We start from the raw sequence: 71796 nt of genomic DNA on the forward strand, positions 1-71796 counted from the left end.
TTCGCCATTTTTGATTTAGAAATGGAAAATAGAAGGAGATGACAAAGATGTGGTGTTTTGAAGAAAGATTTTTCAGTAAAAATCACATAAGAAAGATATTTTCAGAAAAATCACAGATTTACAGATGAACTCAGAAGATGCGAGAAAGAACTTGGAAAATTTGGAGATTGAAGATTGAAGATGTAAAAGTAATAAATAGTAAAAAGAGGGGTTATTTAGAGATTGAGCGATGGCGGTTCAATATCAGTGGTGGCCGACCAACGTCTGACATACATTAAATACCTTGGTAAACTGAACCGACGGGACAACTATCACGTACGTCATGGTCGGACTCGATGCAAAATTCTGTGTACATCCAATCGAGCTGTTGTAAAATCATATCGTTTCTTGCCACATCCTTTTCGAGAAACGAGGGGACTATTTGTATACGGTCGAAATTGATTTTGGCCTTCATACGACTGATAGAGATGGACCGAAAAAAGTCTTCATAATATCTAGATGGGATCCGGAGAAGACACAAACGAGCTTCAAGTTTCAGGGACAACTCAAATACCGAGCTCAAAGTCATTATCGATCTCGGGTCCAAATCGAACTATGATGAGAAGCAGTGGAATCGAGCTTAACCAAAAGCCAACCAATACCGGCCTAATATTGGGCCCGAGTCAACATCGAGCTCAAACCCGCATCGAGCTCTAATACTAAAAACCGACCAATACCGAGTCTGATCAAGATCGAGCTTGTAGACAAGAGCCGTTACAACCGTACTAAGAGAAAGAATCTGAGCGAAAATTAAATAAAAGCTGATGTATCATGGGTTCCCCACTATTTATTTTTAATTATATCTAAAGTATGATCCCTCTACTATAAGAGGGATGACCATATTTCTGTAAAGGAGGAAGTTTTTGCATACATTGTAACTCAGATATCATACACTCCCATATTGAAGAATTATCCTTTTTTAGCTTCATAAGATTGATTCATCTTGCTTAACCCATAAATCATCCTCTTTTCAACTTTGCTTATTTTTCATCTTTACAGTCAATATTCGATATTCTTATTTACTCTTACGATTTGTGTTGAGTTATACCACATACCCTTAGAACTACGTACAAATTCAACTCTATCCGTTTTTCGGGTAAACACTCCTACACCTGGTGCTCTTGTGGTGAACATTAGAGATCTTCTACAGGCTCGTATTATATATTCATTTTTTTCTAATCTTAGATCTATTCAATTATAATGAACATAACACCTAGTTTGGTACTTATACAAAGGGCAGCCCGGTGCACAAGGCATCCCGCATTCACGTAGGGTTCAGGGAAGGGCCGCACCCCAAGGGGTATGATGTAGACAGCCTACCCTAATGCAAGCATTATTGGCTGCTTCCACGGCTCAAACCCGTGACCTATAGATCATACTGAGACAACTTTAATGTTACTCCAACACTCTCCTTCAGTTTGGTACTTATACCAATTGTCATTATTCTGGTGTTTTATTCCAGCTCATATCAAATGACAAGTACCTAAGTGTTGAGCATAGAGTATTGGAAAATAAAGTTGGTCCAAGAGTATCAGTTGCAAGCTTCTTCTATACTGGTTTAGTTCCAACTCTCAAGCTTTATGGACTAATTAAGGAATTGTTGTCAGAAGAAAATCCTCCAAAATATCGCACAACCCGTGTGAAAGACTATGCTGATTACTTCCGCAGAAAAGGTCTAGGTGGAACTTCTGCATTGTTGCACTATAGGATCTAATGATAGCGATGTAGTAATAAATTAAATTTATGATATGAATTGAGAGTTTAACTTTTGATGTATGTTTCTGAAGCTTCATCGATGGCATAACATACACTGTTATGATCTTTGCAAGATTGTCTTTGTGACTGATCAGTTCTCTGGCTAAAGTTTTAGTCTGTTGTAGTTTCCAGGCATGTCAGCAATAAATGATTTTCAATTAACGCATGTAGCATTGGATCAAATAATGCCTCTTGTTCTATCTGTATAGTTTCTATTTCTTTTAATAGTATGGCGTGACATGACTACTTGATAGAAACTTAGGGTCACCAAACTGTATAGAGAAATTGGTTCTCTATCAGTTTCCACAGAATACACACAATAAGAGATAAGTAAATGACACAACAGAGTTTTACGTGGAAAACTCTCAGCTCATGGGATTAAAAATCACGACCTACACTCGTAGGATTTCAATTTCACTAACCGAGCAACTTTTAGATTACAACATATTGTAACCTTGGAATTAAACTTTTGATCCCTCACTCACTTGTAATAACTCTATTACAAGCATCTTTGTAATAACTCTACTACAAAGCTCACAACTTAACTAACTCTAGCCAAGACACAAACACAAGGTTTATGGTTTTACAAATGATTTCCTACACAATGCTTCTAGCTAAGTTAAGTAGGAATTACAAGTAAATCACTTTAACAAAGGTGCAACACAACTAAGGACATATAATAACACAATGTTGGAAACATGTCCTTCGTTATGTTGTTCTTTGTTCTTGAAGTCTGGAAGTCACTTGCAAGATGTCAATACACTTGAAAGGAAATTTGATTAATTCTCGAATGTGCAAGTGTATGTTTTCTTCATTGCTTCATGTTAATAATATCCAAGAGATGTCACTTGGATGATGCAAGCAAATATCCGGTACAAGGCATGCTCCATAAAGTGACTGCTGCATTGTTCACACTGTTGCGTGTGTGCAGAGGAACAGTTGCAGCGACTTTACTGTTAGCAGGGGAACTAATGTCCATTTGTTCCCTCCGTCGTCTCTTTGACTCTAGCTATTGGAACTTGTGCCCGATTTGAAAGTTGTTGTGCTTTGGCACATTGGGGATGTGTAACAGGTTCCCGATCTGGTTCTTATCATTAAGTTTGTTAGATCATCAAAACATAACAAGACACATAACTTATCACTGCTGCTAATGAGTACTGAAAACAAGTTTGAAATTCAGAGAAGGTTTGGATAAACAAAAGGAAAGACAAAAGATTCTCTCTTCCAGATTTTCTCTGTCCTTCTCTAAGCATAAGGTTTATGACTGATGGATGTATATCATACTTGACAAAATCTTATTTTCTCCATTCCTCTTGTTTAAACACACATTACTACTGAGGAACTCCAGCTCGTGTCAAAAGATCTGGCTCTTAATCCGAGTCATTTATGTCGAACTATACGTGACTACCTCATCTACAAGTTTAAGTTTAAGTTAATAAGTCATCTCTATTGTATTGAGTGTGACCGTCTCTTTTAAATGTTTAAACTAATAGGGAAATATCACATTTATTTATTTGATTATATCAAAAACACACCTCCTCGTGCAGGCCTGGTTCTTTTTCTTGGGCCATGCACATGAAAGTACATACTGTTTGATAATGAGTTTTAGTGAGACTTGAAACCTTTAAATGATCTAGTACCATGTTGAACTGTGTTTGATCGCCTCATTTAAAAGATTAAGCTGTAAAGATTAGGAATATTTTTATTTATCTAAAAATATCATAAAAATCTCAAAGATATGAATTGAGAGGCTGCCACATTTGCCATTACTATTCAGCAGCATTGCTTTCAACCCGAGCTCACCATAAGCACCGGCAAGATTCTGTTTTTGCTTTCAGTTCCGAAAATTAGTTCCATTACTTCACCTTGATCAGAGAGCCAAAAATTTATGATCGTCCTTTCACTACTTGAAAATGGCTATTTTTCGACTACAAAAACGGTCAGAAAGTGGTCAGAAAATGCTAATTTCGGACTATATTCAGGCCGAAAAGTCGTAGTCGCAAAATAGCTGATCTGAAATAGTTTGCAACCGAATCCGTCCGCAATTTGCGACTACAGCGGTCGGAAAGTCAAAATAGGAAAACGGCTAATAAATGTAGTTAATTTTCCGACTGACGCGGTCACAAACAAATTAAATTAAATTTAATTTTATATTAACTTTTCCACTACTTCGGTCGCAAAAGGTATACATAATTATAATATTATTTAATTTTATTTGAATTTTTTCACTACTGTGGTCGCAAGTCTAATTTAAAATTATTTATTTATTTATATTTCCGACTACCGTGGTCGCAAATCTAATTTAAAATTATTTATTTATTTATATTTCCGACTACAATAGTCGCATATGTTCCTGAATCTGGAATATTTTGATCCATTTTGCAACTACTATGGTCGGAAATCAGTCGGAAAATTGGGAATTCTTTGCCAAATTCCAGCTCTTTTTTAAGCAGTACCACCTGCCAATTCAAATATACAACAACCAATTAATCCACCATGCCAACCAATTATTCCACAATGCTAACCAATAAATCCGCCATTTCAACCAATCTATCCACCATTGCAACTAATCAAATCCATAAAATGCAAAACATAAATACTTGTAACTAAAACATCCAAAAAGAGTTAAACATTCTAGCACCATTCAATCTAGTCTAAAACATTACAATCATAGTCAAGTGTAAATATTACCAAGTCTAAACATCCAACTACAACAAATAATAATGTCTCAAACATCATAACCATAACAAACTAAAACTCATTATCCCCGCCATCCTCGCCATTCAAAGGATCAAATGGACGTCCGCTAATAAATTTCTTCACTAGACTCTGCAATTTGTTTAATTTGCGCGATCTTCTTTCCGTTCCTCCTTCAACTCTTCAACTTCTTTTCGTAATGCTTCCACCTTTTCTTGATCTTGCGAATAACTCGCATCACCGGACAACAATGTCGTAGAATGACAAACGGAATATTGTGATCTAAGACCGTAGGTTCTACCTTTCTTTGCGCCACTAACTACCTGCGTCCATATTGAAGCTATATCATTGAGAGACACTTGGGTTGAGCTACCATCCTCGGAATCGGGTTGACTTTGAAGCCATTCCTCAAAACGTTGCTGATAGGCTTCCTGAAATTAAAATGTTTGATATTCTTGATTCACTATGGTCAAGTTGGCAATAAAGTGATAATAATTTACCTCCGTTTCAAAAAAACACAGATAACTACCTCCGTCCATATTGAAGCTATATCATTGAGAGACACTTGGGTTGAGCTACCATCCTCGGAATCGGGTTGACTTTGAAGCCATTCCTCAAAACGTTGCTGATAGGCTTCCTGAAATTAAAATGTTTGATATTCTTGATTCACTATGGTCAAGTTGGCAATAAAGTGATAATAATTTACCTCCGTTTCAAAAAAACACAGATAGTTGATAATTTTGTTCACAACCAGAGAAAGAGATACATATATACATGAAAAATGTTAGCAAGTTAGTCAGAATCCTGCTAGTAATAGATGAATAGCAAGACTAAAGATCCTGCTAGTAATAGATAATCCTTTAAAAAACTGCTTCAAAAGTCCTTTCCTTGTAGTATTTGTGATAGATAGTAATAGATAGTCAGCTCTTGCTTCCCTAACATATATTGATTTATCCAGCAACAGTGTTCAAAAGTCCTTTCCTTGTAGTATTTGTGATCTAGAAGGCCTTGTTTTTACCAATTTCCCCGGCAACAAATTCACTGGCCTTAAGATTTTTAAAATAATTTGTTATTGGTATGATATGCTTATTGTGAAAACCATGGTACTTTCTTGTCAATCTCCACCTACTTTGTCTTCTAGATGGAGAGCATTGCCAACTGAGTAATATATTCTTGCAAAGATTTCATGTCTGCTAAGTTTCCAATTTTTTTCCCTTTCCAAGATGAAAGATTTACCTAGCTTTTATGGAAAATTGTCAAATATCTTAGGTTGTGAAATAGTTTTCTTTTTTATGTCAAATGATATCCTCAAATTTTTATCTGTTCAAATGAAAAGAAAATGGAAAAATAGAAAGTCCGTTGTGTTGAAAATTTGCATCAGCAGCTGTTTTGAGTTGTAGGATTCATAGTTAGATTTTTAGAAAAGGAATGGATGAACCCTACCTTGAAAAGTTGATTTTCAATTATTAGTTGTCCAAGAAACAGAACATGCATATAGGGAAAAGAAATGGTTATATCTATATGCCTCTAAAAGGAAATAAAATTAAGGAAAACAAAAGCCAAAAGCATTTATGCCATATGAGCATATGGGAATTTTGGGTCCCCTTCCTCAACACATTTATACATAAAATGTGGCTAAGAGTTGCTCAGAACATCAAAATATCTACTCTGTTTTATTGACAAAATTGCCAAGTGCACTTGTTACACTAGATTGTTCTGATTTTCTAAGTGCCCACTAGGCTAATGTCTAGATCAAGCAAAACACATAGATTCATTTCTTGTTAACTGATTGTATTGATTTTGCAGTTATTTCTCCCTTTGCCTAATTATCAGGTAATGGATACTTCTTTCAATGTAGCTACTTCTTTCATCTCCAATAAAAAACCAAAAGACGAAACTAGAGAATCTTGTAGTTAGGATCTTACATATGTCCTCGCAGCACGCGGCTCGACCCATTCTCTTGTCCCATCCTTTTTCTTTTTCATATGTTTGTCCTCAAAGACCTCAGCATAAGTCACAAGTCTCACTTTTTCCTTTTCCTGCAAAAAAAAATAAGTTAGATAAAGTTCAATTGCATCTAGTTAAAATCAAAACAAAAATAATCTGAGGAGGCGGCGGAGGAGGAGGAGGCGGAGGATGAGGAGGATGAGGAGAAGGACTCATAAATGGCACAGACGAGGTCATGGGACCTGAAGTGTACTGAGGAAGCTGGGTATCGTGTCTTATCTTCTTTTTTTTACCCGGCGCCATCTGTGTAACATAAGTATATTAAAAACATTAGATGAAATATGTTAAGACATAAAAAATGTAAAGAAATTCTTCAGCTTATTAAATGAAAACGAAAATACATAAAAACCAACATGCCAATCCTCTTCGCTTGATTGATATTCATTATTTTGTTTCATTTTCATCAAGCAATTCTTCCTCATCGCTTGTTTCATTTTCATCAAGTAATTCTTCCTCATCGCTTGTTTCATTTTCATCAAATGATTCTTCCTCGCTTGTTTCACGTTCATCGGCGGGATCTTCCTCCATGTTTGTACGGGATGTTCCTTCCATAAATCCTTTTTTATAAAGATGAACTTTAACAACATCTGGTTGTAATAACTTTTCGCACTTGCATTTCATACAAGGACACCTAATCACCCCTTCACTGAGTAATTTATGAAGTGCTTTTGTTTTAGCCATGAATTCAGCAACCCCTTCTATAAATTCCTCCCTCAACCCACTACGATTAGGATAAATTCGATTATACATCCATCTACGATGTGCAAGCTCCATCTACACAAAATAAATCCAAGATATTTAAAACAATATATATTAATTAGTATTATGATCGTTTAACACAAGCCATCTACACAAATACATTGTAATTACAAATACATTCTAATTAAGCAGATTCTAATCACAAATACATTCTACTTAAGCATATTCAAGTTGAAAGAGCTCTCCACAAGAAAGTATGAATTCCATTTGAGCTTCATTCTTTTAAAGTAGCCTCATTTTATTTCAAGAAAGTATATTTTACTAGTAAAAGCATTTGAATTAGTGTATTTCAAGAAAGTATACTTTCAAGAAAGCATACCCCTAATGTAAGAAATAAAAGCACGCATTTGTCACAAGCTTGGGCTTCAACATAGCTATAATTTTACAACTTACATTGGGCGAGTTTTGGTCATAATCTAGACTTTAAAGTTTGAGTCCTTCGTTTTTTCCAGAAAGGTAACAGTGGAGCTTGAGTCAAATTTTAATGCTAATATTTAAAAATCTAACCAAAGTAGGAGAAAACAAGTGGTCGAAGAGGAATCTTTACACAAATAACTAACCGCATTCATTATTTACTTTTTCTAGCCGATATACATATATTATACCACATATTATGCATGGTCATACACATATCATAAATGAATTATACATATACATCTGCTAGCTATTTTTAGTTTAAGCGGTTGGATTGCAGCTATTTGGGTTAATTCTTCAGGACTAACTTTCTCTACAATAAGCTACATAAAACATTTGATTTCCAGAAACTTGTAGAGTCCCAGCCTCTAGTAAAACCATAACTTTCATATTAACCAAACAAGATCCTTGAACAAGAAAAGCTGGAGTACCTTAAGCGATGAAACAAACTGAAGAAGAAAATAAAATGTATTTAAAAAAAAAAGGAAAACGAAAGAATCGACAGGTTTACATATTTGCTAGTCCAGTTAACATCTTTCGAGAAAACTTTCCCAGAATATGAAAAGCTTGAAAAGGGTCAAGGCTAATTAACAAGCTAACTAGACGAGAATGAATACAACAGTTTCTAGGTAAGAAACAGTAACAACCTTTGTTGAAAGGAAAAATCACCACTACAAAAGAAATTCCCCCTTTTTAATTACTAGAAATTTCAATAAGAAGCATAACACAACATGGATTGAAAAGAGAAACAATGTCTTAACAAGATATGATTACAGCAATGAATGAGAATTATAAAAATATCACTGCAACTCATTCACGCTAATGAGAGTGAAGATGTAAAGAAAGAATTGGGTGGTGTGCAGTTACCTGAAATATTCGTTCGCCCGACCTCTGTCAGCCGCTGAGATGAAGTGGAAGATATCGAGAGAGAGAGAGAGAGAGAGGAGGGAAATTGGGGAAATAGGGCGCGCAGAAATTGGGGAAATAAGGTTTTAGTGAAATATTAAATTTAGATTTCTGACTAACGTGGTCACAAAACCATTTAATTTTTTTTTACCATTTTAATTTTAACTTAGCGACCGACGCTTTGTTGGCCAACTAATATTTTTGACTTTTTATTGTCCGACTAAATCGGTAGCAAAAGTGAACAAGGGAAATTGACGCGCTATTTTCACACTATTTTTGTCGGAATAATAGTCGAATTTTTATTTTTTTAAAAGTAATAAAAATTCAGATTTGTTTCCGACTACAACAGTCGCAAAATTAGTCCCATTAGCGACTACTTCATTTTCAGTCGGAAATTTCAGTCAGAAATTAATGTTTTTCTAGTAGTGTTCTTTTTTAAAAAAAATCCTTTTCACAAGCCACCAAAATATCTTATAAATGTCCTCTTTTTCTCTATTTTGCAAGTGACGCGCTTTAATGTTATGCGGTAAGTACTGCTGGTGAGCATTGTGGTCAATTTTAGTTTGACCCATTGTACTTTTTTGTTGTAGAACCCACTTTGTGGTGACAAAGATTAGACATAACTCCTGCGAGAGGCGGTGGAGCCAGGATTTCAAACATATAGGTTCGGAAGTCGAATCTTTTTAAGTTATCGGGTTCTGAATTAATAATTTATATATGTTCAATGAACTTTCTAAGATACATACATGGTTTTAATCAAAGTTACTGGGTTCGGCCGAACTCATAGTCGGACTCTGGCTCCGCCCCTGACTCCTGCCTTGTATATTAGTGGCAAAACGACCCCGTATCTACTTAAACTTGCACCGGTTTGTCATCCCGATATATAAACTTTTATATTTTCCATTTGGACACCTCTACTTGATGAACTTAATACTAATAAACACATCTGACTGAACGTGTTCTTCACTCGCCTGGACATGACTGACACATCATATACTAAGTCTTTTATTCTTTGACTTGTGTAATCTGTGGGTCCTACTTTAAATGAAAAATCATTTTACCAGATTGTTATTGTCCTCCTCTTTAAAAAAATTAATTTTTGTCTTCTTCGTAGTCAAAGCTCCTGTCGATCCACCACTATTCCACCATATTCAATACTCTATCATCATTAATTTGTTTTTTCCATTCTCTTTATCTTAAAAATTCTCCTCTCAAAAGACCTCTTATATCAGTAAAATTAGCCATTGCCTCAACAAGTCACCATTGAAAGACTTAAATTTTTTATTTACCGTGGACAATCTCTCAAACAAGAAAAAATTAAAGATGATATTCATTTTAATTTTTTGCAGTGAAGCTTTTAATGAAGAAAAATGGCTATCTATTTTGATTCCTAAGAATGATATGATTTTGGGTATTTTTCAGCAGTTTTAATGGGAAAGGAGACAAAGGTTAGTAGGTCTAGGAGATATTGTGATGTTTGGGAAGTCAGACCATTGGTTTATTGGGGATATTTTAATGGAGCATAGGTACACCATTGCTATGTAGTGAAGAGCTTCAAAGCCTCTAATGGAGATTAAAAAAAAAAAAGAGAAACAAAAGGACACATGATTTCAGGGGAAAGAAAAGAAAAGAAAGGGAAAGGGGATGGGGAGATGGGGTGTCGGGTGGGTTTTGGGAATTTTTTATTCTTTTTTACTTTTTATCTTTTCTTTTCATTTTCAAGAAAATTGCTCTCACGTGTCTGATTTGCATGATATGCAAACACTATTGCCAAGTCACACATATTGTTGTCACATAGACTTGGTCAATGGTCAGAAGTGTTTATTGATACTTATTTTGTTAAGTACAAGTGTTTAAATGGAAAACTTTTAAATTCATTTACATGGTTGACAAACGAGTACAAGTTTAAATGGCCCGGAGACCATTTTGCCTATATTAGTTAATACCTGAAAAGAATGATGTAGTACCTAACCTCCTTATATCATATTTCTCAATGAAATAGTAGCTCAAAGCTCAGTTGAGCTTCAATGGTGATGAGATCTGAACCTCTATTCAATGGGAGGTTACAGTGAAGACAATGATGAAGAAGGAGATAGACGAAGTTTCTGGAATTTCAATTCACTGAAAAATGAAAAGTGAGTGGAGTGTCCACTATATACAAACGAGAATAATAAGGAAAATGAAGAAATAAAATCAGCTAACTAAGCTTCTACAGCTGTCACTTAACTAACCACTAACTACTCCACTAACTGCTAACTAACACTAATAACTCTGCTCCAATAACTAACTAAGCTAAGCTAAGATGAATAATTAATCTTAACACCTCTCCTCAAGTTGGAGGTGTAGTGAACACAACCAACTTGCCTAATGTAGCACTGTGCTTGATTCTAGTCAGGGCTTTAATCAAAACATATGTGAGTTGATTGTTTGTTCTAATGTGGTGGAGAGAGATTAAGCCTGCTTGTAATTGATCACACATAAAATGACAATCCACTTCTATATGCTTGGTCCTTTCGTGAAACACTGGATTCTTTGCAATGTGCAGTGCAGACTGACTGTCATAAAAGACTGAGATAGGCAAGGAAAATGGGACAGTCAGTTCCTCAAATAGTCTGCTCAACCATACTAGTTCCCTCACTACTTTCCTCAAAGCTCTATATTCTGCTTCTGTAGAGGATAGAGATATAGTCTCTTGTTTCTTATATTTTCAGCTGATAGGACTGTTACCCAGTAGTACTAAATAACCTAGTAATGAACCTCCTAGAATCCGGGCAAGCTGCCCAATCAGAGTCACAATAAGCTTTAACTGTGTGATCTCTATCCTTTAACATGAAAATTCCTAAGGTAGGGTCATTCCTCAGATATTTGAGCAGGTGAAATACTGCTTTCAGATAGGTTTCTATGGGCTACTGCATGAACTGACTTAAGTGTTGAACACTATATGCAATATCCAATCTGGTGTTAGTTAGAAAGTTCAGTTTACCTACTAGCTTTCGATAATAGGTAGGGTCCTTCAGTATTGTGCCTTCTCTGGCCTTCAGCTTTATAGTGGGATCCAAAGGTGAAGAGCAAGGCTTGTGATCCAAACAATTGTACTCCTTTAACAAGTCTAACACAAACTTCTTTTGAGATATGATGACCCCATCATCTTTATACATAATCTCCAAACCCAGGAAGTAGTGTAGCTGCCCCAGGTCCTTGATCTTGAATTGTTCATGTAGGAATGCTTTGAGTTGTGCAATTTCCTATTGGTCAGTTCCAGTGAGTAGTACATCATCCACATACACTGCAACATATACTGAGGATTCTCCATTTCTTTTGTAGAAAGGTGAGTAGTCATACATGGAATGTATATAGCCCTTTGAGCACAATGCTTCAGTCAATTTTGCATGCCATTGTCGACTAGCTTGTTTTAAACCATAAAGAGATTTATTCAGTTTACAAACCAATCCTGGTTTGTCTAAAACTAGCCCAGGTGGTACTTGCATGTACACCTACTCATTGAGGTCTTCATGGAGAAAAGCGTTGTTCACATCCAACTGAGATATGGACCGGCCTTTCTTAACTGTTGTAGCTATCAAGGCCCTCACTGTTGTCATCTTTACCACTGGTGAGAAAGTTTTTGTATAATCAATTCCTGCATGTTGAATGTAGCCTTTAACAATCAGCCTGGCTTTGAACCTTTCAATACTACTATCTACTTTGTGCTTCACCTTGTATACCCATTTGCAACCTATTGCCTGCTTTCCAGGTGGCAAGATTACTAGGTCCCAAGTATGATTGGAATATAGTGCTTCAAATTCCTGTGTCATTACAGCTTACCATGCAGGATCAATGGATGCCTCCTCATATGATGATGGTTCCCTGTCATGACAAACATTTATCACAAGAGTCTGACTATTGGCAGTTAGTAGATCAGAGGCAATATGGTGGTTCACAGAGAATAAAGCACTTAGGGAAACAAAATTTGTTTTGAGGTGAGGAAAGAAATGTACATAATCTTGCAGATAGATAGGTGATTTATGAGTTTTTTATGATTGCCTTATTAGTTGGACAGGTTCTTCATGAGTCTGTTCAGTGTAGTATTATTGTGGTGAATCAGGCAGTGAAGAAGTGGGCACTACAAAATGTGACGGGGAAGCTACATGTGCAGGTGACATAGGATTAGATGTGTTATTTGCACTCCTTTGACTATTCAATTTCTCAGACACTTGTGTGATATTTGTATTATCAGAAGGTTGCTCACATAGGGACTCAATAAAAGGAATTGGATGAGGGACAGATGATTGAGGAGATTTGTTCATATTGACTGCAAAAGGAAATATGGACTCATTAAATACCACATCCCTGGAGATATGAATTTTCCTGGTGGCTAGACTCAGAACTTTGTACCCTTTTGTGTTGAAAGGATAACCAACAAACACATGTGGTGTTGTTCTGGCTTCAAACTTGTCCCTGTGTGGTATTGGTACAGTAGGATAACATAAGCAACCAAAGTTCTTTAGGTGAGAATACTTTGGCTTTCTTTTGTCAGTAGTTCATATGGGGTTTGATTGTTAATAGAACTAGAAGGTAGTCTATTTATAATGTAGGTGGCACAAAGAACACATTCACCCCAGTATCTTAAAGGTAGTTTGGATTGGAAGAGAAGAGCTCTGGCTATTTCAAGGAGATATTTGTGCTTTCTTTCCACCACACCATTCTGCTGTGGTGTGTAGGGACATGTTCTTTGATGGATGACCCCCTTAGATTGAAACAACATACTTGCTTCTTTGTTAGTGAACTCTAATCTATTATCTGACCTTAAGGAATTGATAGTTACACCAAACTGGGTTTCTACTAGATTCATGAGCTCTTTGAGTATTTGAAGAGCATTACTTTTGCTGGATAAAAGGTGAGTCCAAGTAGATATACTAAAATCATCCACCATAGTTATGAAGTATTTATATCTATCATGTGTAGGGACATGATATGGACCCCACAGATCAACATGTAGAACTTCAAAGATTCTATTGGTTGTACTGGTTTTCTGAGAAAATGGCAGTCTTTCTTGTCTAGCCATTGGGCAAATGGTGCAGTTGAAGGGTTGTTTGGGAGAAAGTGACAGGTATAGAAGTAATGTTTTTCAATTTGACAAAGGGTACATGTCCAAGTCTATTATGCCACAACACATCTATATTGCTTTCAACATATAGAGAATATACTAGGAACCTCAGAAGATGGACTTATAAAGGAAAATTGTTCTTCAATATTTGCACATGGACTATTTACAACTGGATAAGAAGAAACACAATTATTGATATGTAATGGCCTATTTACAATAGAATGAGAGGGATAATATGTGTTACAAGTGCAACAAGTAGAAGTAGTGGACAAGGTATGAGTAGTCTTTACTGCAGGGCTTGTACTGTTCCTCTTCAGACAGCTTGGGCACAGGATGTACAGCCCATCTCTCACTCTACCAATCACCAGAGGCCTCTTCATTGAAGGGGCCTGCAGTATGAAACAATATTTAATAAAAGCAACAAGACAATTGAGATGAGAGGCCAAAGAATGAACAGATATTATATTGTATCTAAAGAAGTGAACAAACATCACTTTGTCTAGAGTGATCTTAGGAGTGAGCATCACACTACCAATTTCTGTCGCCTTTACCATGTAGCCATTTGGAAGTACAACTAATAAAGGATAGGGTAAAGCTATTATGTTGGTTAATAAGGATTTGTTAAAAATCATGTTGTTTGATGCCCTTGAATCTATAATCTATGAGTCAGCTTTGTTTTTGAAACATTCACATGACAGTTTACCAAAATCAATGGAGGAATTACAAGCTATCATACCTGCAAAGTTTGTTGTTCCTGATGCAATATTAGCACTAGTTGTGCAATCTCTCCCTCCTCTTGATTGAAACTGCTGCAGTAGACTCACCAACTGGTTGTATTCCCCTTGGGTGAGACTCACATTTTGAGCATTATCATGAGCAACATATTTCTCAGTCTCAGCAGGTTGTGTATCAGTGGTTGCTACATGTGCATTAGCCATTGCTCTATTTCCTCTATTGAACCTATTATTCTGGTTGCTGTTGGAATTGTGGTTGTAGTTGAAATTTTGCCTAGGATTTTGATTGAAATTAGAGGTCTGGTTTTGATTTATGTTTGGATTCTGATTCTGACTGAAACTTTGAGGGTATACATGAAGCTTGTAGCATTTTTTTTTGGTGTGCGTTGGTCTCTTACAGTAATCGCAAAAAGGTCTGTTCCTGTTGTTGTGATTGTTACTGGGAGAATAATTTGTCATGAATGACCCAGGTCTGTTTGTGCTAGCATTCAAGGCTGATGATTCTAGAGCTAAATGACCAATTGGCTTGATTTCTCTCTACCTTTCCTCTTGAATTAGTAAAGAAAAGGCTTGGGCAATTGTAGGAAGAGGATTCATCATCAGTATACTGCCTCGAACCACATTGTATGTCTCATTCAATCCCATGAGAAATTGTATCAACCTCTTATCCTGCTCAGTTTTGTGCATGCTTTCCTTAGCTCCGCATGTGCAATTGCAAGTGCAATGGGATTTGGCAATCAAAGTGTTGAGTTTCTCCCATAGCTTCTTCATCTTAGTGTAGTAACCAGTGATATCAAGGGCTCCTTGGGATAAATCATTGATTTCCTTTTGGATCTGGTATAGTTTTGTTCCATTTGTTTGATCATATCGATCTTCAAGTTCTCTCCACAATTCAACTGCATCTTCTACGTACTCAACACTATCTACAATTTCCTTAGCTAATGAGTTCATAATCCATGAAGTGACCATGTCATCACATCTTTCCCATAATCGAAATTTTGATGAATTTGGATCTAGTCTCTTGCATTCCCCATTGATGAATCTCAGCTTATTTTTCATTGATAGGGCTCATATTACACCCCTTCTCCAATGTCGATATCCAAAGCCATCAAATGGAACAGGAACCAAAGCTGCTCCGGGATTATCAGATGGATACATATACAAGGGACTACTGATATCAACACTTGACTGATTAGGAGACTCAGCCATAGACGGTGTAGATTGATCACTGTCTTCGACAATAGTCATCTCATACAGTACAAAATTTCTAAACAAATGAGGGCTAGAAAATAGCGATTACAAATCTAACAACGATTTCCAAGTGATTACAGATTCAGAAGCAGAACATAACCTTTTCACAATTGTAGCTTGAAATCGATGGAAAAGTGAACTTGCATGTGTGCGATTTAGTTGAAATCGAGATTGATGAAATTAGAACTAACAGATTCAGAGAGACGAGTCCAAATTTGTGCTTCTCACTCTGATACCATATCAGATTTCTCAATGAGGCAGTAGCTCAAAGCTTAGTTGAGCTTCAATGGTGATGAGATCTGAACCTCTATGCCATGGGAGGTTACAGTGAAGACAATGATGAAGCAGGAGATAGACGAAGTTTATGGAATTTCAATTCACTGAAAAATGAAAAGTGAGTGGAGTGTCCACTATATACAAACGAGAACAATAAGGAAAATGAAGAAATAAAATCAGCTAACTAAGCTTCTACAGCTGTCACTTAACTAACCACTAACTACTCCTCTAACTGCTAACTAACACTAATAACTCTGCTCCAGTAACTAACTAAGCTAAGCTAAGATGAATAATTAATCTTAACACATATTACTAAGGCTGCAAATGCTTCTTTAGAGTTTTGAGCTTTACTAAAAAAATTACTCTACTGTTGCATGTGATTGTACAGAGAAAGTCTTAAACTATGATAAAAGTCTTTATATACATGTGATTGTGCCTAAACTATATTAAGGAGGACGTGTCGATCGAAGGATATCTACATGATGAGCTCGGTCGAATTCCGAAGTAGGGACGTCGAGCTTCGAGCCAATAGACCGATCAACGACAAGACTCGATATCATTATCGAGCTGAAGTTTAGTCCAAAAGGGATAACGAGCAGAGCAAAATTGGATTACAATTGAAGGAGGATGTTGAATTATATAATGTCCAAACAAATATCTATAATTAAACATCTGAAAAATATTTAAAAAATTGACATAAAAGAAAAAACCGTTTGAATCCCCAAATAGCAAGAGCGCTAGCTTTTAAATGAAGTGAATTGTTACTTAACATACTATGTTTTCCGCGCAAAGTTTTTTATTTGATATTTTACGGTTGTAAAATAATTTCCTTGTAAGAAAAAAATATGATGGGAAAGAGTACCAGTATAGTTGGACTTCATATCACTTATTGTTATCAAAATAAACAAACATTTCCTGAAAATGGTAATTATAAAGGATTTCATGGTTTTAATTTGAAGGAATGATTCAATTTCTTGTTAATCTTCTTTTTTGTATTTCCTCCTTGTTCTCTGCAATTGGAGGATAGCTACTAGCTTCTCTGCAACAAGTTGAACACGATTATTATTATTATTATTATTATTATTATTATTATTATTATTATTATTGTTGTTGTTGTTGTTTCCTTACTTTAATATTGTGGTGCTATTCTTAGTCGAAAATAACACGTGTTCCACTTTGGAGTGCTCTCTCTATTTCTGTCTTTTTAATCTCTTGTCTTATATTTCCTCCTTGTCCCCTGCAATTGGAGAATAAGTACTAGTTCCTCTTCAATATATGACATAACATAGTGACAGTTCCAAAATCATGTAATTAATTGAAAGAAAACAAGTTTGGACACATAAGTGTTAGTTCCAAAATCTCTCTATTTCCTTTTCTTAGTTTTTGCTTTCTAATGGAATCTGATTCCAAAGCTATAGAAAAATATTAACTATCTCATAAGCACCCTTATAATATCCTCAATGTTTCATTAGAAATCTTGCTTCAATATATAGTCAAAAGTTGAGTTTTCCTCTAAAGAAAGGAAGATGTTTGGCTCAAATAATGGTAGAACTGATCAAAATGAGAGTTCTGAATATGATAGGAAAAGTGAAGTTCAAGCCTTTGATGATTCAAACGTTGGTGTAAAGGGACTTTTGGATTCTGGTGTCACAAAGTTACCGCGCATATTCTTGCTCAACCAGCCTGTTATTGAATAGAAATCAGATTCTGATGCAGCTACTAAGTTTACCCTTCCAGTCATAGATTTAGGAGGCTCGGGCAAAAGTGCAGCTCAACGAGCTGATATTGTCCGAGAAATAAAGGATGCTTGTGAAAACTGAAAACTGGGGATTTTTCCAAATTGTCAACCATGAAATCCCATCAAGTGTTATGGAGAAAGTATTAGAAGGCGTTCGCCATTTTCACGAGCAGGATTCTGAGGTGAAGAAAGAGTTCTACTCTCGTGATGATACGAGAAAGTTCACCTACAATACCAATTTTGATCTACACAAAGCAAAAACAGCTAACTGGAGAGTCACCTTTTACGGTGTCATGGCTCCTAATCCTCCTCATCCCGAAGAAATGCCAGAGGTTTGCAGGTATATATTATGCTTACTATTAGTATGGTTTCTTTCCTTTAATATGCATCATTAATAGTGAACATTGGAGATTTTATGCAGGCAAGTTCACATTGGTAAAATTCTTTTATGTAGTTGTAAATGTTACAAACTTGATCAATTAATTCACTACTTTCCATTTTGTTTTGTAGCTGATCACAAAATCACAAACGATAAGTTCAGAAGCGTTCTTCATAGAGTGCTAGCGAAAAATGTAGGACCAAGAATTTCAGTGGCAAGTTTTTTCAGAATGCATTTTCAAGAAGGCAGTGAATCAAGATTATATGGTCCAATCAAGGAGTTGTTATCAGAGGAAAATCCTCCAATATACCGAGAAACACGCAGAAAAGAGTATGTCACTTATCTATACAACAAAGGGCTAGATGGAACTTCTTTATTGTCACATTTCAACTTACAAAAAGAGTGACAGGATTTGCTGCAGAAATGTTTCATCATCTTCCTGGTGTTTTACTCAGTGTGCCTGTGGTTATGTGCTCGCGAGTTCAATTAAGTATTCTTGTACCAGTTGTAACATGCATCTTTTTAGCAATTATAAATAAGCACCTCAAGTTCTGCTCATCTAAAAAAATTGAGAACAGTGGTTTCCTCAACACAAAATAAATGTTATCAAACCATGTTATGTATTCTTGAGTATACATTGGTGTTGGGAATAAACCCCCCGTTGAAATAATATTCACAATAATAAAAGCGGAATAATAACGTAGCACCAAGATGCGGTAATTAATAAGAATAAAAGAGTGACAACGACACCAAGATTTTTTTACGTAGAAAACCCTTTTGAATAAGGGAAAAAAAACTACGGCCCCGAGACGAGCAACTGATATCACTATAGTAATGAATTTTATATTTTATAGGTCCGAGTAAAATACTCCAAAGAGCACTACAACACTCAAAAGAAATAACCCTCTTTTGATATTCCCACCTTACTACAATATCGCTCACTCTCTATTTTTCTCACAGACTATTTTATTATACCCTGTCTGTGAAGCCTCACTCTTTCTTTCTAACTCTCAGATATATTTTTCCTCTGTGATTGGTGTGTAGAAATGAGATCCGAAGCTCTCCTTTTATAAGAAAAATGACCTACCTCTTCAACAAATCAGAATGAAGTATTGGTTGAAAATTTGCATTCTTGCTGACGCCCACCTAATTTGGCAACCAAGTCCAAGTCCAATTTGGCAACTTGGACTTTTTTAGTATGGGGATGGATCCCATAATCTCACTATTTTCTTTGATCCATTTATGGGGATGGACCCTACAAATCTCTCCCTCCAGACCCATTCACCCAAAGGAGGTAACGCTGGACTTAGCTTGAGTGCATGCCGACAAGTTCTTTGCACAATTCGAATTTGTCTCTTGGTACCACATTGGTCAACATATTTGAGGGATTCTCACTTGTATAAATCTTCAAGATTTTTAGAGATTCATTCTCTGCCATTTCTTGAATCGACGTAAGATATCACGTCGATATGTTTGGTCCTTGCATGGTACATGGAGTTCTTGCTAAGGTCTATTGCACTTTGACTGTCACAATAGACGACATACTTCTTCTAATGCAATCCAAACTCTTGAAGGAACCGTTTTAACCATATCATATCCTTGCCAGCTTCAGTAGCGGTAATATACTCCGCTTCAGTTGTAGAGAGTATGCCACACTTCTGCAACCTCGACTGCCATGATATAGCTCCCCCTTAAAATGTAAAAAAAATCCAGTAGTGAATTTTCTGTTATCATTGTCACGTGCCATATCAACATCTGTATAGTCCTTCAAGATTGGATCAGATCCTCCAAAACACAAGCAATCTCCTACCGTACCTCTTAGGTACCTAAGTATCCACTTGACTACTTCCCAATGTTCTTTTCTAGGAGTTTCAGGAAATCTGCTAACAACATCAACTGCATGAGCAATATCAGGTCTGGTGCATACCATTGCATACATCAAGCTTCCGAATGTTGAAGAATAAGGAACTCTAACCATGTTCCCTTTCTCCTCCATTATTGTAGGACATATCTTCTTGCTCAACTTTAGATGACTAGCATGAGGTGTATTGACTGGCTTAACATTTTTCATGTTGAAGCATTCCAGTACACGTTCAATGTACTTCTCCTAAGACAACCACAACTTTTTGCTTGTTCGCTCTCGAACTATCTTCATACCCAGAATTTGTTATGTTGGCCCCAAGTCCTTCATATCAAATGACTTGGACAAATCTCCCTTCAACTTTCCGATCAACCCCTTATCTTTTCCTACAATTAACATGCCATCCACATACAATAACAATATAATAAAATTATTTTCAGAAAAGCTTTTGAAGTATACACATGGATCAGAATATGTCTTTGTGTAAGTTTGACTTTTCATGAATGAGTCAAACTTCTTGTACCACTGTATTGGTGTCTGCTTTAACCCATAAAGACTCTTATTCAGTTTGCACACCATGTATTTCCTTTCAGCTACTTCAAATCCTTCTGGCTGCTCCATATAGATCTTCTCTTCCAAATCTCCGTGAAGAAATGCAGTTTTCACGTCAAACTGCTCCACTTCAAGATCTAGGCTAGCTGTTAAGCTTAAGATTGTTTGAATAGAAGACATTTTTACAATAGGTGAGAAAATTTTGTCAAAATCAATACTTTTCTTCTGCTCGAAGCCTTTTACCAACCATCAAGCTTTGTATCTGACGAGCTTGCCATTTCCATCTTTATTGAGTTTAAAGACCCATTTGCATTTGAGTGGTCTTTTACCCATTGGAAGTTCAACCAGCTTGTACTTGCCATTTTTCTGTAGAGATTCCATCTCTTCTTGTATGGCTGTGATCCACTGGTTCTTTTATGGATGAGACATCATCTCCTTAAGACTTTCTGGCTCCTCCTCATCACTGATGAGGACATACTCTATGGAAGGGTACATGCATGACTCTACCCTTGGCCTTTCTGATCTCCTCAGAGGTTGAGGTTGTTCTTCTCCCTGAGTGTGGTGATCCACTTGCTCGACATCATCATCAAGTTGCTCCCCCTGCTCAATAACCTCACCAGGTTGCTCCCCCCTACTCGGCAACCTTGTCGTTCGTGCTTTCTGCACTTTTGGGATAGTTAGAAGAAGAAGGAATGGTAACAAGGTTAGGAATTATACCATTTTTGGCCTTCTCTGACATATCATCAGCAGTTTCAACTTCACTTTCTCGGAAGACTACATCTCTGCTTCTGATGATCTTCTTATTTACAAGATCCCACAATTTGTATCTGAACTCTTCATCTCTGTATCCGATGAATATATAGGGAATAGATCTATCATCTAGCTTTATTATCTGCTCTTTTGGTACATGCGCAAAAGCTCTGTAACCGAACACCTTCAGATGCGAGTAGGACACCTCCTTGTTAGTCCAAACTCTCTCTAGGATGTCAAACGCCAACGGAACTGATGGACTCATATTGATCAAGTAACAGGCTGTCTGAACTTCTTCACCCTAGAATAACTTAGGCAGTTTAGTCATTCTGAGCATGCTTCTCACCTTCTCCACTATGGTGCGGTTCATCATTTCGGCTACACCATTGTGCTGTGAGGTTTCATGAACTGTCTTTTCATGTCTGATCCCATGGCTCGAACAATACTCTTCAAATTCCCTTGAAGTGTGCTCACCTCCCTTGTCACTTCGGAGACGCTTTAGCTTTTGGCATGTCTCCCTTTCCACCATAGCATGAAACTTCTAGAAATTTTGAAACACCTGATCTTTGGTTTTCAAAATATAAACCCATAATTTTTGTGAAGCATCATCAATAAAAGTAAAAAAATATTTATTACCGCCCATCGATTCAATTTCCCTTAGACCACAAACATCAGAATATACCAAATCAAGTATATTCAATTTTCTTTCAGACGATGTCTAAAATGAGACTCTATGCTGCTTACCAAATAAATAGTAGTCTCAAAGTTTTACCGTTGTACCTTTGGCATAAGAAATAAGTGATTTCCTGGCAAGAATCTTCAATCCCTTCTCGTTCATATGACCCATTCTTCTGTGCCACAAATCTGCAGAAATCTCATCTTGTGTCGCGTTCAATTCACCTTGGCATATTTCTGCATTTGTCCTGTACAATGTGCCACGAGCAACTCCCTTTGCAATCACCAATGATCCCTTGGTGAATATCCATTTTTTATTTGCAAAATGGTTCTCGTATCCATCTCGGTCTAAAGCAATTCCCGAGATCAAGTTCATCCGCAAATCAGGTACATGTCGCACGTCCTTTAGAATCAATGTGCGTCCGACATTTGTCTTGATACAAATATCATCGATCCCCGCAATCTTTGAGTAACTTGTGTTACCTATTCTCACAGTGCTGAAATCACATACTACATATCTACAAAAAATATCTCTTACCGGTGTGGCATGGTAAGATGTTGTTGTATCAACCACCTATTCCGACTCTAGGACTCACAAGTGCATGCATTCCTCATCCTCATTTATAAAGAGGACAATATTATCATTGTTTTGCATCATGACAGTTTTGTTGTCATCATTCTTCTGGCCAATGCTTTCACCTTTTCCCTTCCTTGGATTTGGGCAATCTCTTTTGAAGTGACCTGGTTGATCACAATTGTAACAATTTCTGGCTCTTGATTTGGATCGGTTTTTAGACTTCCCACGAGCTCCAGATCTATCATAGTTGCTCGAACTCCTTTGATAACTCCTGCCTCTACCTTCTGTGATGAGAGCTTGTCTTTGATTTTCAGGCCTCTTTCTCATATTCTCGTTGAGTAGAAGAGTCGATGTGACATCTTTCAACTCAATGGTAGTCTTACCGTGCAGGATGGTTCAAATTATCGTACGAAGATGGCAACAAGTTCAACAATAAAATATGGCTTTATCTTCTTCCTCGATTTTCACTCCGGGATTAGCGAGCTGTGTGATTAGTTCGTTAAATACATTTAAATGTGACAAAACAATTGTACCTTCACCCATGTCTAGGGCGTATAGCTGCTTCTTCAGGTATAATTTATTTTTTAGCGTTTTGGACATGTATAGGCTTTCTAACCTTGTCCAAATGGCACATGCAGTGTCTTCATCAATGATGTTATTTACCACATCATCTAATAAGTGCAACCTGATTGCACCAGCAACCCTTTCATCCAAGTTAGCCCAATCCTCAGCTTTCATGGTATCAGGCTTTTTGGCATTAGCATCTAGTACTTTGTGTAAACCTTGTTGGATGAGCAAATCTTTTTCCATGTTGAGAAACTGTTATCTCTGTTGAATTTTGCTACCTCTTACTTTACTCCGGACATTTTTTCTTTTCACCGAGTATAGTACTACCAACAATGAATAGTACTTCTGTGAGCGAGCAGAACTTGTACTCTGATACCAGTTCTTAGGAATAAACCCACTACAGAAATAATACTCATAGTAATAAAAGCGGAATAATAATGTAGCACTGAGATACAGTAATTAACAAGAATAAAAGAGTGACAACTGTCACACCTCCTTTTTACCCCAAAAGATATATGCGTTATGGATTGTTGTGAGTTACAAAATTTTTTCAATAGGGGACTTTTACCCCAAAAATTTTCATGTTTTATGTATCTGCTTTTATATTAAAATATGAAATTATCTTTGAAATGAATCACGTGTGTGAATCCGTTTTATTTATTGTGCCAAAATCATGTCTCGTGCACGTGCACGCAATTAATAGCATTTTTATTATATTTAAGGTTGTTTCGCCCAAAGTTGCGAGAATGCATACCTTGATTTTAGTTTTGGGAATCGTAATTATGTCACGTAAACGTATACATAATCACGATGATTCAATTAATTAAGAGTATGCCAAAAGCATTCTAATGCATTCATGATTTGTTTCTTTCCTAAGTTTGAGATTATTGTGAAGGCCATGAATTATGGAATTACTTGTGGAAGAAGTGTATGATTTTAGATATTTGAATAAATAAACCATCATATACCAATATCCTACAACCCAACAATTGAAGATCAAACTCATTAGGGTCCAAATCTTTTCAACTTTAAAGCAAGTTTGAATACCATATTTTCAAAAACATGATTAAGCATATAACATTTAGTGACTAACTTACATTACTATTTATATAGTTTAAAGGCAAATAAATAAAATCACATGAAATAAGATAAAAATAACAGAGGGAAGAATAAACCTTTAATGCAAATTTTTTAATTAAATGAGTCTCCAAGAACAAATACAATAACTCAGACGAACGTCGAACAAGCATAAGCGACGAATAACATCAAACCTAGTGAACGGAGCTCCAACGGAATCCTCGACCTCGACTATTGACTCCATTTTTTGGCGTGTTAAAAGGGATGTTATGAAGTATTTTTGTTGGGTTTTGGTGATGACTTGCTGGATTTTTTGAAAGAAAGACGAAGAAAGAATGACACGAGTAGAAATTCTCTTAGCGTAGAAGAAGAAAAACAATTTCTCTCAATTCCCTCCTCCCTTCCTTTTTTCTCCTTCTCCCCCATTTTCCCCTTCTATTTAAAGAAAAACAATTCAGAATTTTTCAGATTTGTTTTAAACATATTTGATTATTTGATTATTTTGTTAATTAAAAAGATCCCACTTCCCATTTTCTTTTTTTTTTTTAAAAGAAAAAAAATAAAATAAATTCCCCACTTTCCTTTACTTTTATTTTTTTAAATTTTCACTTTTTACTTTTCTTTTTCACTTATTTTACTTTTTTAAAAAAAATATTTTCACCTACTTTTACTTTTACTTTTTTATTCCATACTTTTAATTTTTTTATTATTCTATTCCCATCCGAAAAATAATTTTTTTATTTAAAAATAAAGATAAATAATAATAATAATAATAATAATAATAATAATAATAATAATAATAATAATAATAATAATAATAATAATAATAATAATAATAATTTGACCTTTTAAATTATTTTTAATTCTTAACCTATATAAAAAAATGTAACAAAGCTAAAATAATATATATTAAATTTCTAAAAATATTTACATAGTAGAAGGTGATAAAAATTCAAATATAGTCAAAAATTAGGTGTTTACAACAACAATACCAAGATTTCTTACGTGGAAAACACTTTTGTATTAGGGAAAATAAACCATGGCCCCGAGACGAGCAACTGATATCACTATAGTAAGGAATTCTATACTTTGTAGATCCGAGTAAAATGCTCCAAAGACCACTACAACACTCAAAATAAATAACCCTCTTTTGATATTTCCATCTCACTACAATATCGCTCACTCTCTATTTTTCTCACAGACTATTTTATGATACCCTATTTGTGAAGCCTCACTCTTTCTTTCTAACTCTCATATATATATATTTCTCCTTTGAGATTGGTGTGTAGAAATGAGAGCCAAAACTCTCATTTTATAGGAGAAATGACCTACCTCTTCAACCAATCAAAATGAAGTATTGGTTGAAACTGACGCCCACCTAATTTGGCAACCAAGTCCAAGTCCAATTTGGCAACTTGGACTTTTTCAGTATGGGGATGAACCCCACAATCTCCTCTTTGCTTTATTCATTTATGGGGATGAACCCACAGTTGAAAATTTGTTTTAGCTTTTCTAGAACAGAACGTGCAATCCTTGAATATTTGAAATTGTCATGGTGAAAATAGCTTTCTTATTATTCAGTGAGTAAGAGATAATGCACTATCCCCCCCCCCCCGAACAGAAACGAAACTTTTTTCGTAGTTCTTTGACGTGGAGCACTGCGTGAGAATAGCTCCTTCAAGCGCGTGAGAACTTTAAAAAAGGGGCTCTAACCTATACGAAATGACCATGTGTCAATTCCAAAGCTGATTTTCAAAAGCTCTTCATCCCCATTTTATTAGCCATTTTCAAGAGTTTCAAATCTAATTTTTGGTGTTAAAATTCAAAAACCTCGACTAAATCAGCACAAATCAAGCTCAAATTTCATCTACAACTTCACAACAATATCATCATCATACCCCAATGATCAATTTGGCCAACAACCACGAATTTTAACAAACCTATTTTTTTGTTCTTCAATATTTTTCAAGGTTCAACAATGGTGGATTCAAAATTCTTTTGTCATTTTCGAATCTCATCTACCACTAAGGATTTAGAATGAGTTTAGCACTTGAATCTCAACTTTAAAACTTCAACGACGTCTGAATATACACAACACCTCTAATAATTTTTCAGGTTCATACAAAAATATTTATTTTCTAAATACAAAATAATATTTCATTTCATTTTGAATTAAAAAGAAAAGAAAAAGGAAGAAAATGAAATAGATTTTAAAAAATAAAAAAATACGAAATTACATGTGACAACGCGTGTATTTCACCGCTTGCCAAATGTTTGGTTCTCTATGCAACGTCGACACTTATGGTGACATTTATTTCACTTTAAAAAAGTTTAAGGGGGGTAATAGGACTCCCGCAAAAATAAGGTATGTCGTAGCAACTTCGGATATAGTTTGGGGGTATAGTGCATTATCTCCATATCTTGTATTTCATAAAAAGAAAATGAGGGCAATATAATCCTAAGGGCCATCCTGTCCAACTTTCAGGCATTAAGATACTTTTCAAGCGTGGATTATTATCACAAGAGATTTCTTCCCGTTCTTGAAAATCTACACTTATCCAAACCCAGTCTAGCTCGAATGATGTGCCCTTATCTTCCAGGAGTGGGAACTCAGTTTCCAACCAATTTCAGAACTTGTGATGTGTCATATTAATAATTAGAATATCTTATGTACTTTTTTGTTGGTTCTTTGGTGATTAATTAATAATTATAAATCAGTTGCACCTTCTGTCCATGAAAAGTAGCTCTATTACAATTTTGAGCTTTAATTAGTGGCTATTAACTATTGTTTAGTGGCTATTAACTTCATATAGCTATCATATACATAATTACTTCTATAGCTACTATTCAGTTGTTACGATAGTGTATTCACATGTATTCGCGTTGCTGTATTCATTAACACAACAGCAAAAAGCGCTTAAAATCAGGGCAGTCCAGTTGTATGCGCATGTATTCGTGTTGCTGTATTCATGAATACAATAGTAAAAAGCACCTAAAATCAGGGCAGTCCAGCTGTACGCGCATGTATTCACATGTATTCGCGCCATGTATTCATGAATACAACAGCAAAAAGCACCTAAAATCAGGGCAGACCAGCTGTACGCGCATGTATTCACATGTATTCGCGTTGCTGTATTCATGAATACAGCAGCAAAAAGCGCCTAAAATCAGGGCAGTCCAGCTGTAAGCGCATGTATTCACATGTATTCGCGCCATGTATTCATAAATACAGTAACGACAATCCCTTAAAAATAGGTATGTCCAGCTGTCTAAGAGAGCGGAAAAATATAAATAGCTTATTTCATGCCTCAATGGTAGTATATACCATAAAATATTTATTTTGCTAGTATAAAATATAAAAGATAGTTATAAAAAATAATATTTTAAAATAATTTTAGTTTATAATAAATATGGTGTATACCTTTGCTACAGGAGGTAAAATTTCCTTTAATTAACAAGAATTCAATGTGCATGTGATTGTACAGCACAAGTCTACAGCTTTTAATCATTTAGTAGTAATTTTTAAGGAAAAGTTTCACAATCCCCTGAGGTTTTTGTTGGTAGATATCTCTACCCAATGGTTTCAAATATTACACAAACCTACCTTTTCTTATATTTTAGTGTGACGAAACTATATTGTAACCTAAAATGGACAATTTTGTCCATTATTATGTGTTTCTTTTTCTTTTATATATGTGTAGCAAAACTAACTTATGTTATTTTACTTTTTGGGAGGAAAATGACCATGCATAGTCACTCTCAAAATAATAAACGAAAAATATATTTATTTTTTTGTATATATATTGGTTCATCCCACTCAACTTGTTTTATGGTATTCTAGGACAAAAGTGTGGGGTTCATATTGAAAAAAAACAAAAAAGAAATGAAGAAAAATGGGATGAGAGGTGCCTAACTTTGTTGAAGAAAAAAATGAGATATGTGCCTAACTTTGTTGACAACTTTGTTGGAAAAAAAAATTGGAGGTGCCTAACTTTGTTGAAAAATTATAGGACTAAATCAACAACAAATCATTTTCTTTGTAGTAGTTGGATGACATCTCTTACTATAAATAGCGACCTCCATTCTTCATTTCAATTACACCAAAATAAGAGAGAAACAATAAAAGTTAGAGAAAGTATTCCACATATTGTAGTCTATGAGATAAATAGTGAGTGTAAATAATATTGTAGTGATGTGTTTTTAGATAAAGAATGTTATTTCTTTCAAAATTTGTAGTAGTCTCTTGACACTACTAAGTTGTAATATTATAGTGATTATATTATCCCGCTCGGATATTATATTTTACCTCATTAAAAAAGTTGATATTGTTGTTACTCTCTTGTTTTATTATTATTTGACATGAATATTATTTCTGGCGGAGATTATTATTTTTCTCAACAAAAAGCTCTACTCGAGATTGCACTGTCTTAACTTCAAACTAATTAAAATAATGTGTTTCTTTTGACTATAGATCCACAAAGAACCATTATATTTATGAGTACTAGTTTGACTTTGACTAACTTATCTGCTCGAGAAACTTAACCTTCTTGAAACTACAGAAAAATATGTCTGGCACTGAAGATTCACAAGCTGAACTGACAATGGATTATGATCGATTGAAGGAGATAAACGATTTCGATGATACAAAAGCTGGTGTTAAGGGAGTAGTTGATTCTGGAATTTTGAACATACCAAGAATGTTCATTAGGCCTACTCAAGAACTTGTTGAAGAGTTAAATCAGTGTAAGTCAACTCTAAAGATTCCAGTGGTAGATCTCAGTGGCATAGAAGTTGAAGATCGACGTAAGAAGATTGTTGATGAAATAAGAGAAGCATCAGAAAAATGGGGATTTTTCCAACTGATAAATCATGGTGTTCCTTCAAGTGTTTTGGAAGGAATGATTGATGGGATTTGTAAATTTCATGAACAAGATGTTGAGTTAAAGAAAGAGTACTATACGCGTGATCATACGAGAAGAGTTAGATATGAGAGCAATTACGATCTTTACCAATCAAAGACAGCAAACTGGAGGGATACATTGAACATTTCTATGCTAGTTTCTAGTAATATTGAACCTGAAGAAATACCAGCAGTTTGCAGGTAAGTATCTCTATATCTTTTTAATTCCTTGGTTGATGAAGTCGTAACCCCTATGATCACCGGTATGGTGATAGACAGCGGTCAATGTTTATTTCTTGTAGTTTTTTTTGGTTTCACACCCGGTCTCTAGTGCCCTCGTTGGGGCCGCAAATCCGGATTTTTATTTTTTTCGGGATAAAGCGCTCCCTACCAAAGACTATTCTATTCCCAAGGCTTATCCCAACACTCTGTTAATTCTGTGAGAATTTTACATTTATATTTGTACTTCGCATCGAAAATATTGGATTCGTAGAAGGGGCCTACCAAATGCGACTCCATTCTCAGGGCTTGATCCCAACACTCTAGTTAATTCTGTGTGAATTTTACATTTATATCTGTACTCAGCATCTGAAAATATTGGGTTCGTAGATGGGGCTTATGCTGTGAAGGTTGGTCTGGAACGAGCTGGTTGTTCGTATTGAGGACATGGCAAAACAAAACCAGGGCAACCTATGATTTACTTTTAGATATTTTCCAATAGACGTGCCCTCATTTAGTATCTGATATTACTGATACTGCATACTGAAATTTTTGAATATAGGGAATAGTACTCCATCTTACAGAATTCGTCTGTCCTTTAGTAAATGGCACGATTATTTGACATGTTAGGCTAGATTACATCTTAAATTTTATAACATTTTTGTTACTTTGGTGATCTCGAATCTTTTCCTAATTCCAGGAGCACATCTATTGAGTATATAAATCATATCACAAGGTTAGGAGAAACTCTATTCAGCATACTATCTGAAGCACTCGGGCTAAAATCAGACCACTTGAAAACCATGGAATGCGCGAAAGGGAAAACATTGGCATGCCATTACTACCCGGCATGTCCACAGCCAGAGCTAACTCTTGGTGCTTCTAAACATACAGATACTGCTTTCCTTACCATTCTTCTTCAAGATCAAATCGGTGGTCTTCAAGTCCTGCACGATAACCAATGGATCAATGTTGAGCCAATTTCACAAGGCTTGGCTGTTAATATTGGCGAGAGTCTTCAGGTTTGTTATTGATACACAACATTAAAGGGCAGCCCGGTGCACTAAGCTCCCGCTATGTGCAGGGTCCGGGGAAAGGCCGAACCACAAGGATCTATTATACACAGCCTTACCTTGCATTTCTGCAAGAGGCTGTTTTCACGGCTCGAACTCGTGACCTCCTGGTCACATGGCAGAAACTTTATCAGTTATGCCAAGGCTCCCCTTCTATTGATACACAACATTGTGGTCTCTTTTATCTTAGATTAAGCAAAATCGTCTCACTTATTTCGATATGATTTTGTAACAGATTTTATCAAATGACAAGTTTGTGAGCGTGAATCATAGAGTTATAGCGAATAATGTAGGACCGAGGATGTCAGTGGCGTGCTTTTTCACTGGTGTTTCTGCAACTCCAAAGATCTATAGTCCAATCAAAGAGCTCATATCAGAAGAAAATCCCCCTCTTTATAAAGAATTTACAGTAAGTGATTATATGGCTAAGTTTATGTCCAGGCCACTTGGTAAGTCTACTCTTGACCTTTTCAGACTGTAAAGAGAGACTAAGCGTTAGTTTGCCAAGCAGCAAAAAACATCAGTATAGTACTTCAGAACATATATGATTTTTGTTTTACAGGGAAATTTCGAATAGTTTGTGATTTGCTCTAACAAAATATTTTATCAATGACTTCTGGATTAGCTAAGAGCATCTTTGTTATTCCTGTTTTTATCTTCAAATGAGTAGGATCAATGTCATGAATACAATCTCATGTATTGTTCGTTTTCGTTATGTATCTTGATGTTACGCAACACATCAACATTTACACTGTATTTACTATTCGTAGCTATATTTTCAGCAAATTTACGGCCATTTATATTTGAATTTTATAGCAAATCCATGAAATAAGAGATTTAATTGTTTTGAACTGAAACAAGAGAGCAACAAGCTCTCGTAGCTCAGTTGGACCGCTTGCTTCGCTAGCGAAGGCCTTGAGTTCAAATTCTGTATTTCACCTTAGTTAAATTCGTTGCGCGAACAAATATGATAGATACAAATTGTATCCTTTGTATATACCCTTGCATACAGTCGATACAACTTGTATTTTTTGTATACACCCTTGTATTTCGCCTTGGTTACAGTTGATACATATTGTATTCCTTGCATGAATGAATACAATTGCGCGAACGAATACAATTGATACAGGTTATATTCGCTGCATGAAGGAATACATTTGACACAGGCTATATTCGTTACGTGTTTGGATACAAGTTATACAAGTTTGTAACAATTGAAAAGTAGCTACTAATGGTAATTAGTCAAGTTATAATTATTAGGCTTTAAACTTTAGTGGTTTATGAGAAATCCTCTTTATCCCAATAGGAAAGGAAAAAGCCCCAAAATCCAACAGATGCTGCTACGCATACGTTTTTCTTACCATTCTTCAGGTTCACAACAAAACACAACTTTTTGTTCTGATTGATCTTCATTTTTTTCAAATATATATAACGTCCAATCATTAATTTTCCAACATATAATATATATGACGAATAGAAGGGTACAAATTACATGTGCAAACACACATAGTGCAATTTATTTCAGATTTATTTAGGTACATGCATAAAAGAGTTATATATTTGATCGATGCATTTATATATCTTAGCTCAAACATTGCGGTGGAGAGCATTAAGGAGAGATTCTGCAGCCAAGGATGGGCAGCAGTTGTTAAAGCAGCAAACTGCATATAATGAGCAGCTGTCGGTGCAATACTTAGAGCACTCTGCATTCCCAGTGTAGCAACAAACTGCCATCACTAGTACTAGCATTATTATGCCGTCTTCAACCCTTACCTCCATTTTCTCCTTCAAAATACAGTAATCTCGAAAATGCAGGAAAGTTACTCCAACCATTACTTCATTTTTTACTCCAAAAAAGAATATTCTATTTTATATTCTTCTCTTTTCAATATTATATTATTATCTTTATATAAATTTTATTTTCTTATTTCTATTAAAGAAAATCTATCTTTTTATTTTACATATTCATCATATATAATTTAATATAAAATTATTTTACGCCATAAATTTTTAAATAATATAATTTGTAGGCAAATATTATACATTATATATATATATATATATATTAAAGGATAATTCAAATAAAAGTGAAATCATTGAGATACAAGATAATTCAATACATATTACATAATGGTAAAATTCATATTAAATATTATAACTTATAATAAATTAACTTATAATTTTACATAAAAATAATAAATGCACGAAAATTAATTTATCAAAATTATACGCCAAAGTTAAGATGTAAAATTAATATTATAAAGATATTACATAAACATAATTAGGTATATATAAAGAGATAAATTAAAAGAGTTAAATAATAAAAATAATAATAAAATATACATGAATAGTAATGAGAGAGATGAATAGTGTCCCCATATTTGGAGGAAAACTATTCATCCCCATTTTGGAGGCAAAAATAGGGAGGGTTGAAGCTCCTTTATAGCAAAAGTTGTCCCCGTTATGAAAAAATGGGGAGAGTTGGAGATGGCCTCAAACCTACAACTGATGTATTTCTGTTTTTCTTCATTATCTCTCTCTATATATTCCTTGTTGGAGGAGGTTATACTTTCTCTCCACATTTATAGATGGAAAAATATGTCAGACGAATGCATATATTGTGGGACCAATCTAAATAAAAAGAAATAAAAAAACAAAGAAGAAGATAAAATGGTAGAGAGAGTAATTACGATATATGTGAGATAAATATTGAGTGAAAGTAATATTGTAGTGAAGTGTTTAAAATAAAGAGTATTTATTTCTTTTGAAGTTGTAGTAGTCTCTTGATACTATCAAGTTGTAATATTATAGTGGTATTATATTGCTCTGTTCAGGTATTGTATTTTACTCCATTAAAAGATTTAGTGCCGTTGTTACTCTCTTGTGTTATTGTTATTTACCGTAAATATTATTCTTGGGCGGGATATTATTTTTCCCAACATATTTAATTTCACGATTAGTACAATAATAGAGTTTTCTTTTCCTGTTTAATTATGAATAGATCAAGAACAATAATTGAGTTAATATATTAATGTTAAAGAATTAATCAGTGAAGAGAGAGAATTGGCCGGCCAATTCGCATGGAGTGCCGGCCCAAGGGTGAAGTTGGTAAAGGAGCTGTTTATGCTCCCAAATTTTTTGGGCCCCAAAGTGTATATCTTATTTTGTTTTTAAAAAATATTTAATATTTTAAATGAGAAAGTATAATTTTTTATAGTAAAAAAGAAAAGAAAGATTGAACCGTTGATCATAAATTGAGAAAAGAATAGTCTTTTTGGGAATTACTCTCTAAACAATAAATTGAGAAAGAATTCGGTTATCCATAACTCAAAAAATGTTAAAACTTTAATACAATCCCAAAAAGAGTCTTTGATAAATTTTTAACAAGAGATAAATTAAAAATTCTAAATTAGAAAGTATATCTCAAGAGAGTTTAAATGGATTAGATATATTAAAATTACAGAACATATTAGATGAAATTGATTGTAAAAAATTATTAATAATTTTGCATATAAAAAACTTGAAAAATAGTCTTCAAATGAAATAATATATGAAGTTTTTTTTTGTTTTTGTTTTCTCTTTCTAACAAAAAGCTTAAGGCCACTTATTGAAGTTTTTCTTTAGGCCATTACGTTTATTGAGCTGCCCTATTCGCTTGCGTTAGATTTGCTCGAGGATAACACTTGAGGTGATAATAATGTTCAAGAAGAGACGGACCTACGTTGTGGTTTGAGGGGTTAGGGATCCTTTTAACCTCCACAAAAACTAATATATATATATATATAAATATGTTTTCGGGCCCCCTCAAATATTTTATATGTGCCCTCATAACAGAAAAAGTGGGCGGAAGAACTGTTTATATTTATCACTTTAAATTCCTCTTTCATGGGTTCGAGACCCTTCTTCAACTTTTTCTCACCTCCTTTCTATTTTACTTCTTTGAATTCAAACATATTTTATACTTAGTAGCAAACTGGCTTTATTTTTACTTTATCTTTTTTTTAACTCAATTATTATAGTTTAGTACTAATACATAATAGTCAACTTAGCTAATTTTATTCTTTTTTAAAGCCCTCCCTTAAATTTAAAAGCCTCAAGTTGTAACTTATCGCTACACAATACAACAACTCAGTAAAATTCCACTAATGGGGTTTGGGGAGGGTAGTGTGTACGCAGACCTTACCCCTACCCCGAAGGAGTAGAGAGGTTATTTCCGAAAGACCCTCTGCTAAAAACAAAAAGGACAAAAAGGGGACAATATTAGTATCACAACAACAATCATATGATAAATAGGACCACCATGAAATCCAGAAGAAAGATGCAAAGCAAAGAGAGATAATATTAGTAAATATTAGTATCACCACAACAATCATATGAAAAATAGGAACACCATGAAATCTAGAAGAAAGATGCAAAGCAAAAGCGATAGCTAGTAAATAGGGCATGCACTGAAAAGCGAAGTAGTAAGCCACAACATTGCCACTAGCTATCTTAGCCAAAAACCCATACATGGCTAGTCCCACAATGGTACGAAGTAAGGCACGACTCAACTACCTCCTAATCTACAACCCTAATACTCGACCTCCACATCTTCCTATCAAGTGTCATGTCCTCGGAAATCTGGAGCTTCGCCATATCCTGCCTGATCACCTCTCCCCAATACTTGTTAGGCCGCCCTCTACCTCTTCTTGTGCCCTCCACAACCAGCTACTCACACTTCCGAACCGGAGCATCTGGGCTTCTCCTCTGAATATGTCCGAACCATCTATGCCTCGCTTCCCGCAACTTGTCATCAATAAGAGCCACATGCACCTTCTCCCGAATATCATCATTCCTAATCTTATCTATCCTAGTGTGCCCGCACATCCTTATTTCTGCTACTTTCATCTTCTGGATATGTGAGTACTTAACGCGCCAACACTCAGCCCCAAACATCATGGTCGGTCTAACCACCGCTTTATAAAACTTACCTTTGAGTATCGGTGGCACTCTCTTGTCACACAGGACTCCAGATGCTAATCTCTACTTCATCCATCCTACCCCAATACGGTGTGTGACATCCTCGTCGATCTCCCCTCCCCCCTGGATAATCGAGCCAAGGTACTTGAAGCTGCCTCTACTCGGGATGACCTGTGAATCAAGCCTCACATCCACGCCCACTTCCCCTGGCTCAGCGCTGAACTTACACTCCAGGTATTGCGTCTTCGCCCTGCTTAGCTTGAAACCCTTAGACTCAAGAGCCTGTCTCCAAACCTCTAGCCTCTCGTTAACACCGGCTCGCGACTCATCAATCAGAACTATGTCATCAGCGAATAGCATGCACCATGGCACATCCCTTTGAATATGGTGTGTTAACGCGTCCATCACCAAGGAGAATAAGAACGGACTAAGCGCAGATCCTTGGTGTAACCCCATTACAATCGGAAAATGCTCAGAGTCACCTCCTACTGTCCTAACCCGAGTCTTAGCCCCATCATACATGTCCTTAATCGCCATAATGTAGGGAACCGACACACCTTTTGCCTCCAGGCATCTCCAGAGAATTTCTCTAGGGACCTTGTCATATGCTTTCTCTAGGTCAATAAACACCATGTGCAGATTCTTTTTCCTCTCTCTGTATAGTTCCACCAACCTTCTAACAAGGTATATAGCTTCTGTAGTTGAACGACCCGACATGAACCCGAACTGGTTGTCGGATACAGACACTGTCATCCTCACCCTCGCTTCAACCACCCTCTCCCACACTTTCATGGTATGACTCAGTAATTTGATACCCCTATAATTGTTATAACTCTGGATATCACCTTTGTTCTTATACAATGGAACCACCGTACTCCACCTCCACTCATCCGGCATCCTCTTCCCCTTAAAAATAATATTAAACAACCTAGTCAACCACTCCAAATCTTCTATCCCCACACACTTCCAAAATTCCACCGGAATCTCGTCTGGCCCGGTCGCTCTGCCCCTGCTCATCTCATGCATAGCTCCCACGACCTCCTCAACCTCGATTCGCCGGCAGTACCCAAAGTCACGGTGACTCTCGGAATGCTCCAATTCGTCTAGCACAATATCCTGATCCTCTTCTTCATTAAGAAGTTTATGAAAGTAAGTCTGTCATCTCCTCTTAATCTGGGCATCTTCCGTCAATACTCTACCATCTTCGTCCTTGATGCATCTCACTTGGTCCAAATCCCGAGCCTTTCTCTCCCTCAACTTGGCCAGTCAGAATAACTTCTTCTCCCCACCTTTTTCCCCAATTCCTCGTACATACGACCATAAGCTGCTGTCTTAGCCTCTGTGACCGCCAGCTTAGCCTCCTCCCTAGCTGCCTTATACCTCTCCATGCACTCTCGCCTCTCCTCCTCACCTATGTTTCCCACTAACTTCAGGTACGTCGCCTTCTTTGCTTCCACTTTACCTTGGACTAATTCATTCCACCACCAGTCTCCTTTGTGCCCACCAGAGATGCCCGTCAAAACCCCTAACACCTCTCTCGCAGCCTCCCTAATACAGTCTGCTGTTGATGACCACATAGTACTCGCGTCACCACTGCTCCTCCAAGCTCCCATAGCCGACAACCGCCCCTCCAACGCTTGGGCTTTATCCTTAGTCAAGGCTCCCCACCTGATTCTCGGTCTTCCTTGAGTAGACCTTTTTCTCCTCTTTAACATAATACCAACGTCCATCACCAAGAGCCTATGCTGCGTCGCGAGTATCTCACCCGGAATCACCTTGCAATCCTTGCACAACCCTCTGTCACACCTCCTGAGGAGGAGATAGTCAATCTGGGTCTTCGCCACCGCATTTTGAAAAGTAACCAAATGCCCATCCCTCTTCCGAAAGCTAGAGTTCGCAATTACCAACCCAAAAGCCTTAGCGAAGTCCAACAACGATGTACCTCATCCATTCCTCTCCCCAAAATCGAAGCCTCTATGCACCTCGCCATAACCACCTGCGGTCGACCCAATATGCCCATTGAAATCCCTTCCTATGAATAGCTTCTCAGCAGGCGGAACCTGGCGCACAATCTCATCTAACCCTTCCCAGAAGCGTCGTTTAACCTCCTCATCTAGGCCCACATGCGGCGCGTAGGCGCTAACGATGTTTAGGATGCACTCTCCAACCACCAACTTAATAATCATCAATCTATCATTCACTCGTCTAACCTCAACTACAGACTCTCTAAGTTCCCTATCCACCAAGATGCTCACTCCATTCTTACCTTTCTGGACTCCTGAGTACCAAAGTTTATACCCTTCCACGTCCCTCGCCCTCGACCCTACCCACCTTGTCTCCTGGACACACGTTATATTGACCATCCTCTTCTTTAGGATTTTCACCAACTCTATAGATTTACCCGTCAGTGTACCTACGTTCCATGACCCAATTCTCAACCTACAGACACCCTTTTTCCCTTTACCTCCCTTGCCTCCCGCCCTACCACCTAAACCCTACCCTACCTCCCGTCCCACCCCCCCGTTCCTCCCAAGGACATGACTTCACTCGACCATCCCAGACCACAGCCACTATACCTACGGCAGAGTAAGGGGAATCACTATCACACAAGGCAACAGACCAAACCAGAAGAATACAAGTTGCAACAACAGGCACACTAATACGGTAAATAAACTAGTACGAGGTAAGATGCCAGCAATTTAACTCACACAACAAAGGAAAACTGGAAAACGGGAGGTACCAACTCCCGCGAGCAGAATAGTAAATTCAATGCAAGAACAATAGAACTTGAAGTCACCCCGAATGCCGAGAAAGGTATTGTCCACAACAACTTTATTTTGGAAGTTTCCGACCGCTTTGCCCCAGGTTCGCCGGAAAATTGTCTTAGCCGTCACCGCCACTGCCGCTAGGCTAATCAAACAATGAAAATCCAAGCGATGCAGCAGAAATTATTTCGAATCCACAGCTTTCGAATGCAGCAGAAATTATTTCGAATCCACAGCAGAAACAATTTCGAATCCAAACGGTTTCAGATCTGATTTTTGGAATTTCGAATCCACAGCTTACGAGGTTTTAGCTAGAGGCCGTTTACGAATTTCACAGCTTTTATTTTGAATCCACAACTTTTATAAGATTCTGGTTTTTCTGGAAAGCAAAGTTGAATACGGAAATTTTGATATTATAAGATTTACAAAAAGTTAGATAAGAAATAATGGAACTAATATTTTTATAAAACATATAAAAGAAAACTAAGAAAGCCTCCTTCACCGGCGAGGTCACTGTAGCCGGCGAAATGACTGATCTTTTTAGAGCTGAATAAAAATAAATGAATACACTGTTTCTCCCATCAATCGCTACACAATAGAAAAATACAAATCTTTCTGTCACAACCCTCTTCAATAATTACTTTGACAAAGTAGCATAGGTTTGTCAACTCAGACTCGGTAATGACAACTAGAGTTACAGATTTTTCTTCAGTTCTTTGATTAATAACACACCCTTAATCTTGATTTCTTTAGTAAGTTTTTGATAATTTTTGAAGTTTGAATACCTTTTGATCACTGACCCTTATTTATTTAAGAAAAAATTAGAAACTTTAAGGTTTGAAACATGCTTAAACCAAACACCTTCCCTTCCGGTAGCACTCATTTTGAGAAAAAGTCTCTCTCCGGTGCTTTCTCTTTGTTTAGAACTTCATTTTGTTTGTACTTGGATGATAAGCCATCATAATCAATAAGTTTTCAAAGAGTTCTATACCAAATTGTATCGCTAGTAATTAGTATATAATGGTGCCTCGATCGTGCTCAAATCCTGGGTCCGTCTTTGTGTTAAAAGAATAAGTGAAGAGAGACAATTGTACCGTCTTAAACTTGAGACTAGAAAATTGCTTTTTCACAAAAAGGACAAATTGTCCTGGACAATTGCAGTTTGCGCTGTACGTGGATCTTAACTATCTTATAATCTGCTAAAGAAAATTAAATTAGCTTTCTTGAATCTAAGAACAATTATGAGCCCGTTTGGATTGGCTGATTTGAAGTAGCGGATAAGCATTAGCTACTGAAAAGCATTTTTAAGTGCTGAAATTAATTTAATAAATAAGGAGTTACGTGTTTGGATACAAGTGCTAAAATTGATAATAAACTGCTGCAGTATTTGATAAAAAAATGCTGATAAGCTCTTTTTCTGTTAAAATGACTTGAATAACCTTAGAACTGTTTATACTTATAAGGGCGTAATTTCTTCAAAATTTTAGATTCCAAATCGATTCAAATACAAAATATTCTATTTATTATTTTATTTTAAATACAACTGTAATTAAATAAGATAATTTTTATGATAAATATAATTTATTTTATGATAAGCATATAATCATAAATTATAATAATTAATAAATTGACAAAAGTTTCTCAGTAAAAAAAAAAAACCTGAATAGGATAATATATTCGAAGAGAAACATTATCTTCATCACCACAACACTTTGAAACCAATACACCAAAAATTTGATATGCCCTCGTTTATTACGTACAGTTCAAAGATTAATACAAAATCACATAGATACAAATATGCAAAGGAACAGAGAATTTGCTTACCTCAAATAGTCAACGAGAATTGCAGGCTTGAAGAGACGTGGGGTTTAGGTTGAAAAAACACGTGAGGCAATGAGTATCGATGTAGGAGTTTTGTTTTGAAAAAGAATATTTTAGGGATAAAATAGTAAAAATTTTGATCAAACGTAAAGTGCTTATAAGCTAAAAATCCATAAGCTGGGGGTGACCAGCTTATGGCTTTTGGCTTATAAGAACTTTTAACTTTACCAAATGCATAGATAAACCGAAAAATGCTTATAAGCTAGTTTGACCAGCTTATAAGCTTAGCCAAATACCCTCTATCTCCGGAACTGAAGTTCAAGGTATCCTATATATGGGAATCAGAAAAAAGGCAGACAAATCTGGCTGAGAATTAACATGGAGCAGTCTGCACTGCATGCAAAAATAAAATTAAAATCCATACTTTGCAGACGAAGGAAAACAAAAGAGAACCAAAAAATTAACAATTGGCCCAAATACCAGCCCAATAGTACAATTGGTAAAGGGCATGTTCATAACATATATGAAATCATTTGGATTTTGTTCTCTTTTTCTTGTTGAGTGTCTTAGGGTGAAATGTGTTTGCTTTTATTTTGTTTTATCGTGGTGAGAAAATAGTAACAGTAGTTAATATCAATTGGTTAACTAGATGAATCTGGTATATTTAAATATTTAACGTGTAACTCATTTGGAGTAGAATTGGAGGAAATGGAGAAATCTCTTATTGGATATGATCCAAACCCCTCCATTGTTACTTCAAATTAAGTAATTAAAAAAGATATATGTCTCTTTTGAATGTTGATTCACGAAAGGACAATTGAATTTATGAGCACTATCTAACTTATTTGCTCAAGAAACTTAGCCTACTTGAAATTAAGAACAAAATATGTCCAGCACTGAAGAGTCTCAAGCTGAACTGACAATAGATTATGATCGATTGAACGATTTAAAGGCTTTCGATGATACAAAAGCTGGCGTTAAGGGACTAGTTGATGCTGGAATTGTGGAAATTCCAAGAATTTTTATTAGGCCATGTGATGAACTTGCTGAGGAGTTGAATTTGTGCAAATCAACTCTAAAAGTTCCAGTGGTGGATCTCAGTGGTATAGAAGTCGAAGATCGACGTAAAAAAGTTGTTGATGAAATAAGGGAAGCGTCAGAGAAGTGGGGATTTTTCCAACTGATAAATCATGGTATTCCTTCGAGTGTTTTGGAAGGAATGATTGATGGGACTCGTAAATTTCATGAACAAGATGTTGAACTAAAGAAAGAGTACTATTCGCGTGATCGAACAACAAGAAGAGTTAGATATGAGACTGATCTTCATCTATACAATTCAAAGACAGCAAACTGGAGGGATACATTGAACATTTCTATGATAGTTACTGGTCATATTGAACCTGAAGAAATACCGACAGCTTGCAGGTAACTAACTAATCTATTCTAATACACTTGAATTGCAAGAATTCTTTATCTGTCCTGTTTGATATATGCAGGGTATTTAAGTCTTTGGTATGATGGTTGAAGTTCTTGAACTAAATCTTCAGGTTGATTGATTAGAGATCACTGCCTTAGTGGTCAGTGGTGTATGTTCATTTCAAGTTGAAATTGTTGGGATCGAAATAACATGGTGCATGCGGAAGCCAACAAAGACATCTTTGATAACGATAAATCAGGCATAAAACAAATATATCAGAAGAGACACTCTCATTTAAAGTGGATTAGTAAGTTGACCTACATCAATCTACTAATATAAAAAGAAAAAAACTTATTGAGAGAATAAATTCTTCCCCTAAACAAAACTCTCTGAAAGACTACATTATGGATATTGTTGTTGTTCTTGTGAGAAGTAGAGATCGTCAAGAAAAGGATAAAGCATATTAAGGAGATTTATTCCTTTTAGGAGTCTTTTTCAGCAGAATTCAGAAAATTTTCTGTCTTGGGAGTAAAATTGTTTGACATGTATTAGACAGGAATATCTTAAATCTTTACCAAAAATTGTAACTTTGTAATCTCTGATCTTTTCCCAATGTCTAGGGAAGCATTCCTTGAGTTCATGAATCATGTCAGAAAACTAGGAGAAACTCTTCTTAGCTTACTATCAGAAGCTCTTGGGCTAAAACCGGACCACTTAAATGCCATGGAATGTGCCAAGGGACAAACATTGGTATGCCATTACTACCCGGCATGCCCACAGCCGGAGCTAACTATTGGTACCGATAAACACACAGATCCTGATTTTCTTACCATTCTGCTTCAAGATCAAAGCGGTGGCCTTCAAGTCGTGCATAATAACCAGTGGGGCGATGTTGAACCGATTGAACAAGGTTTGGTTGTTAATATTGGTGACTTTCTTCAGGTTTGCAACAAAACACAACCTTTTTGTCTCGTTTATCCTCATCTTTTACAAATTACTCATTACTTATCTCAATGTGATTTTGTTACAGATACTATCAAATGACAAGTTTGTAAGTGTGAATCATAGAGTTTTAGCAAATCAGATAGGACCAAGGATTTCAGTGGCGTGCTTCTTCACTGGTGTTTTTACACCTCCAAAGATGTATGGTCCAATCAAAGAGCTTATAACCGACGAAAAACCTGCAGTATATAAAGAATTTCTTGTAATTGATTACATCACTGAGTTTTTCTCCAGGCCACTAAATAAGTCTGGTCTTGATCTTTTAAGACTGTGAAGAGTGACCTGGCGCCATGTCGCTAAGCAGCAGTGAACATCATTATATTCCTTCAGAAAAAACTAAAATCTTTATGTAGAATAATGTCCAAGTTTGTGGTTTGCTGTACAATAATGTTTTACTAGAGACTACTAAATTATCTATCTAACAGCATTTTATTATGCTGTTGTTTATTTCAAGCATTAAACAACATATTTTAAACCTCATTACAGTGAAATATTTTGAAGAGGAAACCGCAGAATTTCACTGTGGTGATCCACAAGAAAAGAGAGTGATATTTTGCAGCATGTGAATAGATAGGCCGTTTGGGATGCATTTCCCAACCTTTAAAGTCCTTGTATAACTTGTTCATAGAGAAGTAAAATTTCCAGCATATAATGGTTTTTGGCCGAAGAAAATTATGTTAAAGATCACAAGATTTCCAACCGTTATCGACTAGCTAGGCTTTACATGATCAGATAAGTTTTTCCGAGGGAAGAGACAATGAGACTTGAATGAGATTCAACATCTCTCTGACCAGTGGCGAAAGCAGAATTTTTACCAAAGGGATTCAAAAAATAAAAAAAAAAATACGCGAAAAAGCTAAGGGGATTCAGCATGGAAAACAAATTGACCTTATGTACACAATATAATTTTCGGTTGAAGGGGTTCGGCTGAACCCCTTCCGCCCACCTAACTCCGCCCTGCTCCTAACATGCCTGGTTCTTTTTTGTTTTACAAGAGATAAATATTATTAAATGTTTCAATTTTTTTATATTATCTTGTTTACCCGAAAAACGGATAGAGTTGAATTTGTACACAGTTCTAAGAATACGTGGTATAATTTAATACAAATCGTAGGGATAAATAGAAATATCAATTGTGGATTACAAAGAACGCTACATAAACGAGGTTGGAAAGAAAACTTTTAGAATTGAGCAAGATGAATCAATGTATAAAGCTTAAAAGAATATCCCTTCAATATAGGAATGTATGATGTTTTTAGTTACAATGCTCTGTCCCCTTTACAGAAATATAGCTATGCTCTTTATAGCGGAGGATCCTACTTTAAATATAATTAAAAATACATAGTGGAAAACCCATGATAGATCAGCTTTTCCCTAATTCCTGCCGGGATTCCTTCCCTTAGTGTGGTTGCAACGGCTCTTGTCTGTGAGATCGAGCTTGATCGAACTTGGTATCGGTCGGTATTGTTTTAGAGCTCGATACGGACTTGAGCTCGGTGCTGACTCGGGGTCTGGGCTCGATATCGGCTGGCTTTTGCCCTCAAGCTCGATTTCATAACATCTAAACACAGTTTGATCTGGGCCCGAGCTCGATGATGACTTCGAACTCGGTGCTTGATCAGTCCACGAAAATTGAAGCTCATTCGTGTCTTCTTCGGGTCCTATCTCGATATTACAAAGAATTTCTTCGATCCATTATATTTTGACCCCGATCGATAGTACGAAGGCCGAAATCTATTTCGATCGTATACAAATAGTCCCCTCGTTTCTCGGGAAAGATGTAGTGAGAAACGATATGATTTCTCAATGGATCGATTGGATATATGCTGACATTTGCATTGAGCCCGACCGTGACGCGCGTTATAACTGTCCGTCGGTTTAGCTTATCAAGGCATTTAATGCATGTCAGACGGTGGTCGGCCACCGCTGATATTGAACCGCCATTGCTTCAATCTATAAATAGTTCTTCCTTTCACCATTTATCGTTTTTACGTCTTCAATCTTCCAAATTTTCTAAATTTCTTTTCGCCTCTTTTGAGTTTACTCCGCAGATCTGTGATTCTTTTCTGCAAAACTTTTCTTCAAAACCACCAAATCTTTGTCACCTTCTTTGAATCCAAAAATGGTGAAGACATCAAAAACCGTCCCCCAAAAAGAAAAGGCTTCTTCTTCCCAATCGGTGGATCCTCGGCCTGAGGAATGCGTTCCGGAGGCATGTGTTCTAACCTCCGATTTCAAACTTGATAAAGGCTCGTCGGTTCCCGGCCGATATGAACCTGTATCGAGATATATTTGTTCGATGACCCGGGGGTACATCGAGTAGATAAAAAACGATTGTAACTGGGGAAAAAAAGAAGTGGTAATACTGTCTTCCGAAGAGGATATTACTACTTACGTGAAAGGGTTTTTAAGTGTGTACACTTACTCTTTCACGTTAGGCCCCCCTCGACCCCGGTATCGTAGAGTTTTGTCATAAATACCTAATAACCCTCGGTCAGATCCATCCTTCATTTTGGCGGATTGTTATCCTGATCCGATACTTCGTGAACAAAATCGAGGGGATGCCTTTCACCCTCAATCATCAAATCCGTTTGTACCGTCCTCACCCTTTTCGAGGAGGGTTAATAAAACTTCAATGTCGGGCTACCAAGGCCCTATTCTCGAGCATAGATGAGGACAACGATCGAGGCTGGATGGACAGGTTCGTTCGAGTGAGGACTTCGGACCTGATTCCGATCGAAAAGATGCCATTTCTCGAAGAGTGGAACATGAAGCTTAAGTGTAATTTTGTTGTTATCTCTTATTGCTTTGCCTTTCCGTTTCTTTTCTCACCGATATCCCCCTCTTCGTGATGCAGCAGTCCCTTGGATGCCCGGCGCAGTTCCCGATCTTAAGAGCTGGGTACGGGCTCTGGTTTAGACCTCTACATACGCCGAGCATTCATGGCGTGACTTATCAAAGGGCCGATGGGAAGCAAAGAATCATGGTAAGTCCCTTCCCCGTATTTTTTAGTAGTTCGAACGAGATGCCCCTCATATACATTAATAAATTTTCCCGTATGTAGGTGTAGGCAAGGATGCGGTTCTGAGGCCTCCGTCCGCCGAGGAAGAGGCTTCGGCCTCTGCTCTAAAGTCAATGAAAGAACATAAGAGGAAAAGGGCCTCCGTTCCCGAAGATCCAAAATTGAAAAAGAGGACGGCTCGTAAGCCGAAGGATACCATTCCTTTGACTGTAGAATCGGTTCTGCGTCTAAGAAATGAAGACGAAGGAGAAGAAGAAAACAATGGGTCCGCGTTGGCAACCCGAGTGAAGAGAAGCACTAATGTCCCGAAGGCGGCTAAATCGATGATGATTCACCAGGCTCTGCCTCGGACCGAGGAGAGATTAGAGGGAGGTTCATGCAAAGTCCCCAAGTCATTAGAGGTCGAGGATGCTTCCTACCGAAGTCAACAAACAATGGGTATATCGGAAGGGGCCGGTCCTGAAGCTCTCCGAACTGAAGAGAACGCCCCGAGCAAGTCGCTTGGGGAAATAGTAATCAGAGATTCTCCCACTCTCCCTGCCTTTTTCCGAAGGGGATATTCGAGAAGCCCAAGCTTTGGGGGCCCTAGAGATGAGTCGGTCTCATGAAGGGGATGACCCTTTCCGTGATTTGTTTACGGGGGTCGAGGACGCTGCTAGCCCTAGTGATGTGTCGGGCTTTCTCTATGAAGTGTAGCTAGCTTTGAATCGGGTAAGCTCTTAACTCTTTCTGTTGATATTACCACTTTTTATGTTTTGATGTTTTTTCCTAATTTCTTCTCTTCTTTCTTCACAGATCGTGGTGGTGCATCGAGAAACATATTCTCGGTCTTGGGCTGAGCAGCATCGGTTAGAGACTGATCTTCAACGGGTCACGGAGGAGAAGAACTCCCTTAAACTCCTCATAGGGCAAAGGGGAGAAGAAATCAAAGACCTCCGAGCCGAGTTGGCCAAGGCTCGCCAAGATCAGGTTGATTTGTCTGAGCAGGTAACGATACTTTTACAAGCGTATGGGCTCGTAACCGGAATGATGGCTAAATTTTTGGTCTCGCAGCAAAAAATTGAGATGATCAGAAAACTCCGGGAGGAGGTCGATATGATACAAGCGGAGTCCTTGAAGTGAAAGGGAGGCATGGATCGCTTCGCTGCAGAGAAAGAGGTCGCTCGAGCCCAACTGTCATCGACCGAGAATCAACTTCAAAGTATGAAGGAAAAAAGCTCTGCTCAAGTAAGAAGAATAGAGGAGCTCGAGGCTCGGTTGGCCTATGAACTTGCTACGGCCAAATCTGATGCCCAAAAGGCAAAGGCCGATGCGGATGCATTCGTGGCCGTTTATCGGGCTGATGCCGAAGTAGCTCAGGTACAAGCAAGAGAGGCAGCCGAGACCACCGACACTCGAGCATATTGGGCTGCTGAACTCACTAAGTGCCGATCTCGGAGGGAGACCCTCGAGGAGATCCATGCTCGAGGTTTTGACCTCACTGGAGAAATAAAAAGGGCTAAGGAGCTCGAAGCCGATGCTGAAGCCTTGGCTTCCGATGATGACGATGACGATGATGACGATGATGGGAGCAAGAGCGGATCCGGGAGAGAGGAGGAACCCGAGTGAGAAAAGACCGACCCCGGGGTTAACCAAGAAATTTAGTCCCTTAGTTTCTATTTCGGATGTTGTGAACTATCATGTAAACAATCATGTAAATATATATAAATATCTTTTCTTTTCCTGTCTTGCCTCTGTTTTATTTTGTCTTGTGAATTTATCATTTCATTCATGCCTTATGAATGTTTTTATAAGGCTTTAGGTAATTTAATCGAATTCGGATTTTGTAGCCTTTATAGTGAGTGCTCTTGAGCTCGAAGTAATGTAGCCCGTAGTCTTTAATGATTGAGTGAGTGATTTCTCGAACTCAAAATAAGAGTAGCCCGTAGGCTTTGATTATTGAGTGAGTGATTTTTCGAACTCAAAATAAGAGTAGCCCGTAGGGTTATTTTTCGAGTGAGTGATTTCGTACTCGAAGTAATGTAGCCCGTAGGCTTTGATTATTGATTGAGTGATTTCTCGAACTCAAAATAAGAGTAGCCCGTATGCTTATTTTTTGAGTGAGTGATTTCAAACTCGAAGTAATGTAGCCCGTAGGCTTTGATTATTGAGTGAGTGATTTCTTGAACTCAAAATAAGAGTAGCCCGTAGGCTTATTTTTCGAGTGAGAGATTTCGAACTCGAAGTGACGTAGTCCGTAGGCTTAATGATTGGGTGAGTGATTTCTCGAACTCAAAATAAGAGTAGCCTGTAGGCTTATTTTTCGAGTGAGTGATTTCGAACTCGAAGTAATGTAGCCCGTAGGCTTTGATTATTGAGTGAGTGATTTCTCAAACTCAAAATAAGAGTAGCCCGTAGGCTTATTTTTTGACTGAGAGATTTCGAACTCAAAGTAACGTAGCCCGTAGGCTTAATGATTGAGTGAGTGATTTCTCGAACTCAAAATAAGAGTAGCCCGTAGGCTTATTTTTTGAGTGAGTGATTTCGAACTCGAAGTAATGTAGCCCGTAGGCTTTGATTATTGAGTGAGTGATTTCTCGAACTCAAAATAAGAGTAGCCAGTAGGCTTATTCTTTGAGTGAGTTATTTCGAACTCGAAGTGACGTAGCCCGTAAGCTTAACGATTGAGTGAGTGATTTCTCGAACTCAAAATAAGAGTAGCCCATAGGCTTAGTATTCGAGCGAGTGCTTGCTTGAACTTGTTGATTTTCGGTTGGCAGTCCCCGATTTAAGGGGTAATGGTCGGCCCTTAAGCCTGTTTGCATAATAAATGTCAACATAGAGGAATTTTCCTTGGATATAAGATATCGGTGAAGAAGAAAGGTTTCTTTATAAGTCATTATACATGTATTCGTGTTTTGTGTCAGGGCTCGGGCCAACTATATGAGCATGGTTCGCTTTGACCATTTAGCTCTTACAATTTTTCCTATTGGAACTCTGTTGTCGTGAAGCAACTTTCTTGCATCGAACCTCATATATGATGCCCCCACAGTATTCGAGGTCGATTTTAAAGAGGCCTCGGATACTGTCGAATTATTTTTAAGTTAGCACGATCAATGGTTGTCTCATTAAAAACCTTGCCGAAAAATCCATTTGGGATAAAAACTGGTCTACGGGAAAAAGAGTACAACGCGTGCTTTCAGACCTAGGGCTTCGTACTGAAGGATCCATCATTTCTCCTAATCGGACTCCTACATGGGTTAGTTTCAAAATATAAATGAATATGGGAGGGTCGTACCTTAGCAGTAGTATCGTTTTAGGTGCGACACATTCCAATTGTTTGATAGGGGTGTGCCGTTTATAATGCCGAGCTTGTAGGATCCTTTTCCGACGTTTTTGAGAACCTGATATGGTCCTTCCTAGTTCGGACCCCAATTTTTCTTCGTTTGGATTTCGGGTGCTGAGGGTGACTTTTCTCAGCACTAAGTCCCCAGGTTTAAAATGGAGAATCTTGGTTCTTCGATTATAGTATCTTTCGATTCGCTATTTTTGGGCGGCCAATCGGACGAGAGCAGCTTCTCATTTTTATCCGATAATTCGAGGCTAGTATTCATAGCTTCGTCATTTGACTCTTATGTTGTATATCGAAACCTGGCGCTGGATTCCCCGACTTCGATCGGAATCAAAGCTTCGGAGTCATATACTAAGGAGAACGGGGTTTCCCCCGTACTAGATTTTGATGTTGTTCGATATGCCCAAAGAACTTCAGGTAGGGTTTCTCTCTATTTTCCCTTAGTGTCATTCAACCTTTTCTTTAGGTTTTGAATGATAGTTTTGTTTGTTGACTCGGACTGTCCGTTCCCGCTAGGGTGATACGGTATAGATAATATCCTTTTTATTTTGTGGTTTTCGATCAATTTCGTCACTTTGCTTCCGATGAACTGTTTTCCATTGTCGCACACTATTTCAGCGGGTATCCCGAATCGACATACGATATGATCCCAGATAAAGTCTATAACCTCTTTCTCTCTTACTTTTACGAATGCTTGTGCTTCAACCCATTTAGAGAAATAGTCAGTCATAAATAAAATGAATTTAGCTTTACCTGGGGCAGACGGCAGAGGGACGACGATATCCATTCCCCATTTCATGAATGGCCATGGGGATAGGACTGAGTGAAGTTGCTCTCCGGGGCTGATGGATCATTGGCGCAAACCTTTGACATTTGTCACATTTTCGAACAAACTCCTTTGCATCTTTGTCCATATCGATCCAATAATACCCTGCCCTGATTATTTTTCGGACTAATGAATCGGCTCTGGAGTGATTTCCACAAGTACCCTCGTGAATCTCACGTAAGATGTAGTCGGTGTCTCCTGGACCTAAACATACTGCCAATGGACTATCGAATGTTCTTCGGTATAATGTTCCATCTGCAGCTAATGTGAATCGAGCGGCTTTGGTTCGCAGAGCCCTCGAATTTTTAGGGTCCGATGGGAGCTTTCAATTCTTCAAGTATTCAATATACTTATTCCTCCAATCCCAGGTTAAGCTTGTAGAATTTATCTCGGCATGACCTTCTTCGATTACGGATCTCGAGAGTTGAATAACAGTACTCGAGTAGATTTCGTCTTCGTCGACCGATGATCCCAAATTTGCAAGTGCATCGACCTCGCTGTTTTGTCCTCAAGGTACATGCTGTAAAGTCCATTCTTCGAAATGGTGCAAAGTGACATGCAGTTTGTCCAAATACCTTTGCATTCTATCATATCGAACTTCGAATGTTTAGTTCACTTGATTTACCACCATTAAAGAGTCACATTTGGCTTCGATGACCTCCACTCCCAAGCTTTTAGCTAACTCGAGGCCTGCAACCATGGCCTCATACTCGGTTTCGTTGTTAGTCAATCTAATAGTTTTGATAGATTGCCTAATAGTGCTACCCGTAGGCGGCTTTAAAACGGTGCCTAGCTCGGACCACTTCACGTTTGAGGCCCCGTCCGTGAAAAGGATCCATACCCCCGACGATGTACCCGATTTCGACAAGAGTTCTTTTTCGACTTCGGGTACGAGGGTAGGCGTGAAGTCGGCCATGAAGTCCGCTAAAATTTGAGACTTAATGGCCGTGCGGGGCTGATATTTGATATCATACCCACTAAGTTCGACGACCCATTTGGCCAATCGGCCCGATAGTTCGGGTTTACGCAAAATAGTATGAAGTGGGTACGTTGTGAATACGCATATGGGGTGACATTGAAAGTATGGTCTTAACTTTCTAGAGGCGCTTATCAGTGCAAGTGCTAATTTCTCTAAGTGTGGATATCTAGTTCTTGCTTCTCCTAAGGTTCGACTCACATAATAAACGGGAAATTGCGTACCTTGTCGAACTAGGACGCCACTTACCGCGATTTTCGATACTGCCAAGTACAAGCAAAGCTTTTCGTCAGTTTTTGGAGTATGAAGCAGTGGTGGGCTCGATAGGTATAGCTTCAATTCCTCTAATGCCTGTTGGAATTCCGGGGTTCGAGCGAAATCATTTTTCTTTTTGAGTAGAGAGAAAAATTTGTGACTTCGATCCGACGACCTTTGAGTAGAGAGAAATAAATCGGCCTAAGGCGGCAATCCACCCCGTTAGCCTCTGCATGGCTTTTACACTGTCTACGATGGCGATGGCTTTGATTTTATCGGGGTTGATCTCGATCCCTCGATTTGATACCATGAAGCCGAGGAATTTACCCGAACTGACCCAGAAAGCACATTTCTCGGAGTTGAGCTTCATTTTGTACTTCCTTAAAATCTCGAATGTTTCCTGCAAATGAGCCAAATGGTCCTCTGCGCGCAGGGACGTAAGTAGCATGTCATCAATATAAACTTCCATTGATTTACCTATTTGTTCTTCAAATATCTTATTGACTAAGCATTGATAAGTAGCGCCTGCATTTTTTAGCCCGAAGGGCATTACATTATAACAATATGTTCCATACTTGGTTACAAATGAAGTCTTTTCCTGGTCTTCCGGGTTTATTTGGATTTGATTATACCCGGAATAGGCATCGAGAAAAGTAAGGACCTCGTGGCCGGTCGTGGCCGACCATGGCATCGATCATGAGATCGATGTTGGGCAGTGGAAAAGAATCTTTGGGACATGCCTTGTTCAAATTCTTATAATCTATGTACATTCTAAGTTTGTTCCCCTTTTCAGGGACTACAACTACATTGGCTAACCATTCGGGAGATTTTACCTCCCGAATGGACCCTATTTTGAGAAGTTTAGTTACCTCATCCTTTATGAATGCGTGTTTTACCTCGAACTGGGGTCTTCTCTTTTGCTTCACCGATTTGAACCTCGGGTCCAAGCTTAGCCGATGCGTCGTTATATCCGGTGGGAATCCTGTTATACCTAAATGGGACCAAGCAAAATAATCTATGTTATCGATAAGAAATTTAATGAGCCTTTTCCTGAGTTCGGGGGTTAATCTCGTCCCCAGGCATAACTTTCGTTGGGGCAAATGCTCGATTAGTACGACTTGCTCCAATTCTTCAATCGTTGAATGGGTAGCGTCGGAATCATGGGGAACCACGAAAGATCGATGGATACATTGATCATCATCTACCTCGATTTTCTGATTTTCCGGTTGGGTTGAAGCTAACGTCTATAATTGCTATTTGGAATCTCGTTCCCTTTTTGAGTCTGATTCCTTTATTGACGAAGGTGAGGATATTAGAATTGTTTCTTCGACGACAAACATTTCCCTTGCAGCCGGTTGTTCTCCGTACACTGTTTTGACTTCCTTTAGTGTTGGGAATTTAAGAATCTGGTATAGGGTCGAAGGTACATCTCTCATGTTGTGGATCCATGGCCTTCCAAAAAGGGTGTTGTACCTCATGTCGCCTTCGATTATGTAGAACTTTGTTTCCTGGATGGTCCCGGCCACGTTTATCGACAGAATTATCTCACCTTTAGTGGTTTCACATGCCATATTGAACCCGTTTAGAACCAGGGTTGCAGGTACGACCTAGTTCTGTAGACCGAGCTGTTGTACCACCTTCGATCTAATAATGTTGGACGAGTTACCTGGATCATTTAACACACGATTAACTTTAGTTTTATTCATACGTAAGGCTATTACTAGTGCATCATCTTGAAGACCAGCTTCGTTGTTGATAAGTTAGGCCATTTAATCGATAGTTAGTCGTTGCTAATCCGAAACCAAAGATACTTCCGGAAACAAGAGCAAAATGGTGTATTTTTGTGGATTCGTATCAAACAACCACTGTTATCCTTAGCCCTACGGTGGGCACCAATCTGTTTACCAGAAAAACGGATATAGTTGAATTTGTACACAGTTCTAAGGATACGTGGTATAATTTAATACAAATCGTAGGGATAAGTAGAAATATCAACTGTGGATTACAAAGAACGCTAAATAAACGAGGTTGGAAAGAAGATGACTTTTAGAATTGAGCAAGATGAATCAATGTATAAAGCTTAAAAGAACATCCTTTCAATATAGGAATGTATGATATTTTTGTTACAATGCTCCGTCACAGAAATGTAGCTATGCTCTTTATAGTGGAGGATCCTACTTTAAATATAATTAAAAATACATAGTGAAAAACTCATGATAGATCAGTTTTTCCCTAATTCCTGCTGGGATTCCTTCCCTTAGTATGGTTGCAACGGCTCTTGTCTGCGAGCTCGAGCTTGATCGGACTCGGTATCGGTCGGTATTGATTTAGTGCTCGATACGGACTTGAGCTCGGTGCTGACTCGGGGTCTGGGCTCGATATCGGCTGGCTTTTGCCCCTCAAGCTCGATTCCATAACATCTCAACACAGTTTGATCTGGACCCGAGCTTAATGACGACTTCGAACTCGGTGCTTGATCGGTCCCCGAAAATTAAAGCTCGTTCGTGTCTTCTTCGGGTCCTATCTCAATATTACAAAGACTTTCTTCGATCCATTATATTTCGACCCCGATCGATAGTACGAAGGCCGAAATCTATTTCGTCTGTATGTACACAATATAATTTTTGGTTAAAGGGGTTCCGCTGAACCCCTTCCGCCCACCTAACTCTGCCCTGCTCCTAACATGCCTGGTTCTTTTTTGTTTTACAAGAGATAAATATTATTAAATATTTTAATATTTTTATATTATCTTGTTTACCCGAAAAACGGATAGAGTTGAATTTGTACGCAATTCTAAAGACACGTGGTATAATTTAATACAAATCGTAGGGATAAATAAAAATATTAATTGTGGGTTACAAAGAACGCTAAATAAACGAGGTTGGAAAGAAGATGACTTTTAGAATTGAAAAAGATGAATCAATGTATAAAGCTTAATTTTATATCCCTTCAATATAGTAAACACGCGAAAAAGCTAAGGGGATTAAAAAAAAAAAATTGACCTTAGGTACACAATATAATTTTCGGTTGAAGGGGTCTTCCGTCCACCTAACTCCTCCCCGCTCCTAACATGCCTGCTTCTTTTTTGTTTTACAAGAGATAAATATTATTAAATGTTTCAGTTTTTTTATATTATCTCTTAGAGTTATATTAGTTAAACTTAGCGCAAGACCTGTGCAAATAAGTTTTTTTTCCCCTGGGAAGAGAAGATATCCTTTATTGGGATGAAGAAAGAATTGGGTTGACTAGGCCGAAGTGGTGTAATTTCCTTCTTTTCTTGCTTTCGTGGAGCATAAGATTCCTTAGAAAATTGATAGAATATTTCACAAAAGGACAATTGCATTATTTATGAGCAGCCTGTTGACCTTAACTAACTTATCTGTTAAGAAAAGTTTAGTTTTCTTTAAACTAAGAACAATTATGTCCTGCGCTGAAGAATTTCAAGCTGAATTGACAATGGATTATGATAGATCTAAGGAGATAAAGGCTTTTGATGATACAAAAGCTGGTGTTAAAGGACTAGTTGATTCTGGAATTTTGAACATACCAAGAATGTTCATTAGGCCAACTCAAGAACTTGTTGAAGAGTTGAATCAGTGTAAGTCAACTCTAAAGATTCCAGTGGTAGATCTCAGTGGCATAGAAGTTGAAGATCGACGTAAGAAGATTGTTGATGAAATAAGAGAAGCATCAGAAAAATGGGGATTTTTCCAACTGATAAATCATGGTGTTCCTTCAAGTGTTTTGGAAGGAATGATTGATGGGATTCGTAAATTTCATGAACAAGATGTTGAGTTAAAGAAAGAGTACTATTCGCGTGATCGAATAACAAGAAGAGTTAGATATGAGAGCAATTTTGATTTGTATCAATCAAAGACTGCAAACTGGAGGGATACGTTGAACTTTTCAAGGCTAGTTTGTGGTCACATTGAACCTGAACAAATACCAGCAATTTGCAGGTGACCATCCTCTGCCCTTAAATTGTTACTCTATATCAGTCCTGTTCTACTAGTTGAAATTGGTTAGGAAAGATCAGAACTATTGAATTTTAGTAAGACCAGTTGTAGTTTTTTCTTTTATGTTCTTGGCTTTGCAGAAAATCTTATCTGAGAAGCAGATATGTTTACTTATTTAGCTGTTTTTTTCCAACATAGATCCTTCTGCAGATCTTCCTAATTTAGGTTTACTGTGCACCTCAAGGACACTAGCGAAGCCAGAAATTTCATTAACGGTGTCAAAATATAAGAAAATAAACATACAAAGAAACTAAGGGGATTCAACATATCGTATATATACATAAACATAAAATTTTGACCTAACTACACTGTAATTTTCGGCGAAGGAGTGCCAATTGACAACCCTTAGATTAAGGTGGCTGCTCCACTGCTCGTGGAGCTTTTCAAGTATTGTAGAGTAGAGATGGTGACATTGTTCACGGCCTGGTATTTTAGTCGAGTACTTAAAGCAACTGTTTGGACAGATGAGCTAAAATCACCGGGCTGAGTTATTCATAGGGATATATGCTTCAGCTGTTTTTCTGTCTTTCAGTAATGGGTACAGACGTACAGTTGTTTGACTACCTAGATTAGAATCTCTTGAACTTTTTAAACTTAGTAATCTCTGTTGTTTTTCTTAATGTCCAGGAAAACATCTCTTGAGTACATAAATCATGTCATAAAACTAGGGGAAACTCTTTTTGACTTACTGTCAGAAGCTCTTGGGCTAAAACCAGACCACTTGAAAGCCATGGAATGTGCCAATGGACAAGCATTGGCATGTCATTACTACCCAACATGCCCACAACCAGAGCTAACTCTTGGCGCCGATAAGCATACAGATCCTGCTTTCCTCACCATTCTGCTTCAAGATCAAAGTGGTGGCTTTCAAGTCATGCATAATAACCAATGGGTTGATGTTGAACCGATTGAACGAGGTTTGGTTGTTAATATTGGTGACCTTCTTCAGGTTCGCAACAAAACACAATCTTTTCTGTCTCATTTATTTACGGATTATTACTTATCTCAATCTGATTTTGTAACAGATACTATCAAATGACAAGTTTATAAGTGTGAATCATAGAGTTGTAGCGAATGAGGTAGGACCAAGAATGTCAGTGGCATGCTTCTTCACTGGTGTTTTTGAACCTCCAAAGATGTATGGCCCAGTCAAAGAGCTCATATCAGAAGAAAATCCCCCTCTTTATACAGAATTTACAGTAAGCGATTACATCAGTAAGTTTTTCTCGAGACCACTTGATACGTCTGGTCTTGACCTGTTCAGACTCTAATGAGTGACATGACTATACATCTCTATAGTAAACAGAACAATGTCAAAATTCGTGATTTGCTGCACATTAGTCTTTTACCAACAATGAGTAATAAGAGTGCTTTTGCATTCTGCTTTGCACAACTAAGTAAACTTCTAGCCCTGAAGTTTATAGCCACCTACTTGCATTTTCGTCTTTTTTCACCCAATGTTTTGCTTCATTTCTCTGAACATAGTTTTTACTTCAATCTGTTATGAAGTTGTCAATATATCATCCATGTTGAGCGTCCTGCATTACCAGCTAGTGTCGAACAATGGCGCAGCCAGGAATTTCGCAAAGGGTGTTCAAAATTTAATATATATATTTATAAAAAGTAATTTTAACCTATTACATAGTATAATTTTCTATATACTCAGTATAATTTTCCGATGAAGGGTCACACTATGTGGCTATGCCACTGTTGTCGATTATTCAATGCATGGAAACATTTTTCACCTCATTATTCAACGCGAATTTTAACTGCATTGGCCGCAAGAGATTGGAGAAAAAAAATAAGAGTGAACGAGAAAGACAGCATTTTGTGTACCATGTGAACAGATTGGATAAAACTTGTTCATTGGGAAGTAAAATTCTCAACAAATGATGGTTTTTGGATGAACAAAATCACATGAAAGATCACAAGATTTCTACTAACAGATAACTATGGTTAGATGGATCAGATGAACATTTAGCTTGAAGTAGGAGTCAATGAGGTACCTCAAGAAATGTTTTCTAGCTCTAGTACTATAATTTGGATCTCAATCATTCCAACCATGGACATTGCTTGACATTAAGCAAAGATAATGAAAAGGATAGGCAATTTGTTTTCCTTTTTGTGAATTCAGTTTCGTAACTCAAAAGTTGTGCGAGCAAAGATGAAAGTCCTTTCCATTAAAACAACTTTCTTTGCTCATATTTTTCTCGGATAGTTCATTTGAAATAGTTTTGTAAAGTTTAGTTATTAATTAATGAGATAAAGTTTCTTTCGAAAAATACTTTTTGAAAAATATTTTTCTGTCATACCAGTGAGTTGTGCGCTATGTTTAGGTCAAGAGGGTTCAACATCTTCATTATAACTGTATTTTCTCAAAGAAAGATAAAATAGACATAGACACACAGTATAATTTTTCGACTAAGCGGGTTTATATGAATCTGCTTGATCCCATGTAGGTCCGCCCCTGAGCATGAACAGGAAAAAACTTACAATATTAGGGGGAAAAAGTAGGGTGCCGGGTAGAATTAATAAACACATAGGATAAATGGTAAATTATGATTATTAAATAGTTAATAGTGATATAATGCGAAAAAATATAAATAGCTCTTTTCGTCGTTATGTAACAACAGATTTAACAATATAATATAATAAAATTAAAGTAACAATCAAAATAAATATTATTTTTGAAGTAACAATGCAATACATTACAATACAATACAACGCAATACAGTACGGTACAATACAATGCAATACAGTACAATACAATACAATGCAATACAGTACAGTACAGTACCTACAATACAATACAATACAATATAATACAATGCAATACAGTACAGTACAATACAATACAATACAATACAGTATAATACAGTACATACAATACAATACAATACAAATTGAAACGGAGGGAGTAGTAAATAAGGATATAATGCGAAAAAAATATAAATGGCTCTTTTCGTTGTTATGTAACATCGGATTTAACAATACAACATAATAAAATTAAAGTAACAATCAAAATAAACATTATTGTATTGAAGTAACAATACAATACAATACAACGCAATACAGTACAATATAGTACAATACAGTACATACAATACAATACAATAGTACCTGAGTAGGATATATACACACACACTACACCATAGGGAGATATTGATTAATCACAGGCTGCTTCTTTGAATGAGCCTGACCTTCAAACCATGTTTCATTTTAAGTTGAAGGAGAATAGAAGCACTTGGAAAATCGAGATGTTGACCTTCCACTAGTTGGACTTGGTAGTTGAATATAATGGTAGCTGCAACCATTTTCATCTGAAAAAATGAGATGTCCTTTCCTAAACAAGTCCTTGGACCAGCATTAAACACTGGAAATTTGAACGATGGCTCGTGTTTGATCTTTCCTCGGCCACCAGAAATCCACCTCTCAGGCTTGAAATCCAAGCAATCATTTCCCCATAGTGTTTCCATCCTTCCCATTGTATAAAATGATAGTATCACTCTTTTGCCAGGACACAGATGATGACCACTAGGAAGGATGTCAGTTTCAGTTGCAATTTTGTGCTCCAAAGGAATTGGTGGGAACAACCTAAGAGATTCACACAATGCACCATGTAGATAAACCAGTTCACGCGATTCTTGTACGTTGAAAAACCTAAGATTTTCATCTTCTTTGAGCTGCAATATTTCTTGAATCTCATCCCTGATTGTTGTTTGTACCGAGGGATTTTTAGCAAGGAGCCAGAAAAACCAAGTGAGAGCTGAACTTGTGGTGTCTTTCCCAGCAAACATCAAATTCATGCAAGTATCCCTGAGAAATTTTTTTGCATTATTATTTTCCAAATCTGTATCAACAATATTCTTCATAAAAAGACTGTTGTATGCTTTCATACAGGCAGTCAGGAAGTCGAAATCCTCATCTTCTTCTTCGATAAAACCTGATCTTCTTAGCATCTCTTCTTGCTTTCTTGAAATACAAGAATATATGAGCTGATCAAAAGCCTTCCAAGCTTGACTTAGCTTTTTCTCTTTACCAACGCGGAGCCATTTTTGCAATTTCCAACAGCTTTCAGGCATTATATGTCTGTACAGAATGGCATCCCCGGCGTCCTGGAATGCATTTTTAAATAGAGAATCAGTAGGTAAATCAATGGACAAGCTACCTGGATCATGGTCAAGTAACAATTTGCTGATAGTATCAAAAGTGAATCTCTGAAAAATATCTTGCAAATCAAAACAGGATCCTTGTTTAGCGAAATTGTCAAGAACTGGTTGCAGTCCTTTTACAACCTTGTCCCACACATTCCTCTCTAGGCAACTAAGGAACTTGGGATGGCTCATTATGGAAATAGTGATCTTCCTCTGAACTTCCCATAATTCGTTATCCACATTGAAAATTCCATCTCCCATAATGTCAAACATTTTCTTATATTCGGAACCTTTAGGATAGTTGTTGAAGTTTTTACTTAGCATATGGTGGAGGTTAGCCGGATCGCTGCTGAACAACATGTTTAAGTTGGAGAAAACAGGCCCTTTGAACTCAAAAATTCCTTCATTTTCGATAAGGATCTCTGTAACAAATTCATGGAGACGATGAGTATTCCGAAGAAGCCCTGGTAACATTCCTATGAGAGGCCAATTTGTTGGTGTGACTGGTTTTTTGGACCATGTAATACCTCTAAGATAGATTAATTGTATAGAATAAGTTAAATACAAGATCAGTACTATATATATAATGACAAGTGTAAGTGAGTATTCAAGGATACCCATTTGGAGTAGCTGGGCGTTACTATGACACAAGGAAATTACAACATAGCGAAAGAAACAACAACATACCTAGTGTATTCCCACGAGTGAAGTAACAACGAAAGAAACAAAGAGTTAAATTTATAGGTGAGATACAGAGAACATTCAAGAGAAGCTAAATCTTAATTCATTGTGAAATAAAGGCGAGTATATTGTCTGTATTTATACACAAGCAAACTGAAGAAAATAAAAAGGATCAAATTACTTACAACTAATATAGAGCTTATTATTTTTACAACCAAAATCCCAAGAATCATGCTAACTTAATATAATCCCAAGAAGCATTCTAACATAATTAATATACTTCCAAAGATCTTGCAAGCCAAATATAATCCCAAGAATCATGCTAAATATATGGAAAATTGTTGATAATGTTAAACAATATCATCAAATGTTTCTATCAGGACAGTGATAAAACTAGAGAATTAAGACGTGAGTACAAATTCCATCAAGAAGACCGGTGAAAATAGCACCGGCTAGCCAGTTTTTGGACTGATAATTGAAAAATAGCTAGCGTTTGCAAAGTTATTAAAAAATATCCACCGTTTTGCTGAAACACGGAAAGTTTCAACATAACATGCTGGACTATGAAGCTCTTGCGTATAAACTTTCAGCATATTATGTTGGAACTCCAATACATTATGAAATTTCAGAATATTATGCTGGAATATCATGTGTAAAAAATTCGAACTCCAACATATTATACTAGAATTTTTCCGGATTTATAAGGGTTATTCTGTTTAGATTTTATCTTTAAATGAAAAAATGAGTAAATTTCGATTACTTTTGAAACTGTGACTACTTTTCAACTAATAGTTATAAATCTAGCTATTTCTATTTTTTTCTTGAAGACCTGAGTAGATGTTTCTACTTGAGTACAAAGAAATATATCATGCTAACCGAATATGACCCCGAAAATCTTGCTAACCAAATATAATCCCAAGAATCATGCTAACATAATATAATTATAACTTTGCAAGTCAAATATAATCCCAAGAATCATGCTAACATAATATAATTCCAATAATTTTGCAGGTCAAATATAATCCGACGAATCATGCTAAATACATCTTAACAGGAAAATTATTACAATGTTAAGTCTTGGGTATAAATTCCGTTAAGACTTGACTAGAAGACTACGTTTCTACTTGAGTACAAAGAAATGGTAATTTGCTTGGTGATCACATTATTTCTTGAGAAGTTGTCCTTGATTTGTTACCTCCTGGTTCTCTTGAACAAAAGCAATATGTTACAAATAAATAAATAAAGATTAAGCAAACTCAATAACTCACTTACCGGTCAATTTAACTCCTTTCACGTAATGTTTATTATTATTATTGCTTTCGGTTGAAGTACAGATAAATCTTCCTAAAGAAAATTATGTGGAGGATTGTTTTGAAGATATGCTTCTTGTCTAATCTCAATTAAACCAATCATAAAATGTATATGCAAATTCTCCCTGTACTGCAAACCCTAAAACTAATCTTTTTGCATGTACAAGACATATATCAGTCATTTTTTGGACTTCATGATGTTGGGAAGAGAAAACATATACACCCATTCCAAATATACTCCAATACACTTGAACTAAGAGGAGCAAGCAAACTCAAGTACAAAACGATGTGTGCAGCCAATTCAGAGGCAGAGCCAGGATTAAAGTTAATGGGTTCTAAATTAAGAATTTGTACATATTTATTAGATTTTTTAAGACAAATACAAAGTTTGAACCAAAATTACTGGGTTCGGCCAAACCCATAACATAGATACTGGCTCCGCCCCGGGCCAGCCACGGGCAAAAGAAATTAAGGGTGGGAGACTTGGTAGTAATTGGTATAACAAACTTCAGACGAACTCTTGAACAGAGTTGCCTACAATTAGTAGACAATTTGGACTAAGGAATTTATTATTTGTCGAAATTGACATTTTATTTATAAGAAGTTTAAAGATATTGTTTCATGTTATTATAACTGTGATATTCCTGCTTTTAGAGACTGTGTACGGTCAAAATCGATTCTCAGTCATAAAGACCGGTCGAGACAATGACGTTTAAATCGAAGGGTATCCACATGACAAGCTCGGACGAATTCCGAAGTAGGGACGTCGAGTTTCGAGCTATAAACGGCAAAACTCGATATTATTATCGAGCCCGTATCCGAATCGGACTACGGGACAACATCGATCGATACAGGCCCCGAATATCGATGCCCCAAGGCAGAACCGAGCTCGAACCAAGACTGGGGGTTCGATCTAACACCGAGCTCGAGCCAGTGCCAAGCTCGCAGACAAGAGCCGTTACAACCGCACTGAGGGAGAGAATCTTGGCGAGAATCAAGGAAGAGACAAACCATCATGAGTCCTCTACTATATGTATTATTGTATTATGTTGTTATAGATAAAGCAGTGATCCTCTACTATAAAAAGGGGGATAGACTGCAATAGAGGCAAGTCCTCCAAGATACATTAAGATTTCATTGTGCTTGTTTTTCTAACTCATTTCAGTCCTCCCGTCTATCATTCCCATTTTATAGCAAAAATACATGTATTGTCATTTTGTATCAAAGGAATTCGCATGCCCTTAGAACCATATCTAAATTTAACGTTATCCGATTTTTCGGGTAAACAGTTTGGCGCCCACCGTGGGGATAAGGGTAACAGTGATTGTTTGATATAAATCTACAGTACACTCCAGCTTACAACTTCAAAATGGCTCTACCTATCGACCTCGAAGCCGGCCTTCAAGATGAACCAACAACTTGGCGCCCGGGGCCGAAAGGCTACCTGACGACGGCAACGAGGCTCGAATTGAAGAACCCAAAATTCGATCCGAAGTACCATTGGATATCAATTCACAAATAGCTCTAGAAGTGAATCAGCGTTCTAAACCGGAAAGAAGCGTTCAGGGCGGTGCTCGACGCATAGCCCGAGACACCTACAGCACGGGGGAAATCGAGGCCAGCTTGCATATGATTTTCGAAATGTTACAAGCCCAACAAACAGCGATAGCTCAGTTGTAGAGCCGAACTCATATGCAAAGCGGGGCGAACTCCAATCCGCTTCTTCGAGAAGTCACCCCCAGAACGGAGCCCGCCGTAGTGAAATCAAACGAGCAGGAATCGGGGACCGCTCCTAAAATTGCTAAATTGCTCGAGGAACTCACAAAATGAGTCGAAGCCAACGACAAAAAAATAGAAACGTATAACGCTAGGGTCGATCAAATCCCGGGGGCTCCGCCAATGATAAAAGGGCTCGATTCGAAAAAATTCATACAAAAGCCTTTTCCCTCGAGCGCGGCCCCAAAACCAATCCCCAAAAAATTCTGTATGCCCGAAATTCCCAAATATAATAGTATGACCGATCCTAATGAACACGTCACCTCCTACACATGTGCCATCAGAGGCAATGATTTGGAGGATGATGAGATCGAATCCGTGTTGTTGTAAAAGTTCGGAGAGACCCTCGCAAAGGGAGCAATGATCTGGTATCACAACTTACCACCAAATTCCACTGATTCTTTTGCCATGTTAGCAGATTTGTTCGTAAAAGCACATGCTGGTGCCATAAAGGTTGCAACAAGGAAATCAGATCTCTTCAAAGTAAAACAAAGGGGTAACGAAATATTGAGGGAATTCGTATCCCGATTTCAAATGGAACATATGGACTTGCCACCGGTCACAGACGATTGGGCCGTACAAGCTTTCACCCAAGGACTGAACGGGCTAAGTTCGACAGCATCACGTCGGCTGAAACAAAATTTGATCGAGTACCCAGCAATAACTTGGGCAGATGTACACAACCGATACCAATCAAAAATCAGGGTTGAAGATGATCAATTGGGAGCTCCGTATGGGCCCGTACGTCAGAACCACACAACCACTAAAAATCAGAGGGAAATCAACAGAGAACAAAGGTCGAACAGAGACCGATACCAACCGTACGACACAGATCGGATGAACAACGGTTCAGCACGTGATGCGGTTCGGAACAACCGAAGGACTGATCGGGGAAAAAATTCTCGGGGACTTATGAGCAAGAGCGGCTTTGATAAATATGTCAATCCTATAGAAGTCCCTCGATTATCGGAGTATAACTTCAACATTGCTACATCCGCCATCGTATCGGCCATCGGATGCATCAAAGACACCAGATGGCCTCGACCCATGCAGACCGATCCTGCCCAAAGGAATCCTAATCAAATGTGCGAATATAATGGCACCCAGGGCCACAGAACGGAAGATTGCAGACAACTAAGAGAGGAAGTGACCCGCTTATTTAACAAAGGACACCTTTGGGAATTTCTGAGTGATAAGGCAAAGAACCATTTTAGGAACAAGGAATTCGGCAAGCAAAACAAGCCAGAAGAATCTCAACACGTCATTCACATGATCATCGACGGCGTCGATGCCCCTCAGGGACCGATGCTTAAACGCACTAAAACATTGATTGTGAGGGAAAAGCGATCTCGAACTCAAGATTATACACCCATAGGGACTTTGTCCTTCAGTAATGAAGATACAGAGGGAATCATCCAACCCCATAACGATGCACTGGTAATATCCGTATTCATGAATAAAACTAAGATTAAGCGTGTGTTAATTGATCCAGGTAGCTCGGCCAATATCATCAGATCGAGGGTCGTAGAACAGCTCGGCCTACAAGATCAGGTCGTACCTGTAACTCTGGTTCTAAACGGATTCAATATGGCATGTGAAACCACCAAAGGCGAGATTACCCTACCAATAAATGTGGCCGGAACCATCCAGGAAACAAAGTTTCACGTGATCGAAGGTGATATGAGATATAACGCCCTTTTCGGAAGGCCGTGGATCCACAGGATGAGAGCCGTACCCTCGACCCTACACCAGGTCCTCAAATTCCCAACATCGGGAGGTGTCAAAATAGTGTACGGAGAACAACTGGCCGCAAAGGAAATGTTCTCCGTCGAAGAAGCAAAATCAATATCCTCGTCTTCGCCGATAAAAGGATCAGGTTCAGAAGGAGACACAATCGGAGAGCAGAGCGCCAAATAGCAATCACAGACATCATCTTCGACCCAGCCAGGTAAGCAGAACATTGAAGAAGATGATGATGACCGATGGATCCCTCGATCCTTCGTAACCCCCGATGATTTTGATGCCACCAAATCAACAATTGAGTAACTGGAGCAAATCATACTGATTGAACACTGGCCCGAACGAAAGGTATACCTGGGAACGGGTTTGAGCCCCGAACTCAGGAAGAAACTCATTCAATTTCTTATCAATAATATCGGCTGTTTTGCCTGGTCCCATTTAGATATAACAGGGATCCCGTCGGACATAACGGCACACCAGCTAAGCTTGATCCCTAAGTTCAGACTGGTAAAGCAAAAAAGAAGGCCACAGTCCGAGGAAAAGCACGCATTCATAAAGGACGAGGTAACCAAACTTCTCAAGATAGGGTCCATTCGAGAGGTAAAATACCCCGAATGGTTAGCCAATGTGGTTGTAGTACCTAAAAAAGGAAACAAACTTAGAATATGTGTGGACTATAAGGATTTGAACAAAGCATGCCCCAAAGATTCCTTTCCACTGCCCAACATCGATCGCATGATCGATGCCATGGCCGGCCATGAGATCCTCACCTTTTTCGATGCCTATTCCGGGTATAATCAAATTCAGATGAACCCGGACGACCGGGAAAAAACTTTATTTGTGACCCGACATGGAACATATTGTTATAACGTAATGCCCTTCGGGCTAAAAAATAAAGGAGCTACTTATCAACGCCTAGTAAACAGAATGTTCGAAGAACAAATAGGTAAAACAATGGAAGTCTATATTGATGACATGCTAGTTAAGTCCCTGCGCGCAGAGGACTATTTGGCCCATTTGCAGGAAACGTTCGAGATTCTGAGGAAATACAACATGAAGCTCAACCCCGAAAAATGTGCTTTCGGGGTTGGTTCGGGCAAGTTCCTCGGCTTCATGGTGTCAAATCGGGGAATTGAGATCAACCCCGACAAAATCAAGGCCATCGAATACATCACCATCGTGGACAGCGTGAAAGCTTTACAAAGGTTAACGGGAAGAATTGTAGCCTTAGGCCGGTTCATTTCAAGATCATCATATCGAAGTCACAAATTTTTCTCCCTACCCAAAAAGAAGAACGACTTCGCCTGGACACCGGAATGCCAACAAGCGTTAAAGGATTTTAAATGATATCTATTGAGCCCACCACTGCTTCACACTCCAAAAACCGATGAAAAACTATACTTGTACTTGGCGGTATCGGAAGTCGCCATAAGCAGTGTCCTAGTTCGAGAAGATCAAGGTACGCAATTTCTCATTTATTACGTAAGTCGGACCTTAGGAGAAGCGGAAACTAGGTATCCGCACTTAAAAATTGGCACTTGCGCTGGTAAGTGCATCTAGAAAGTTAAGGATGTACTTTCAATGTCACCCCATAAGCGTATTAACCACCTGCCCACTCCGTAATATTTTACATAGGCCCGAACTATCAAGCCGATTGGCCAAATGGGCCATTGAACTCAGTGGGTACGATATCGAATATCAACCCTGTACGGCCATCAAGTCTCAAATTTTGGCAGACTTCATGGCCGACTTCACGCCAACCCTCACACCCGAAGTCGAAAAGGAACTCCTTTTGAAATCAGGTATATCATCCGGGGTATGGATCCTTTTTACGGACGGTGCTTCGAATATAAAGGGGTCCAAGTTAGGCATAGTTTTGAAACCCCCCATGGGTAACATTATTAGGCAAGCTATTAAAACTATCAGATTAACTAACAACGAGGCCGAGTATGAAGCCATGATTGCAGGTCTCGAACTAGCTAGAAACTTGGGAGCAGAAGTCATTGAGGCGCATTGTGACTCTTTGCTGTGGTGAGTCAAGTAAACAAAACCTTCAAAGTCCGAGAAGATAAGATGCAAAGGTATTTGGACAAACTGCTTATCACTTTACACCATTTCAAACAATGGACCCTATGGCATGTTCCACGAGAACGGAATAATGAGGCCGATACTCTTGCAAATTTGGGATCGTTGGTCGAGGTAGATGATTTGAGCTCGGGGACTGTCGTTCAACTTTCAAGATCGGTAATCGAAGATGGGCACGCCGAAATAAATTCTACTAGCTTAACCTGGGATTGGAGAAACAAGTATATTGAATACTTAAGAAATACAAAGCTCCCTTCAGACCCTAAAGATTCCAGGGCCCTACGGACTAAAGTTGCTCGATTCACGTTGGCTGCGGACGGAACACTATATCAAAGAACATTCGATGGACCGATGGCGGTATGCGTGGGTCCGGGAGATACCAATTACATCCTCCGGGAAGTACACGAGGGCACTTGTGGCAATCACTCCGGTGCCGATACATTAGTTCGAAAAGTGATCAGAGCGGGGTATTATTGGATCGATATGGGCAAGGATGCGAAAGAATTTGTTCGTAAATGTGACAAATGCCAAAGGTTTGCGCCAATGATCCATCAACCCGAAGAGCAACTTCACTCGGTCCTATCCCCATGGCCATTCATGAAATGGGGAATGGACATCGTCGGCCCTCTGCCATCGACCCCAGGTAAAGCCAAATTTATTTTATTTATGACTGACTATTTTTCTAAATGGGTTGAAGCGCAGGCGTTCGAGAAAATAAGAGAGAAAGAAGTTATAGACTTTATTTAGGATCATATCATATGCCGATTCGGGATACCCGCCGAAATAGTGTGCGACAATGGGAAGCAATTCGTTGGCAGCAAAATCACAAAATTCTTCGAAGATCACAAAATAAGGAGGATATTATCAACACCATACCACCCTAGTGGGAACGGTCAGGCCGAATCAACGAACAAGACTATTCTTCAAAACCTAAAGAAGAGATTGAACAACGCGAAGGGAAAATGGAGAGAAATCCTACCCGAAGTCCTTTGGGCATACCGAACAATGTCAAAATCCAGTACGGGGGCAGCCCCATTCTCCTTAGTATATGGTTCCGAAGCATTAATACCAGTCGAAGTCGGTGAACCTAGTCCTAGATTTCGAATCATGACGGAAGAATCAAATAACGAGGCTATGAACACCAGCCTTGAATTATCGGACGAAGGACGAGAAGCTGCCCTCATCCGATTGGCCTCCCAAAAGCAATGAATCGAAAGGTATTATAATCGAAGAACTAAACTTCGCCATTTCAAGACCGGGGACTTAGTATTAAGAAAAGTCACCATCAATACTTGGAATCCAAACGAAGGAAAATTAGGACCAAATTGGGAAGGACCATACCAGGTGCTCGAGAACGTTGGAAAAGGATCATACAGGCTCGACATCATAAACGGCAAATAGCTATCAAGCAGTTGGAATGTATCACATCTAAAATGGTACTACTGCTAAGGTATGACCTTTCCATATTCATCTAACTGACCCATGCAGAAGTTCGAACAAGAGCTGAAGAAGATCTTTCGCTTAAAAGCACGCGTTGCACTCTTTTTCCCTTAGACCGATTTTCTCCCAAATGGGTTTTTCGGCAAGGTTTTTAATGAGGCAACCATCGATCGTGCTGCACTTTTGACAATATCTGAGGCCTCTTTCCAACCGACCTCGAATACCGGGGAGGCATCAGGGCCCTCAAATACATCGAGTTCAGATGCAAGAAAGTCATCTCACAACAATAGGGTTCCAACAGGAAAAATTGTAAGAGCCAAATGGTCAAAATAAACCATGCTCATATAGATTGGCCCAAACATAAATACATGTGCAATGACTTGAGATTTATTTTGCAACCACAATTAAGCCTACAGGCTACTTTCATTCCGAGTTCGAAATAATCACTCGAATATTAAGCCTACGGGCTACTTACATTACTTCGAGTTCGAATCATTCACTCGACTAAGCCTACGGGCTATCTTTATTTCGAGTTCGAGCAAACACTCACTCGACCATTGCGCCTACGGGCCACATTATCTCGAGTTCAAAACATTCACTCAACCATTACGCCTACGGGCTACGACATTCCGAGTTCGAAATATTCACTCGACTATTAAGCCTACGGGCTACTATTATTCCGAGTTCGAGCAAGCACTCACTCGACCATTAAGCCTACGGTCTATGACATTCCAAGTTCGAAAAATTCACTCGACTATTAAGCCTATGGGCTACTGTTATTCTGAGTTTGAGCAAGCACTCACTCGACCATTAAGCCTACGGGCTACTTTCATTTCGAGTTCGAAATAATCACTCAAATATTAAGCCTACGGGCTACTTACATTACTTCAAGTTCGAATCATTCACTCGACTAAGCCTACGGGCTACCTTTATTTTGAGTTCGAGCAAACACTCACTTGACCATTAAGCCTACGGGCCACATTATCTCGAGTTCTTCATTCGACTATTAAGCCTACGGGCTTCTTTTATTTCGAGTTCGAGCAAACACTCACTCAACCATTGCGCCTACGGGCCACATTATCTCGAGTTCGAAACATTCACTCGACTATTAAGCCTACGGGCTACTGTTATTCCAAGTTCGAGAAAGCACTCACTCGACTATTACGCCTACGGGCTATAATATTTCAAGTTCAAAACATTCACTCAAAGGCTAATAAAGCTACTTTTACTCTGAGTTTACATTAACTCAACCAGTACATTACACCTACGGATTATGTTCCTTCAAAGTTTGAATCATCGACTCAACAAGCAAACCCAGGGGCTACAAATCTGATGGATCAGAGAGACTACAAGTCAACATTCGATTAAAGTCTTCACAAAACAAAAACAAGTCAACCTCGTTATACATATATATACAAAAATTGCCTACGTGATTAAATTGCAAACATGAAGAATTAGAAATTAAGTTTCCTGGTCGAGCTCTTCCCCGTCCTCGGATCCGCTTTTGCTACCATCATCATCATCATCATCATCATCAGAAGCCAAGGCTTCAGCTTCCGCTTCGAGCTATTTTGCCTTTTTTACATCTTCGGTAAGGTCGAAACCTCGAGCGTGTATCTCCTCGAGGGTCTCCCTCCGAGACCTACACTTGGCAAGTTCGGCAACCCAATGAGCTCGAGTATCGGCGGTATTCGCCGCTTCCCGGGCCTCCATCTGAGCAGCCTCAGCATCAGCCCGATATACAGTAATGGACTTATCCGCCAAGACTTTCGACGACTCAAACTCCGCCTTAGCCTCAGCAAGTCGTGTTTCAAGCTCCTCGATCTTCTTAGCTTTGAACCAACCCCTTTTGCTTGGCACTTTGAAGTTGAACGTCGGCCGATAATAATTTTGTTAAGATGGTTTCTTTTTCCGATGCCAGGCGGTCGAGGGTCTCCTTCCACCGATTGCATTCAGCTCAGATTTGATCGACTTCTTCTCAAAGTAATCCGATCTTTTCGATCTTTGCTGCAACTGAGACAACGAAGGGTTAACTTCCACGGTTGAGTCAGACCCATACTTTAACAGAACGAGGCTCACCTGCTTATCGAGATCGACCCCTTCTTCACAGACCTTAGCCAAATCCGCTTGGAGGTCCTTTATAGCCTCGTCTTTTTGGCTGCAAAGAAGCTGCAGGGCATCTCTCTCACCTGAGACCTTCTGGAGCTCGGCCTCACACTGGCTAAGATCGACTCGAAACCTACTAATGGCTTGCACAGTAAGAAACACGAGTTAAGTATGGAAAAGAACAAAGAAACCAAGTATGGAAGAATCATTACCCGAGTAATGAAACGCTGAGCCTCCTCTAATAAAAGAGAAGCGTCACCAATATCGGAACCATCGTCGACTCCAATAAAACAATCCCTAAAAGGATCCCCTGCACCAGAGACTTCGCCGATATCGGGAGCCTTCAACTCTCGAGCTTCCTTCAACGCCTCCTCAGAAAAAGATGGAAGAGAAGGCGAATGACCCATTGTCATAGCCCCGAGCAAATCACTCGGAGTACTCCGGTCGAGACTCAGGTCTTTAGAAACAACCCCGACAGTCACAGCCGCCATCAGCTCGGGAGCTCTGGCAGCCTCGATGGCCTCCGTAGATCGGACTACCAAAGCCGAGGAGCTATTTTCTTCTTCTTCTTCTCTCAGTCGTTGGACCGAGTCAATCAAAAGGGCAATTATTTTTCTCCTCACCCTTCGAGTTTTGGGCTTGGGGTCCTCTGACCGAGAGGAAGCTCTTCGCTTCTTATCTTCCCCCTGTTTAGGGACTTGGGACTTGTTTCCTTCTTCACCGCTCGAAGGCCTCAAAGCGGCATCCCTGGTTACACCTGCACAAAAGGAAATCGGTAACAAATAGAACGCAAAGAATACTTCGAAGGAAACAAGAAGCAAACCTCACCATGGTTCTTGGCCTCCCATCTGCCTTTTGCCAAATCACGCCAAGCGCGCTCGGCGTAAGAGGAGGTCGAGGCTAACTTCCGAACCCAGTCCTCGAGGTCAGGCACCGCTTGTGGCATCCAAGGGGCAGCTGAACATCAGGGAAGGACATCAGAAAAAATCAGAAAAGGACATGAAAAGTGAACAAAAATCACTTACGGTCAAAATTCCATTCTTCAGGGAACGACATCTTCTCCTCCGGAATGAGATCACGGGTCCTCACTCAAATATAACGACCCATCCAACCCCAATCCTTGTCTTCATCGATGCTCGACATCAAAGCCTTCGATGCCCGACGATGAAGTCTGATTAGTCATCGAAAGATCTGAAGCCGATACAGTCGTATGAGGTGGTTCAGAGAAAAATCCAACCCCCGGCTTTGATAGAGAAGAAACACAACAGGATCACTATACGCCATAGAGAGGGATGAATTTGGCCAAGGGTGACTTGATACCTTTTGCAGAAATCAATAATCACCGGGTCGACGGGTCCCAGTGTGAAGGAATAAGTATAAACACTTAAAACCCCTCCACGTAAGTGGTAACACTCTCATCGGAAGATGGAATTTGCAACACGACCTCAGAACCCCAGTTGCAGTCTTTTCGGACGGCCTCGAGGTGATCCTCCGTTATAGAGCACGTATACATCGATACGTGTTCACATCGACCCGGAACGGAGGAAGGATTATCCACTTTAAAATCGATCTTCAAAGTGCACGGGCGAGGAACATAGTCATGAACTGACGGCTCCACCGACGCCTTATCATCAGACGGCCGTGAAGAAGAAGCTTTCTCCTTCTGAGGTACGGTTTTAGAAGTTTTCGCCATTGATATGAAAGGAAATAGTGCAAAGGAAGGTGAAGAAATAGACAGCACAAAAATTCTGGTATGGGCGGCCCCGTAGCAGCGAAATAGAGAGGATAAATAAGAAAGTTTGGA

General features: G+C 38.1%; 6 protein-coding genes, 1 long non-coding RNA gene and 2 pseudogenes across 10 annotated transcripts; 6 read left to right on the top strand and 3 right to left on the bottom strand.

The window, feature by feature from the left end:
* Window positions 1-4378: 4378 nt before the first annotated feature.
* Window positions 4379-8661, bottom strand: LOC104103981 (uncharacterized). 3 transcript variants are annotated; one of them, XR_688029.3, is made up of 6 exons: window positions 8539-8661; window positions 6852-7272; window positions 6681-6741; window positions 6417-6530; window positions 5021-5128; window positions 4379-4922 (listed from the first exon to the last, which is right to left on the bottom strand). It is a non-coding gene; the product is annotated as an uncharacterized lncRNA (long non-coding RNA). The 3 variants fall into 3 exon arrangements; XR_011411317.1 differs by having other exon boundaries at window positions 6417-6741; XR_011411319.1 differs by having other exon boundaries at window positions 4992-5128; window positions 6417-6741.
* A 6291-nt stretch (window positions 8662-14952) lies between these two features.
* LOC104103985 (uncharacterized) lies at window positions 14953-15474 on the bottom strand. Its single transcript, XM_009611957.1, has one exon. It carries the CDS (start codon window positions 15472-15474, stop codon window positions 14953-14955), a length of 522 nt encoding a protein of 173 aa, XP_009610252.1.
* Window positions 15475-17332: 1858 nt separating this feature from the next.
* LOC104103983 (probable 2-oxoacid dependent dioxygenase) lies at window positions 17333-18084 on the top strand (annotated as a pseudogene).
* A 10441-nt stretch (window positions 18085-28525) lies between these two features.
* On the top strand, window positions 28526-31066 carry LOC104103984 (deacetoxyvindoline 4-hydroxylase-like). Its single transcript, XM_009611956.4, has 3 exons — window positions 28526-29219; window positions 29938-30259; window positions 30546-31066. Exons 1-3 carry the CDS (start codon window positions 28684-28686, stop codon window positions 30789-30791), a joined length of 1104 nt encoding a protein of 367 aa, XP_009610251.1. The 5' UTR covers window positions 28526-28683; the 3' UTR covers window positions 30792-31066.
* A 9402-nt stretch (window positions 31067-40468) lies between these two features.
* On the top strand, window positions 40469-42721 carry LOC104116926 (deacetoxyvindoline 4-hydroxylase-like). The gene is made up of 3 exons (XM_009627891.3): window positions 40469-41280; window positions 41893-42214; window positions 42303-42721. The coding sequence occupies exons 1-3, from the start codon at window positions 40742-40744 to the stop codon at window positions 42546-42548; spliced, it is 1107 nt and encodes a 368-aa protein (XP_009626186.1). The 5' UTR covers window positions 40469-40741; the 3' UTR covers window positions 42549-42721.
* Window positions 42722-46427: 3706 nt separating this feature from the next.
* Window positions 46428-46904, top strand: LOC138898419 (uncharacterized). The gene has a single exon (XM_070184485.1). The coding sequence runs from the start codon at window positions 46428-46430 to the stop codon at window positions 46902-46904; it is 477 nt and encodes a 158-aa protein (XP_070040586.1).
* A 6914-nt stretch (window positions 46905-53818) lies between these two features.
* Window positions 53819-56246, top strand: LOC104116925 (1-aminocyclopropane-1-carboxylate oxidase homolog 1-like). 2 transcript variants are annotated; one of them, XR_011411159.1, is made up of 4 exons: window positions 53830-54643; window positions 55328-55649; window positions 55726-56116; window positions 56186-56246. XR_011411159.1 is itself a non-coding variant. In XM_009627890.4 (3 exons), the coding sequence occupies exons 1-3, from the start codon at window positions 54033-54035 to the stop codon at window positions 55969-55971; spliced, it is 1179 nt and encodes a 392-aa protein (XP_009626185.1). In that variant the 5' UTR covers window positions 53819-54032; the 3' UTR covers window positions 55972-56246. The 2 variants fall into 2 exon arrangements, 1 of the variants encoding a protein (XP_009626185.1); XM_009627890.4 differs by having other exon boundaries at window positions 53819-54643; window positions 55726-56246.
* A 1527-nt stretch (window positions 56247-57773) lies between these two features.
* On the bottom strand, window positions 57774-59615 carry LOC104116924 (alkane hydroxylase MAH1-like). The gene has a single exon (XM_009627888.4). The coding sequence runs from the start codon at window positions 59473-59475 to the stop codon at window positions 57871-57873; it is 1605 nt and encodes a 534-aa protein (XP_009626183.1). The 5' UTR covers window positions 59476-59615; the 3' UTR covers window positions 57774-57870.
* Window positions 59616-71689: 12074 nt separating this feature from the next.
* LOC138898420 (uncharacterized) overlaps window positions 71690-71796 on the top strand; it is a 5859-nt pseudogene continuing 5752 nt past the window's right edge.

This window comes from Nicotiana tomentosiformis, chromosome 9 (assembly GCF_000390325.3).
Source record: "Nicotiana tomentosiformis chromosome 9, ASM39032v3, whole genome shotgun sequence".
Lineage (NCBI taxonomy): Eukaryota > Viridiplantae > Streptophyta > Magnoliopsida > Solanales > Solanaceae > Nicotiana > Nicotiana tomentosiformis.

Excerpts from the sequence above, each read along its gene's own strand:
- LOC104116924 (XM_009627888.4), bottom strand. The coding sequence starts at position 59,475 with ATGGGTATCCTTGAATACTCACTTACACTTGTCATTATATATATAGTA.
- LOC138898419 (XM_070184485.1), top strand. The coding sequence starts at position 46,428 with ATGGATCGCTTCGCTGCAGAGAAAGAGGTCGCTCGAGCCCAACTGTCA.
- LOC104116925 (XM_009627890.4), top strand. The coding sequence starts at position 54,033 with ATGAGCAGCCTGTTGACCTTAACTAACTTATCTGTTAAGAAAAGTTTA. Across the intron at positions 54,644-55,327 it reads CAAATACCAGCAATTTGCAG|GAAAACATCTCTTGAGTACA; the intron begins GTGACCATCCTC and ends CTTAATGTCCAG. Across the intron at positions 55,650-55,725 it reads ATATTGGTGACCTTCTTCAG|ATACTATCAAATGACAAGTT; the intron begins GTTCGCAACAAA and ends ATTTTGTAACAG.
- LOC104116926 (XM_009627891.3), top strand. The coding sequence starts at position 40,742 with ATGTCCAGCACTGAAGAGTCTCAAGCTGAACTGACAATAGATTATGAT. Across the intron at positions 41,281-41,892 it reads GAAATACCGACAGCTTGCAG|GGAAGCATTCCTTGAGTTCA; the intron begins GTAACTAACTAA and ends CCCAATGTCTAG. Across the intron at positions 42,215-42,302 it reads ATATTGGTGACTTTCTTCAG|ATACTATCAAATGACAAGTT; the intron begins GTTTGCAACAAA and ends ATTTTGTTACAG.
- LOC104103985 (XM_009611957.1), bottom strand. The coding sequence starts at position 15,474 with ATGAAAAATAAGCTGAGATTCATCAATGGGGAATGCAAGAGACTAGAT.
- LOC104103984 (XM_009611956.4), top strand. The coding sequence starts at position 28,684 with ATGTCTGGCACTGAAGATTCACAAGCTGAACTGACAATGGATTATGAT. Across the intron at positions 29,220-29,937 it reads GAAATACCAGCAGTTTGCAG|GAGCACATCTATTGAGTATA; the intron begins GTAAGTATCTCT and ends TCCTAATTCCAG. Across the intron at positions 30,260-30,545 it reads ATATTGGCGAGAGTCTTCAG|ATTTTATCAAATGACAAGTT; the intron begins GTTTGTTATTGA and ends ATTTTGTAACAG.